Here is a 61,432-nt window from a genome sequence, read left to right on the forward strand (position 1 = left end):
CCTTCTTGGCAACGAGGGCACACTGCTGACTCATATCCAGCTTCTCGTCCACTGTAACCCCCAGGTCCTTTTCTGCAGAACTGATGCTTAGCCAGTTGGTACCCAGCCTGTAACAGTGCATGGGATTCTTCTGTCCTAATTGCAGGACTCTGCACTTGTCCTTGTTGAACCTCATCAGATTTCTTTTGGCCCAATTCTCCAATTTATCAAGGTCACTCTGGACTCTATCCCTACCCTCCAGTGTTTCTACCTCTCCCCACAGCTTAGTGTCATCTGCAAACTTGCTGAGGGTGCAATTCATCCCATCATCCAAATCATTAATGAAGATGTTGAACAAAATCAGCCCCAGGACTGACCCCTGAGACACTCCGCTTGATAACAGCTGCCAACTAGACATTGAGCCATTGATCACTACCCATTGAGCCCGACAATCTAGCCAGCTTTCGATCCACCTTATAGTCCATTTATCCAATCCATACTTCTTTAACTTGCTGGCAAGAATCCTGTGGGAGACTGTATCAAAAGCTTTGCTAAAGTCAAGATACATCACATCCACTGCTTTCCCCATATCCACAGAGCCAGTTATCTCATCATAGAAGTCAATCAGGTTGGTCAGGCATGACTTGCCCTTGGTGAATCCATGTTGACTGTTCCTGATCACCTTCCTCTCCTCCAAGTGCTTCAAAATGGATTCCTTGAGGACCTGCTCCATGATTTTGCCAGAGAATGAAGTAAGGCTAACCGATCTTTAGTTCCCCGGGTTCTCTTTCTTCCCTTTTTAAAATATGGGCACTATATTTGCCTTTTTCCAATCATCCGGGACCTCCCCCTTTTGCCATGAATTTTCAAAGATAATGGCCAATGGCTCTGCAATCACATCAGCCAACTCCCTCAGCACCCTTGGATGCATTAGATCCAGCCCCATGGACTTGTGCATGTCCAGCTTTTCTAAATAGTCCTTAACCTGTTCTTTCACCACTGAGGGCTGCTCACCTCCTCCCCATACTGTGTTGCCCAGTGCAGCAGTCTGGGAGCTGACCTTGTCTGTGAAGATCGAGACAAAAAAAATCATTGAGTACTTCAGCTTTTCCTACATCACCTGTCACTAGATTCCCTCCCCCATTCAGTAAGGGGCCCACACTTTCCCTGACCACCTTCTTGTTGCTAACATACCTGTAGAAACCCTTCTTGTTACCCTTCCCATCCCTTGCTAGCTGCAACGCCGATTGTGCTTTGGCCTTCCTCAAGCAACATTTTTATACTCCTCCCTAGCCATCTGTCCAAATTTCCACTTCTTGTAAGCTTCCTTTTTGAGTTTAAGCTCACCGAAGATTTCACTGCTAAGCCAAGCTGGTCGCCTGCCATATTTGCTATTCTTTCTGCACATTGGGTTTGTTCCGGCACCCTCAATAAGGCTTCTTTAAAATACAGCCACCTCTCCGGGACTCCTTTTCCCCTCATATTAGCCTCCCAGGGGATCCTGCCCTTCAGTTCCAAGGGAGTCAAAGTCTGCCTTTCTGAAGTCCAGGGTCCGTATTCTGCTGCCCTCCTTTCTTCCTTTTGTCAGGATGCTGAACTCAACCCTCTCATGGTCACTGCTGCTCAGGTTGCCACCCACTTCTCTTTCCCCTACCAATTCTTGCCTGTTTGTGAGCAGCAGGTCAAGAGGAGAACAGCCCCTAGTTGGTTCCTCCAGCACTCGCACCAGGAAGTTGTCCCCAACACTATCCAAAAACGTCCTGGATTGTCTGTGCATTGCTGTATTGCTTTCCCAGCAGATGCCAGGGTGACTGACGCCCCCATTAGAACCAGGGCCTGTGATCTGGAAACTTCAGTTAATTGTCCGAAGAAAGCCTTGTCTACCTCATCCTTCTGGTCCGGCAGTCTATAGCACACGCCCACCACGTTGCTCTCGCCTCTAAACTTAACCCAACATTAAACAACAATAATGGGCATTTGGCTAATTGAGTGTATACTAGGATCTGTGAAATGCACAGGAATAGCGGACACTGCCTCGAACGTAATTATTAGACCAGACATGCTAACAATGCTAGGGAATAGGGGATCTAAAATTGAACCTCCTAATTGGTCTCCCATGAAGGCAGTTACTGGGGAACATGCTTACTTTGCAGAAGTTAGCGGTGTAAATAAGTGAAGGAACCGTGGAGAGGACACACAGTTCTTGGTTTTGTTTTGGGGTACTCTGCCCCTGCAGACTTGCCAGAGCTGGGAGGTGATTTCTATTGTGGGCAAGCAGCCTGGCAGGACACATCCAGGGTCACTTTCTGACAGCGGAACCAGTGGGAACTCAAGAGAAGGGGGAGGACTTTATAAAAAGGAGGGGTGGGAGTCAGACAGAAGAATTTAGCAGTGGAATAGTGCATTGACCAGAATGGTCTGCTGAAAGCATTGGGTTCCAGGGACTTTGCCAGCTCATTGGATTTAAACTGCAGGCTCCCACACCCCACCGGAGAAGGTGAGGACTAGAACTGCTGCAGGCTGTGTACGCTGCACACTGTCATTGCAAAGACTCAAGAGGTGTTTCATAGAATCATAGAACTGGAAGGGACCTTGAGAGGTCTAGTCCACGCCCCTGCACTCAAGGCAGGACTAAGTATTATCCCTGCCAGGTGTTTGTCCAACCTGTTCTTAAAAACCCCCAATGATGGCGATTCCACAACCTTCGTAGGCAAGTTATTCCAGTGCTTAACAACCCTGACAGTTAGCTGCCCCTCCCTGACCTGGCTTGATTGTTATGTATTTATTTACTTAGGCCAGGTCTGTTACCCCTGACAACTCCAGCTCCGCCCCTGGACAAACACTTAAAGCACTGGAGCAGTTCCCAGGATCAGGACTAGGGGGTATGTCGGAAAGGTGGCATCCCATCGCCTTCTTTCCATGGGGTGCACCACGCAGAGCTCTGAGACTCCTGAAGATTGAGCTCCAATATATTAATCTTTGAATATCTTCACATGCCATGGCATTCTCGGCCCCGGGATAATTGTCTGATCTGGGACGATCCCCCAGACCTAAGGCTTTTCACCTTCTTGACCCAAGAGGCGGTTGCTAGGTTGATGGAAGAATTCTTCTGACGAGCTAGTGCTGTCTGCACTGGGGGTTAGACTCTCCGGGGTGTGAAATCCACACTCCCGAGAGACAAAACTATGCTGATGTAAGTCCCCAGTGTGGACTAGCCCTTTCGCAGCGTATCCCTCTCTTCATCGGAGTGATTCTTGATTTACTCCAGTGTCAAGTGAGATCAGAATCGGGCTGTTTCTCCCTTTGAACTGCCCATTGACACGCTGTGCCAAGCAGTAGAAGCACTCATGTCTAGTCTACACTAGGAAATTAGGTCGGTTTAACTAGGTCGCAAGGAGTGTGAAAAATCCACCTGCTTGAGCGCCGCAGTGACACCGACCTAACCCCTGCTGTGGGCAGTGCTAGGAATTCTCCCACTGAGGAGGTGGATTACTTACACCCACGCTACAGCTGTGCCGCTGCAGGGTTTCAAGTGTAGACAAGCTCCTGGTACTTTTTCTATGCCGTTTGCTGAATGCTTGTTGAAGAGCCATCAGTACAAAGAAGTAACCACATACTATTTGTCTTCTGAGAGCCCATGTAGCAGAGTGTTAAGATTTGTACTTGGGACTATAAATGGCCTGGGGTTTATATGTGGATCTCAGCTAGTAAATCTCCAAAGGAGTTTTAAACAAATATCCCTCTGGGACCTGAAGAGTTCCGAAGTGGTCCGTTTTTTTTTTAACAAGTCCCAATGGGAGTTGCCAGATGAGTTGATAGTGTGTTAGGTAAGCAGGGAAACAGGCTTCCAGCTGCTTGAGGAAAGTGGTGTCGATGACCTGCAGGTACCAAACATTCACTTAGGGAAACTTCGGCATGTGAAGGCCCCTTGAAATTCAAGGGCTGCCCATTCCTTATTCAGCATTCCAGAGCTTAGGCTGAAAAACACACCCATGACGGGTCCTACCCCCCGTCCCCCAAGAAGGCAACAGTATGAATAGTCTCACAATCATGTGACCTGATCCAGCTCTCTCTTCCTTCCCTGTAAATCAAAAACCACCCCATGGAAGTCAAAGGAATGACTGGGGTCAGGGAGATCAAAACCAGGCTGCAAGGATGCTTAGCTGTGTGAAACAGCACATGTGCAGATCAATGAAACCGTCAATCCCCAGTGAAAACCAGGGCTCCAGTTCTGATGTACTTATACTGGTGTAACTGCGCTGACCTCAGTGAAGTGACCCCTGAAAGCAGGTGAGCTATAGCTGGGATGAGTAGCCCTGTGCTTACTGGGAAGGGAACCCAGGTAGCTTCAGCAACCGGGAGCGCTGGACTGGTATTGAATGGCTCATGTGCGGGTGTAGATGGGAGCAGACCCCTTTCAGGGAATGCCAATGGGGCTTGGAAAGAAAAGCCTGTCTCAATCAGACACCAAAACAAGCCTGTTCTCAGGGCGTTTCCCCATGAGTCCTGCGTGTCAGCCTGGTGTCTGCTGCATGTGCATTTGTGTGTCAGTGCTTCTGTCCGCCTGTCAGTCCACAGTCTGTTGTCCTGGGGGACGCATGGGGGGGTGCCCTGGGGGTTTGTTCCCTCTCTCATTCTCTCCCTCTGCCCTTTCCAGGCCACTTAGAGAAGAGCCCTGAAGAAACCCCGGTGCATCCTCAGGGCTTGGACGTGAGGGTCACATCTGTCCTGTGGGGACTCCCGGTCCGGAGTGTGGCTGGCTAGCGGCTTGGGATGCAGCAAGGTGGTGAGCCTCCCCTCGGGCTGGGGCGCCGCGTGGAGCCAGGCTGCTGGGCAAGGGGGCAGTCGGGCGAGCCAGAGGCTGCGGGTGGGAGGTTGGGGATCCCTTCCCGGCGCGCACCTCAGAGACCCAGCCAGGGAGGGAGCCGGGGCCGCACTCCAGTGCTGCCGGGGAAGGGGCAGGGGCGCAGGGAGCTCCGGCTGTTTGGGAGGAAGGACGCAGCCTCTCCCCGCGCGCAGTGACTGATCTCCACCCGCTGCCCAGAGGTGCTGGGAGGGAGGAGCGCGCAGGGGGCGGTGGCGGGGCTCCCCGGCTGGGGCAGGGAGGTGCGCAAGGGGGGCGGGGGGCTCCAGCTGCTGGGAGGGAGGGAGGAGCGCGCAGGGGCGGTGGCGGGGCTCCCCGGCGCGGGCAGGGAGGTGCGCAAGGGGGGGCTCCGAGGAGCCAGCTGCTGGGAGGGAGGAACGCGCAAGGGGCGGTGGCGGGGCTCCCCGGCGCGGGCAGGGAGGTGCGCAAGGGGGGGGCTCCGAGGATCCAGCTGTGGGAAGGGAGGACGGAGCCTCTCCCCGCACTGCCCCGGCCGGAGGGGGAGGGACCCTGAGCGGCGGGCAGCTGCGCCAGGGGAGGCGGCTCCGCGCTCCAGCTGTTGGCGAGGGAGGAGCTGCGGGCGCCTCTGGCTGCGCGCCGGGGGAGCCCGGCGAGGGGCCGGCCCGGCGCGCCTCTGCCTGGTGCTGCGCTCACGTCCCAGTGCCGGGCAGCGGGCGGGCGGGCGCGACCATGAGCGGGGACGGCTCTGCCCAGCGCTGCGACCACCAGCAGCCGTTGCCGGCGGAGGAGAGCCCGGCCATCAGCGCCGTCATGTTCTCGGCCGGGCTGCTGGGCAACCTGACGGCGCTGGCGCTGCTGGCCCGGCACCGGCTGGGACGGCGCGGCCGGCCGCTCTCCCTCTTCCACGTGCTGGTGACCGTCCTGGTGCTCACCGACCTGCTGGGCACCTGCCTGGTCAGCCCCGTGGTGCTGGCCTCCTACGGCCGCAACCGCACGCTGCTGGCGCTGGCCGAGGGCGGGCGGCTCTGCCTCTACTTCGCCTTCGCCATGAGCTTCTTCGGCCTGGCCACCATGCTGGTGCTGTTCGCCATGGCGCTGGAGCGCTGCCTGGCCCTGGGCCGGCCCTACCTCTACGAGCGCTTCCTCCGCCGCCGCTCGGCGCTGCCGCTGGCCCTGCCGGCCCTCTACGCCCTCGCCGCCGCCTTCTGCGCCCTGCCGCTGCTGGGCTTCGGCCGCTACGTGCAGTACTGCCCGGGCACCTGGTGCTTCATCCAGATGCGCCTAGGGCGCGCCGCGCAGGAAGCCCCCGGCGCCTGGGAGGACGCCTACTCGCTGCTCTACGCCACGCTGCTGCTGCTGCTCATCCTGGCCGTGCTGCTCTGCAACCTGAGCGTCATCCGCAACCTGGTGGGCATGCACCGCCGCGGGCAGACCTCCCGCCGCCTGGCCTCGCTGGAGCAGCCCGCCGGGCGCCGCAGGCTCTCCATGTCCGAGGAGGTGGATCACCTCATCCTGCTGGCCATCATGACCATCACCTTCATCGTCTGCTCCCTGCCCTTCACGGTGAGCGAGGGCAGGGGCCGGGCCCCCTGGATAACTCCTGCCCTGGGGGGGGACTCCCGCCCCTGGGGCCTTCTCCCCCGGCCCCCTCGCTAGCCCTGCCCTGGGGCCTTCTCCCCCGGCCCCCTCGCTAGCCCTGCCCTGGGGCCTTCTCCCCCGGCCCCCTCGCTAGCCCTGCCCTGGGGGCCTCCCGCACCTGGGGCCTTCTCCCCCGGCCCCCTCGCTAGCCCTGCCCTGGGGGCCTCCCCCACCTGGGGCCTTCTCCCCCGGCCCCCTTGCTAGCCCTGCCCTGGGGGCGTCCCCGACCTGGGGCCTTCTCCTCCGGCCCCCTCGCTAGCCCTGCCCTGGGGGCCTCCCGCACCGGGGCCTTCTCCCCCGGCCCCCTCGCTAGCCCTACCCTGGGGGCCTCCCGCACCTGGGGCCTTCTCCCCCGGCCCCCTTGCTAGCCCTGCCCTGGGGGCCTCCCGCACCTGGGGCCTTCTCCCCCGGCCCCCTTGCTAGCCCTGCCCTGGGGGCCTCCCGCACCTGGGGCCTTCTCCCCCGGCCCCCTTGCTAGCCCTGCCCTGGGGGGACTCCCACACCGGGGGCCTTCTCCGGCCCCCTCGCTAGCCCTGCCCTGGGGGGACTCCCACACCTGGGGCCTTCTCCCCCAGCCCCCTCACTAGCCCTGCCCTGGGGGCGTCCCGCACCTGGGGCCTTCTCCCCCGGCCCCCTTGCTAATCCCTCCCCTTGGGGGCCTCCTGCACCTGTCCCTTCTTCTCTGCCTGTGGCACATACTAGCCTGGTCTCCTGTGGGCTGTTTGGTTTAGTGTGCTGGTGCTAAGGCTCTGTGAGACACAGGTCAGACTAGATCCATGTTTCTTAGTGACCGGCCCATGGACCGGCCCCGGTCCCCGAGATCAAAAAGGTTGAGAAACACTGGATTAGGAACACTGAGCTGGGGTTGGAGGGTTGTCCTTTCTGGGTTTAAATTCTGACTCTCCAACAAAATTATTTTTAGTCCCCAAATTAAAAAGAAACCCCTAGAGATGAGGGCGCCAGGCAGCCCCACTGAGTTGCAGGATTAAGGCACAGTAACTCCTCACTTAACATTCCTGAAAAATGCGACTTTAAGTGAAACGATGTTAAGCGAATCCAATTTCCCCATAAGAATTAATGTAAATGAGGGGGTTAGGTTCCTGGGAAATGTTTTTCACCAGACAAAAGATATATGTATATTATATATATATATATCTTTTGTGGCAGAGCTCTGACCTTGCTCCTGTGGGTCCTGCGCTTCTAGGCGGTTTATGCCAGCCTCAGTGGCTCACTGTGACCCTCCACGTAGCCCTTCTCTCTCTAGGGCCAGGGTTACAGTCTACTGAGCCCTTTTCATCATAGGCCTGCAAGGAGGTAGGTGAGAGAACTCCCACAGTCTCTGTTCAGGTCCCTGTCCTGACAGGGACCTGACTTCCCCTTCCAGGAGCTGTTCCTGTAGTGGTGGGTTGGGGGGAACCCAGGCCCACCCTCTACTCCACGTTCCAGCCCAGGGACCCTAATGGTAGCAGCTGTTGGCAGCCAACCTTTCACTGCCAGAGTTGCTACATTTCCCTGGGCCACTTCCCCACAGCTCTCCTGCTTCTCCCTTCTTCACCCTTACCTTAGGGCTCCTTTAACGATGGTTTGAGGGTGTCTTCAGTAACCAGCCCTTCAGCCGCACTTCCTCTCCCCTGCCTGACTGGAGTGAGCCCTTTTTATAGTATCAGCAGGGCCTTAATTAGAGTCAGGTGGTCACATTAACTGAATGGCCTCACCTGACTCTTTGCAGGTTAATTAGAGTCAGGTGTTCCCATTAGCCTGGAGCAGCCCCTGCTCTGGTCAGTCAGGGAACAGAAAACTGTTAATCCAGTGGCCAGTATATCTGCCTTCTGCTATACCCAACTGGCCTGGGTCTATCACAATACATATATATATATATAATACACACACACACGGTCTAAGTTTTAAACAATTTAAGACTGGTACACAGTGATGATGATTGTGAAGCTTGGCTGAAGTGGAGGAGTCAGAGGGTGGGATATTTCCCTTTCTGCTAAATGATGAATGAGCAATTGGCTGAGCCCTCAAGGGTTAACTCTCTCTCTACAAGAGGCAGCAGGAATGGAGGGAGAGATGCGCATTTCCCTTAAGTACACTGCCTTGTTAATTAGATCAGCTTGCTGATAGGCAGCTGTTGCAAGCTCCCTCTGTCCTGAGTTCTGGTCTGTCCCCCCTGCTCTATGGAAGATGGGGTAAGTGGGGTGCAGGAGCAGGGGGGCACCCTGACATTAGCCCCCCTCTTCCTTCCCTCCTCCCTGCACAGCAAGCAGGAGTCTCGGGGAGCAGCTCCAAGGCAGAGGGCAGGAGCAGCACATGGCAGTGGGGGGAGGGACACAGCTGAACTGCAGGCAGCTGCTGCACAGGGAACTATGGGGAGCTGATAGGGGGGCTGCCAGTCCACCCTGGTTCCAAGCCCCCACCAGCCAGCTGCAAGGGGCTGCTCTTCCTGCAAGCAGTGGACAAAGCAGGTGGCTGCCAAACGATGTTAGAAGGGAGCATTACGCAACTTTAAACGAGCACGTGAGGAGTTACTGCACTAGACTAGACTGAAGCACAAAGATCCTTGCTCTGTTCCTGGCTCTGCCACAGCTTCCCTGACCAGATCTCTTCGGCTACATCTACGCTGCAGTAAAAGACCCGTGGCTCAGGGCTCTGGGACTCTACAATTGTTGTGTAGTCATTTGGGGTCACCCTGGAACCCATGCTCTGAAATCCCATGAGGGGAAAGGGTCTCAGAGCCTGGGCTTCAGCTCCGCTAGCCCAAGTCAGCTGATCCGGGCTCTGAGATGATGCCGTGGGCTTTTTATCACAGTATTGGCTCTGTGCTTCTGTTTCCTCATCTGTTAAATGGGGATAGCACTTTTCTAGCTCTCCGGGGACTCGTGAGGATAAATCCACTTTCTGGGAGCTGAGAGATGGTGGTGACAGGGCTCAAGATGCTTTCACAGGGCACTAGCGTGGCAGATGCTTGACCGAGGTTGCATGGATCCAGTGTAGGCCTGCGTCGCTGAGGTGACATGCCTTTGCCACTGGCACTGAGCTGTGCCATTTCGAAGGGGGTAGCAAGGTTGAAGGGGTTGGTGCAGTTGCAAGGAAGGAGTTGAGGTGACGTAGATCAGTGCACTTGCATGTGTCATAGTGAGGGTCACAAATCAGTAGGGCTCCATGACTGTAATTGACGTAACACAGGTCAGTTAAATTGCCAATGTGGAACCGAGGTTGCGTAGATAAATGCAGTTAGGTGAGTGTAGGGATGCCCAAAATCACTGGGGTTGGGTGGACATGGGTTGCTGTGGTGTCAGTGAGTGTGCATGCATCCATGCGGTTGAACACGTTTAAACAAGGATGTAGTTTTGCCCACTGAGCCAAGTTTTCAACTGTGAGGGGAAAGGATGCCTCAGCAAATACAGACAGACAACAGCCACTGCGCACACGAACACCCTCACCTGTACACAAATATTAAGTTCTATGTGAAAAAGCTGGCTTGCATGGTGTCCCTGGAGCTGAAGATTGTGTCCATAAACAAAGATATGATAGGAGAATATGCTCAACACACTTACAATTCATAAGAACTTTGAGCATATACATTACTTTTGACCTGAAAGCAGGAAAATGCTTGATAAAGGTATGTATTTTCCATAGTCGACAGGTAGGGAAACCAAGGCACACTGAGATTAAGTGTTTTGGACAATGGCAGGTTTGGAAATATAACCCTAGTTTTCTGCCTCCCAAGTTCTAACTGCTATAATGCTGCCTCTCAAAAATATAACCCATGTGACACAAGTAAAGAACTATAACCATTCTGACTTTCTCTTGTCGTTCAAATTAAATAGGACCCCTTAGGAGCTGCCATGTCACTCAACCCTTTACCAGTCGACAATATTCAGATAGTTTGATTCTTCCCACTTTTGAGGGAGCAGATGGTTTGGGTGATTTTTTCCTTCTGTTTCTCAATTCTTTTTTCCCTGGGAAAAGCAAAACCTGCCCAGACTGGGAATACGGCCAAAGCTAATTTTACATTGACATTAGATTGAGAGCGTTAGATTGACATTATCTTTCATTAGCACTTGGAGAGCTGAAAGGCCCAATGGACAAATTAACCACTGGACATGCTGCACCATTATTTTTGCATTTCAAGAGCGTGATAAAGGAAATGTAATAACATCTAGCAGCCGGTTGTGTTTCCTGTGGTCTTGGACTTGCAATCATCAGAGCTGCTCCACCACCAATTGATGGGCCTTACATTTGTTTAGGGGCTTTAGCTCTGCTCCGAATGGTACTTTCCCCCATCTGGCTGAGTCATGTGCAGACATGAGACGTAACTGCTGGTGTGCTTGTGACAGGAATTGTTGGAAGTACGTATACATTTGCAATGGGTCTGTTTTGGAAAGGAAGGTTTTTGCAGGCTGGTGAGCAGTATAAAGTGATCAGCCAGTTAAAAGTGCTCGATGGTAGAAGTGTAGTTTCTACCAGCCTAGCATTTGTACATAGGATCATTTCATTCAATCAGATATCTAGAAATCCCACTGACGGCCGCAAAGGAGAAATTCAAAATTGTTGTATTATCAGGTGAACAAGCATCATGAGTATGGAGAAGGGGGACACTGGAACTTTCACCTCAGGACACCATGTCCAGGTGCAAGTACCTAGTTCCTATGGCTTTGAGAACTGACTCACAACCAGTTACTTTCCTTTTAGCTTCAGGAGATTGTCTTTCTGGTCTCCTCTCTCCGTAGGAGAACATAGATATTGCCATAGAACAACAGACCAACTAGCTGTAGTCGCAGGTAGCAGAACAGGTCGGTGGCCAGTGGTGAATCTTTCACAGGAAAGCATATAAACCCTTATAAATGCACCCAGTTGTACAGCAGCATACTTTCTTCCTGACCCTACCTCTTTCTGCCCTGAAGCATGAGGACTGAAAGTCCTAAATTTATCCAGGTAATATAATTGTAGATACTCCTCATATTCCTTGCCATGCCTAATCTTTTTTTAATTAGACACATGTGGATGATGGTTGAATTTAGTGCCCATGAAGGTGATATACCAATAGCACCAGCTATAATGCCTACCCTGTATAAGCAGTTGTAGGGCAAAAAACTAACCAAGTCCTGTGTCATGACATGAGTTCTCAGAACATCTGCTGCTTTTAGTGACTAGAATGAGATGATTCAATTCACTTTCAGCTGCAGCATGTACAGGATTTGAACCCAGGTCGTTAGAAGTGAATGGCTAATGCATTAATTGTCTGTCTCAAACTCTTCAGCTCCCTTTTTAATACACAGCTTTAGAAGTTAGATACATCCGGTCTTGCTAAACGGCTCTGGGTTCATGGGGACCAGGACCTGAGACAGAGCAACTGGTGTCACATGAGTAAAATTTGCTGCATCATCTTCCCAGGAAGGATTGTCAATTCTTCCATAAAGTAGCAAAGAAGCATATTTAAGGAAGTAACTGATTTTGGCTGCCAGACATAGATTCATACAGTGGGTCAGAAACATGCTCATTGATTGCACCTACACACGCTGGTGAAGGGCACTATAGGCAACCTGCCATTAGACTGGATACAGTAATAAATGAGCCCTTAAGCATCTATTGACTTCGTTGCATTTTTGGATAAATGAAGTATCCCTTGACACGCTCAGCTCAGGGCTAGCTATGAAGCTCAGTGATGGATTCATTTTTGTGGTTTCACAGGCCCACATCTGGCAGGGGGGAGGGGGAGTGGAAGGGATGTTTTGAACGGGACTAGTCATACTTGTCACAGCTTCTCTAAATACCCGAGCCCGCTGATTGCTTCCTTAGGCATGTGAGGAGGAAAATAGGCTCCCTGGGGAATCTTAAATTGCAGTTGTCTAAAGCTGGTACTGAAAAATCTTCTGGGACTTTGAGGGCAAGCCGAGCCTCTCCCTCAGGCCTTCCTTTGGCATCCTCTCCTCATTTTTCTTTTAGCAACTCGACATTTTTGGGGGAGTAAAATGTAGGAATGTTCCATTTTGGCCTAAATTCTTGCCACTGGGTTGTCATGATAATGTAGCCCGCTGGCAAATTTAGCACTGCTGGGAGGGATTAGACCGGGGTGGGCAAACTTTTTGGCCTGAGGGCCACATTGAGGTTCCAAGACTGTATGGAGGGCCAGGTAGGGAGGGCTGTGCCTCCCCAAACAGCCTGGCCCCTGCCCCCTATCTTCCCCCTCCCACTTCCTGCCCCCTGACTGGCCCCCTCAGAACCTTTGACTCATCCAATCCCCCCTGCTCCTTGTCCCCTGACCGCCCCGACCCCTATCCACATCCCCGCCCTGTGACAGGCCCCATGGGACTCCCACACTTATCCAACCCCCCCTGTTCCCCGTCCCCTGACTGCCCCCCACCCAGAACCTCCACCCCATCCTCCCGCTCCCTGTCCCCTGACTGCCCCCGGGACCCTCTGCCCCTTATCCACCTCCCCGCCCCCTTACCATGCCGCTCAGAGCAGCATGTCCGGCAGTCATGCTGCCCGGCCAGAGCCAGCCATGCCGCCACGCTGCCCGGCAGGAGCTCGCAGCCCTGCTGCCCAGAGCACTGGTGGTACGGTGAGCTGAGGCTGCGGGGCAGGGGGGACAGCAGGGGAGGGGCTGGGGGCTGGCTGGCCTCCCTGGCCGGGAGCTCAAGGGCTGGGGGACGGTCCTGCGGGCCGTAGTTTGCTCACCTCTGGATTAGACATTGCTGTTGTGAAACAGACGGGCAGCCTCTCCTAGAGCGTGTAATCCCACCTTTAACATCACATTGTTCATGGTGTTGTTTGTAACACTGCACCTAGTGTAACCTGTCACCCAAGAAATATGCATTTAAAACCCCTAAATTGAAACATGACTGAACTGTCCAAACTCCCCTTAACCCGAGCTGAAATCTCCTGCTGATGGACCTAAAGCCAAAAGACATTAAGCCCATCAAAATGGAGACATGCAAAGATGAAGGTCTGAAGTTATGTCTTTAAATAACGCTTTTGTTATTTGCCATACGTATCAGATCTACAGAAAAAGAAGCCGCAAGCTCTCGGGTATAGGCCTGTGTGTCGGGACAGCCGGGCTTCTGTGGCCAGCTGCGTTGCTGAGTCATTCTGTGACCCAGAGCAAATTTCGCCCTCTCTCCGTACAGCTGGGGAGGCAAGGTACAATCAGGAGAACAGCCACCTAGCTTTGTAAAACGCTTCGAAACCTTGGGGTGAAAGCGATACCTAGTTGCAAAGTTTCATTACTAAAACAAGGACTTTTGCAGAAGGGACTCTGCATGTGCCATGTACAATGGTAATGGTACCTAAAAACAGGGCGGGGTGTTCATGCCCTCTTCATTTAATTTCCTGTTTGAGCGGATGTGACGGGTTGGATCACAGAACGCCCCCCCTGGGAGCTGCCACCTGATGTGCCAAGACTACCTCTGCTCCTGTTTTCCCTGCCAGCTCAGGACTCCAGCACTCTGTGTTGGAGCAGACGAGAGTGTCTGGCTCAGCAAGACAGGGTGCTGGAGTCCTGAGCTGGCAGGGAACAACCTGTCACAGCGGAGTTAGTCTGAAGAGGGATTCATTGAAGTGTATGTGAGTCCTTTCCATATAAATACATAGTGATGGGGAAACAGGCTTCTCTTTAGACTTTTTTCTCCATATGGAAGTTGTGCGACAGAGCAGGCTGCCACAGCTGATCGGTCCACCCTGCTGTTTGGATCCCTGCAGCTACCACACATGTGCAAAATGTCTGTGTGCTCAAGTATTTTCCAAATAAAGGCTTGGGATCGGTCCTAGGTCCGGTTCCGTTCAGTATCTTCATCAGTGATTTAGATAATGGCAGGGAGAGGACACTTACAAAGTCTGCAGATGATACCCAGCTGGGAGGGGTTGCAAGTGCTTTGGAGGATAGGATTAAAATTCAAAATGATCTGGACAAACTGGAGAAATGGTCTGAAGTAAATAGGATGAAATTCAATAAGGACAAATGCAAAGTGCTCCCTTTAGGAAGGAACAATCAGTTGCACACATACAAAAAGGGAAATGACTGTCTACGAAGGAGTACTGTGGAAAGTGATCTGGGGGTCATAGTGGAGCATAAGCTAAATATGAGTCAGCTGTGTAACGCTGCTTTTCTCTTTAACAAATATCATTCTGGGAAGTATTAGCAGGAGTGTTGTAAGCAAGACATGAGAAGTCATTCTTCTGCTCTACTCCACACTGATAAGGCTTCAAGGGGACTATTTTGAGCAGTTTTGGGTGCCACATTTCAGGAAAGATGTGGACAAACTGGAGAAAGTCCGGAAAAGAGCAACAAAAATGATTAAATGTATAGAAAACATGACCTCTGAGGGAAGATGGAAAAAATTGGGTTTGTTTAGTCTGGAGAAAAGACTAAGGAAGAAGATGATAACCATTTTCAAGTACATAAAAAGTTTGTTACAAGGAGGAGGTAGAAGAATTGCCTCATTAACCTCTGAGGATAGGACAAGAAGCAATGGGCTTAAATTGCACCACAGGCGGTTTAGGTTGGACATTAGGAAAAACTTCCTAGCTGTCAGGGTGGTTTAGCACTGGAATAAATTGCCTAGGGAGGTTATGGAATCTCCATCATTGGAGGTTTTTAAGAGCAGGTTGGACAAACACCTGTCAGGGATGGTCTAGATAATACTTAGTCCTGCCATGAGTGCAGGGGACTGGACTAGATGATCTCTTGAGGTCCCTTCCAGTCCTACGATTCTATGATTTATCCTTCCTCTCACTACCTGGGGGATAGAAAATGTGTAGGACTATAAAAAAGCCCTAAATCCAATGGTTCTTGTATAACGGGAACATTGAGAGAGCTGAACAAGAACAGAATTTTCCATTTCTCAGGAAATTCTTTGAGTTAACTCCCCCCTCCCCCCCCCCCCCCCCCCGCATTCTGGAACAAAACTAAAAAAGTTAATTCCCCACAAAAAGAAATTTGGAAAAAATTACTTTCTGGTTGGAACATTTTGTTCCGATTTTGATATTTAAAAAAAGTAGTTTTAAAACAAAATCCAAACATTCTGTTCTGCAAACGTTGAAGTGGAATGCTTCATCACGGTCAAAAAGCTTCCCCACCCTCCACCCCAATTAAATAGATGTGTTTCCGCGAAGTTTCACTTAACAAATCTGCATTTTGCAATGGAAAAATGTGTCGGAAAGTTCTTGATCAGCTCTGTATATTGTATAATGGAGAGAAGCTTGCATTGTGTGAGGCTGCTAATACTCTGCCTGTCCTGTGGATAAAAAGAGAATGTCAGTCTTTAGAGCTAGTCAGGAATTTTTTTTTTTTAAATGAAAAAAAAAAATCAATTTCTTAAAACCTAAACTGTTAATGAAACAGGGTGGAGTTTGACAAATTTCCTGACTTGAAAAAAGTGTTGAGGAGAAAAAAAAAAAGGTTTTGAAATTGTCAGTGTTGTTTTGACATATTCTACCAAAAAAATTGTAGTTTTCCAGTTCAAAATGACTTTTCCTTTTGAAATTTAAACTAATTAGACTGAAAAAGGGTAAAAACATTGAAATGACAAATCTTTGAAATCAACTTTTTGATTTACCCGAAATGAAAAAAAAAAAAAATTGGTTTCTCAGTTCACAAATATTTTCAAGATTTTGACTTTTCATCCCAAATCAAGACATGGAAAAAAATTTGAATTCTTGAAAATATTCACGAGGCACAAAAACAGTCTCCCACCCAGTGCTAGTCTTTAGGTCCACCAGCTTAGTATCTCGTTAGAACGAAATTCACTTAAAACAGTCAAAACAAAACATCTGTTGTGAATATAGAAGTTCCTTTGAAGTGGTGTCTTATACTTGTGCATCAAAATATTCCTATGATCAGTCTTGCATTTTATTTTCCTTTTGTTTTACAGATTCGTGCCTATATGAACAAGTTTATGCAAAACGAAGACTATAAGAAGGACCTTCTAGCGCTGAGGTTCTTAGCAATTAATCCAATTATTGACCCGTGGGTGTTTGTCATCCTTAGACCTTCGGTTCTGAGGGTAATCCGTTCTGTACTGTGCTGTCAGATGTCCCTAAAGACCCAAGAGAACATACAGACGACTCCTGCTGCAGAGTCAAAATCTAATAAGCAGATTGACCTTTGCAGGCAGTAGACCCAGCAGCTTTCAGTGGAAACATCTGGAAGATCATGCTGAAATGACTCCTCAGGGTAATGAACAAACTTAGACGTATAAACACGATGGGAAGCTGTGCTTTTTCGGTTAATAAACAAATAGATTTACTGTCCAATGGATTGAGCTGCAGTCTGGCTGACAAGACACGGCAGGATTTGTCAAAAAGCACAAGGGGAGTCCATTTAAAGTGAGTATTTTCTATTTATGGGATGGCATCCTCGAGGTTAATCAATAACTGGATTTCTGTTGCCACTAGACAGGCACTTTCACGTTGAACTAAAGACTCTAGTGCGTTTGAAACGCTAAGAAGCTAGTGGCTATTTACTGTAGTCTCGGAGACAAACGTTTTCTCTGACACTGTGCCTTGTGGTACAGTTTGGTGGGGAGACACAGAAGAGTTAATCATATAGCTTTGGCTTATTGGTTTGTTGTGAAACCCACCGAGTCCTTATCAGCTTCATGGAGGCTTAACTAGCCATTTATCTAACTACTGAAACTGAAGGCTTTAGACCCGCCCCGTGTATTTCTGTCTCGGAGATATCTGCATTGCCATGTGCCCTCGTATAACTACAGCCCTGCCCTGGGGTGCAGGGGAGGGCAGGACGGCTAAAGCGAGCTCCGCTTCTTGTCCAAGCGCACTACAGCTAGGGGAAGAAAAGCCAGCTGGGATCCCGTCTTGGGGCCAAAGCTGTTAGGAGGGGCAGAAGCAGGGTCACAGCTCTCTGCTCCAGAATCCTGATTTCTCGAGCATGGGTGGGGTCATGCTTAATGGTGGGCAAATGTCCGGTGTTGGAGCACTCAGCCCCTCCCCGCCACCTCCTCAACAACCTCTTGGATCGAAGGGCTTTGCTTTGGGCTGCAACCAGATGCCCATCCTCCACCTGTTTGGGCTGGTAGGATAAGGAGCCGAACGTGCATCTAAGCATGCGGCCGGTGCATCCGCTGGGGTGCGGCCTGCTGCCCGTCAGTGCTGGGAGAGGTGGCTGCTTGTGCAGAAGGAAGGAGGCTTCCCATGCCTTCTCTCTAGGGGTTTTCAAGGGGCCCCAACACCTTTGTATTGAGGTGCCTCTTCCCATGCAAGCCTGATACAGCCCTGTGCGCGACAGGTCTTTGCAGCCCCTGCTCATAGGCATTTTCCATAGAAGGATGGGGAAGAAATACCATGCAAGACACTCATGTAATCATCACATCTCATGCTAGGTAAAGCTGTGAGAATGACGACAGGAAGGCTTAAATATCGGGGAAATATTTCACAAGATATAGAGACCTTCTAATAGGCTGGCTGCTCCAGAGTGGCTGTCCTCACTGTTTCAGAGTGGTAGCCGTGTTAGTCTGTATCAGCAAAAAGAACAAGGAGTCCTTGTGGCACCTTAGATTGGAAGATCACCGATGAATTGTAGTTTTCTCAGGAAGGCAGTGGTGTCTCGAAGATAGCTGGGAGTGCTGGTAGCGTAGGGCCTGAGGAGAGAATCTACATAGCCAGACAATCCTGCTGTCAGGGTGCCAATGCCTGAGATGGTGGGGTGTCCAGGATTTCCAGGTGTATGGATCTTGGGTAGCAGATAGAATACCCCTGCTCGGGGCTCTAGGGGTGTGTCTGTGCAGATTTGTTCCTGTGCTTTTTCAGGGACTTTCTTGAGCAGATGGTGCAGTTTGTTACTCACACCTTCTTGTCAACTGTTTGAAATGGGCCATCCTGATTATCACTACAAACGTTTTTTTTCTCCTGCTGATAATAGCCCACCTTAATTGATTACTCTCGTTAGAGTTGGTATGGCAACACCCATTTTTTCATGTCCTCTGTGTGTATATATATCTTCCTACTGTATTTTCTACTCCATGCATCCGATGAAGTGGGTTTTAGCCCACAAAAGTTTATGCCCAAATAAATTTGTTAGTCTCTAAGGTGCCGCAAGGACTCCTCCTTGTTTGTCATCACTGTGATTCTAACCAGGAAGCTGCCTTCATTTTACATTATGGGCCTGCTCCCACAGAACTCATGGGGAGCTTTGCCATTGAGTTTGATGGAGGCAGGATAGCTGTCTCCTGTCCAAGCCCACCGTGTGCTGGAAAGACCTTTTTCCTAGCGTGACTGGCCCTGATTCAGTAGAGCACTTATGTTCTCGATGCTTTGCTTAATCAGGGCCCTAAGTTATGTCTTAAAGTCCCTCCCCTGAAAATGATACGGTTTCCCTTAAGCGTCGCATGTAAAGCAGGTTTTCAGACAGACTGTGGTATATTGTAGCTGACGCTGATATAGGGATGTCAGAATAGATCAGCAGCTGTCCTTTTGTCTGCTATGCCAAGGAGGATCCAGAGGTTCAGAGAGGGGTGGAGAGAAAATTGCCCCAAAAGAATTCCACAGGGTAAACATGAGGGCACATTTTGGAGGGTGGAGCTAAACTGACCCCATAATACAGAGGATAATGTTAGTTACCTAGGTCCGTAGTTCTCAACCTCTGCCCTAACCAGATCCCCTCCCATTTAATGAGATGGGAGTCTCAGGATGACCATGATCCACTGACAACCTAATAATACCCAACTCTTATTCTAGTGCCTTTCCTCAGTAGATTTCAAAGCACTTTACAAAGAAGGTCAGTAACGTTTTGCTCACTGGGAAACTGAGGCACTTTTTTTCTTTGTTAAACGTAAGAGGTTATTTTTATATGATAGCGTTATTTCCAATGGTCCAGGGTGTTGCTTTCTACTGAGATTTGTATTTAAATAAAAATGAATTCAGTTTGTCAGGTACGCACTCTCTGCTACGTATATTCTTGTCAATGGTATGTTATCAGGATTGGCTCATCTGTTAGTGGTTTCAGACCAAATTCTGCATTGATTTCACACCCTGTGCAATCCGTGCTGAAGTCCGTGCAAGAGGATCCAAACCCATTAAACTTCAGCTGAGAATGGCCTTTTCCCCTTCCCTTCTATGGGACCCTCATTGAAGTCAATGGACTTGCTTACACTAGAGATGAATTTGCCCAAATGGGATTACCCACGATAACTGGCACATGTTGCTCCACTTTCTTAAAAAACCCCAAAACGTACATGGTACTTTATCGCAAGTGGATCTTGTATATTTAAGAGTTTTATTCCTGTCTAAAAATACCCCAAATGAAAAGATTTGATGCTTTTTGTATTTCTGCATTTGATGTAATGTAAAATTACTATAATAAAAATCATCTTTCCAAAGTAACTGTCTGAATCATATGTGGTTTATGCAGAAGTCACAAGTCAGAAAATAGTCAGTCACATGGATGAAACATGTAGCCTACAAACTAGGTTACAACATAATGGGGGAATAAATAGAAGGAAAAGAAGGTTCAGTATAACATCAAGAACATTCTTGGGAAGGGTGACTAGGTGGGTTTATTCTAGAACTGGGTGGGAAATGGTTTTCCAATCCCTCAAATATTTGAAAATCTGAAGACCCCCACCCCCTCCACACACACAATCTCTGATGGTGACACAGTCAATATCTCAAAGATATCAGTGAACCAAAAAAACCAACATTCAGTTGAGGTCAACTGAAATGTTTCATTTCAATAACGTCAGAATGTTTTGTTTAGCTTTTGACTGTTTTTCTTTTAACCTACCTTCGCCTGTAATTAGCTTATATTTAAAAAAAAAAACAAAGCTCTTTCCAATTGGCAAACCAGAAACTTTCATTTTGAAATGTTTTTCCAATTTTTTTTTTTTAGTTAGGAGATTCATTGAGTCCAAGCCTCTTTTGGAGAAGTTTCAGATATGATGAATTGGCATTTTTAAACATTTTATGAAAAATTCCCCACAAGCTCTTGTTTATTCAGGGTTGAAAGACACAACTTCTGACCAGAACAAAAAATACTGAAACGAAGCAAGCAAGCATGACCGCCCCCTTACCCAGCGGTGTGATTAAATATCTATTTTTCCACAAGTGATGTGTCTCCCAAGTTACACAAATAGATTTGATGTTGAGCTGTTTGCTGGACAAGCATTGGAAACGTTGCTTTTCAGGATGGAAAGGACACCAACCATGAAGGAAATGCTGTTTTGACTCCTCTAATTCCAAGACACACACTTTCTCCCCAAATGACTTATTACAATCTAGAACTTTGCATGCTATTCGTAAGATACAAGTAATACTAGAGGGGTTGTGAATTTGGTCTCATCAAAAGAATTACTGAAGGTCAGGCATTTGATGCTGTTGATTTTTATACAGTCTGAATGGGTGTGAAGAAGGAAAGCCGCTAACAACAGAGATTGAAATAAAAGTCAGCAGTTGTGTAATTTGTCAGTTAGCCACTATCCACAGGAAGTTCTCTAGCCTCTGAAATGTGGGTGGGCAGATGACAGACACGGAATAATATTGCACAAGGGAGATGAAAATCTCTTCCTGGTTTAAGAATAAAAGACTGCACTTAGCTGCCATATTCTTAGCTGTTGTGGAGGTTTCAGTGATAAAGCTATGGTGTAGATTCAGTGCATAACCTTCATTTTGTGGAGCAGATTTTTAGAAGAGGCTGGAACGTCACACTTACAAAGATCGGCTTCCACTGGCTGTGACTGGAGCTCTGGCTGCTCTGCACTTCTGGAAATTCAGGCCTCAATAATGACTTGCTCAGGGAAATTCCTAATTTGTGTCTGCGACTGTGGGAAACGCAAACCTGTATTTCAGCACAGGGCCCTCAGGCCTTTGTCTAAAAACATGGCTGTGGGGGGAGAGGGAATGCAAAAAGCTTAGAGGTGTCCCACCGCTTTCCCCCAGTATGATGAAAAGCAACATACAGATTTACATTAAGGTCTTGTGTTTTATTAAACTTGCAGGGCAGTTATACTGTATCTTTGTACTTTTCATACTGGCATTTCTGGTCTGGTTGCATAATACAGAAGGGTGGGAGGGGATTTCTTTCATAAAAGACGGCATCTGAAATGCAGAGTGTTTGGGCTCCGGAGTAAACTGGTCTGACCAGGTATGTGATAAGACCAATGGGGATATGGTGGATAACAAATTGAATATGAGCCAACATGATGCAGTTGGAAAAGAAAAAGGCTAGTGGTATTCTGGGGTTTAGTAACAGGAGTGTCATATGTAAGACATGCAAGGTAATTGTCCCTGCTTATTCAGCACGGGTGTGCCCTCACCTGGATGGGCACCGCACTTTAGGAAAGATGGGAACAAACTGGAGAGACTCCAGAAGAAAGCTACAAAACTAATAGAAAAACCTGACCGATGAGGAAAAGTTAATAAAACGGGGCATGTTTAGTCTTGAGAAAAGAAGACTTGGGAGGGGAGCTGGCTGATAACACTCTGCAGCTACATGAAGGGGTGTTTTAAAGAGGACAGTGATCCAGTGTTCTCCATGTCCACCAAAGGTAGGACAAGAAGTCATGGGCTTAATCTGCAGCAAGGGAGATTTAGCTTAAAGATTAGGGCAATCTTTCTAACTGTCAAGGTCGTTGAGCTCTGGAGCAGGCTTCCAAGGAAGTGGTGGAACCCCCGTCGCTGAAGGTTTTTAAGGAGTGGATGGACAAACCCCTGTCAGGGGTGGTCTCGGTATATTTGGTCCTGCCTCAGTGCAGGAGGCTGGGCTAGATGCTCTCTGGAGCAACCCCACCTTGCTATGAAATCTGTTCAGTCGTACAGGTCTCCATCTGCGATGGGGGGGGGGTCCCTGGGAGCAGCTGAGCTAAGGGCTTGGGCCAATATCTTTAGTAAGACAAAAGCTTGCTGTAAGTTTTAGGTTTGTAAGAAGGATCCAGTCCTGCAAACCACAGACGCAGCCCCTGAAATAGTGCTTCCTAACTCCTTGCTCTCGGCACCCGTACGTGAAATTCAGGAGTATGTTACAGTTACCCGACGTCCATCTAGCTGCAATGTGGTCAGTTTCCCAGCATGGGAGCACCACACTAGTTCAGGGCAGAGGAGGGAAACAGGGTGGTGGTAGGAAAAGCTGCAGGACCCCAGATCCACCGCAACACTTCCTGCAAACATGCATTTGTCTCTCTAGTGGTCGGCAGTTCCTTGAAAACCAAGGGCCTTCCCTTCTCTGCTACCATCGTAGCAGCTCATTGAGCTGGTTGAAAGGAGCAGCTCCCAGCAATAAATAGATTTTATGACTGGAACAGACCATTGGACCATGGATGGGGCAAAAGGTGGCAACATGGCCGCTCCTGTGGCATTTGGGTCAGCTGTGGATTCTCCCGGGTCCCCGGCATCCTGTAGACTTCTGGCGAGGGGAGGATCAGAGTTCCCAGGGGGGGAGAGGAGGCAGCCAAATGCATGTGCAGGAGCCAAGCAAAACTATAGAAAGGAAGAGCAGAAAGAGATGGGGGAAAGGAAGAGCTAGGAGCAGCTCTCAGGATGTGGTTGGAGGGTGGAGTCCAAGTACAAACAGAGGAAGGGTGAGAGCCAGTGGGTAAAGTTATTGGGGTTCCTAAGAGCTACTCCAATACAAAGAATAATCCCACCTCTAAGCAGGAAGACAAGCAGGTGGAGAGACCATGAAGCTCAACGGTCAAGGTGCAACTCGACCCTGGCAGAGATCATTTTAAGAGTTTACGGGTATGTCTACACAGCAAAGAAAAGCCTGCGGCTGGCCCGTGCCAGCCAATTCGGGCTGCAAGTCTGTTTCATTGCTGTGTAGACATCCAGACTTGGGCTGGCACCTGGGCTCTAGGACCCTGTGAGTCTACACCACAATGAAACAGCCCCGCAGCCCAAGCCCTGTGAGTGCAAGTCAGTTGGCATGGGCCAGACCTGGGTTTTTCTTTGCAGTGTAGACATAGCCTAAGGTTCTGGTGCAAACGATTCTGGGATGGGGGCGGGGGATGGTCATGTGAGCAGAAGAAAAAAAAATCCTGGTGATTGGGCACAGGAAGTGAAAATGTGAGATTTATTTCTGCAGCCATTACCTCCAACATGTCAATCTGACAATCGCAGGCATGTTCCAGGACAGCCCCTAACTTGCCTTTCCCTGCTACAGGAAATATATAGTTATTACAGGAATTCCTGCACAATGTCCCTTGCCTGAATTTATACTAATACTGAGCCAATTTTGTCTCCAAGCATGCACGTCCCGCTCCCATTGGCTCCCAGGGCTTTCACATGTGTGTCTGGGAACAGACTTTGGCTCTCCATCCATCACTCTATGTTCTGCCATGAAATCCCACAAGATACTGGCATTTCCAAAGGTTTCCATCGCAACTCTAGTTAAACCCACTGGTCTATGGCTTCCTTGTTTGTCTTTTGACTCATTAAGAAGTTACTAAACAAAGCAATGTTTGCAAATTTCCAAATGCCAGGCACTGCGCCTGGAGCTGGTAAACTTTTCAAGACTGTAATTTCACCCGTGTCCTTACTCACTTGTTAGGAATTAATTTGTGACTGATGTTTCCTGGGCCAGGGATTCTGCTTACTTTAAATGCAGCTAATCATTTGGAAAGTTATTACATTGCTATCTTTGCTCTACCTTGCGCCTTCTTTCTTGGAGAAAGGAGCCTTTACTTTGGCAGCTTTCTAATGTCTTTGTCTACAGAGGGTATATCAGACTAACTCCCTTGTTTGACAATTCTGCCATCCACTTATTGTATATGGATAAGGAAAAGTTATTTACTTATTCCCATAATACAAGAACTAGGGGTCACCAAATGAAATTAATAGGCAGCAGGTTTAAAACAAATAAAAGGAAGTTCTTCTTCACACAGCGCACGGTCAACTTGTGGAACTCCTTGCCTGAGGAGGTTGTGAAGGCTGGGACTATAACAGCGTTTAAAAGAGAACTGGATAAATTCATGGTGGCTAAGTCCATAAATGGCTCTTAGCCAGGATGGGTAAGAATGGTGTCCCTAGCCTCTGTTCGTCACAGGATGGAGATGGATGGCAGGAGAGAGATCACTTGATCATTGCCTGTTAGGTTCACTCCCTCTGGGGCACCTGGCATTGGCCACTGTCGGTAGGCAGGATACTGGGCTGGCTGGACCTTTGGTCTGACCCGGTACGGCCGTTCTTATGTTCTTATAGTTCTTATAGTTGAAATTGCCCTTCCTTTGTAGAAGTTCTCTGCCATGCTTTTCCTTCGGTGCTGGTTTGCTAACTTTCCCAATCATCCTCCCATGCTAGTGTTCTGTAGTTATAAAAATACTTTGTGGCTAGAACTCCTGCGAAACCTTTTATCCCAGGGAAATTAAAATAGCTAAGAGGGTAGTAGAAGCAGTTGGGTAAGTAGGTAAATGTGGATTGTGGTCTCCAGCTCAGAATTTGTAAGGATTGCGACTGCTTGGTTTACCAGCTGAGGATTTCATTTGGAACTGAATTTCAGTCAGTTTCCTCAAACTCATTTTGCATTCTTGGCATGCGTGCTTTTTTTTTTTTCCTCCGCTCCTTTCCTTTTTAAACACAAATATTTGGGTTAGCTTTGGGGTCTCTGCCCTGTTACAGTTTCCAATGTAGAGTTGAGCAAATTAGAAAAATCAGAGGGTATTTTTTCCAAATTCAAGCAGGGTAGGGATCATTTCACACATTCCTTAAAAGCATGTTACTGCCCTTTGTACAGGTAAAACGTCAACCATATTTAGCTCACCTAGCTGGCCTCCTGTTGTTAGAGTAACGTCTGCTCTTGTTGGCAGTTGACTGTACTGTGTAAGAGGACAAGCCCCACCTAACCTACGTCAGGGTTTCCTTCCTTGGGTTTTTTCTACTCATTTTATTTCCCCATCAGCATGGCAATAGCCTTTTTACAGGCTTCTATTATCCCCATTTCCTGATCCAACTTCCATCTGGCTCAGCCGGTCTAAAACGGATACCATTCACCACTGGACATTTACCACCTGCCGTTGTTAAGTTTAATAAGATTTCCTATTTGAAGATCAGAGACGACTGAAATACAAGGGCAAAAAGAAATAGGCTGGGGGTGATCTTTCTTTTTTTAGAAGAATTCTTAGTATAGTAGCACTTCAGGGTCACTCTCTTTAAACAAATAATTTAAAAAAAAAGGGGGGGGGTGGAAATTCTGGCATCACTGAAGCCAGGAGTTCACCCTCTCTCTTTACAAGATAATGCAAACACCTTACTCTTTGGGCTTGTAGGCTGGAGGACAAGTATCACCCCAACATATGCATCTGTCCTTAAGGAGCTGGCCTGAGGAGGGATAGCTCAGTGGTTTGAGTATTGGTCTGTTAAACCCAGGGTTGTGAGTTCAATCCCTGAGGGGGCCATTTTAGGGATCTGGGGATTGGTCCTGCTTTGAGCAGGGGGTTGGACTAAATGACCTCCTGAGGTCCCTTCCAACCCTGATATTCTATGATTCTAAGGTGAAGGTAAATGTTGACCAATAGTTAGGTGCTAAAGAGGACTTTCTTAGCCAAGTCTGTTTTGAATCTGCCTGTTACTTCTTCCCCTCCAGGATTTCTTATCCAGGAAGGGGGAATTTGTAGAGTTGGAGAATTGGGCCCCCCCCCCCCATTCTGCTCTCATTGTGCATGAGGAGTAACTCCACTCACATCTGCAATCATCATGGTGTAAAACTGGAGGAAGCATGATCGGAATCAGGGCCTTCAAGTCCAACCTTCCCCGGACATTTTCAGTCACAGCTTTATTCACCCAAGCTGCCAATAGAAATTGTGTTTGTGCTCACAGTATTCGCTCACCCAGATGGTCCCGCTGCCTGCTCTCTTGTTTTGCTCATCCCTCCTGCAAACACTTGGACACTAGCGTTTGAGCCTCCTACTGGGTGGACCTCCATCGGACCTCGCTGGCGGATGGTACGTGTGGCGAGATGGTGGAGAATTTGACAGGGTCCTGGATTCACCAGGTCTCTCTCAGCCCAAGATGACCCTTCACTCTGAACTCGTCTGCTTTTAATCCTAGAAGTGTATGTGACAAGAGTGTTGGAACTATAGAAATCCCATTTAGCCCCCGTTACCACTCCATTTTCCCATATTGCTGGGAGAAGGGTGGCCTTCATATTCCTCCTCTTCTACAGGCCAAGTAATTCTAACTATGTGATTGGCAACTTGTCTGTCCATATCTGGATAGTTTCTCTGTATCCTTCGTTGTGGTGGTACCTGCCCATCCATGTCAAAAAACCTCACCCCTTCCTGAAATCCCTCAGCTCCTAACCTTGGGCAGCTCACTTAGCCCAAATGCACAAAGGTATTTAGGCTCCTAACGTCCATTGATTTCAATACCTTGAAGGAACTGGGCTTTAAGACTCTGTGCCTCAGTTTCCCCCTCTGTCCAATGGGAATAATAGCACAGCCCTACCTCACAGGGTGTTGTGGGGATAGATACATTAAAGACTGTGAAGTGCTCAGAGACGATGGTAATGGAGGCTGTATAAATATAATAGATGCTAGTCACTTTGCTTAATGGACTGAAAGGTGCTGTGAGACAGAGGGATGAGGGTAGCCTAAGGACCTACAGGGAATAGAATAATTCCACCAGTTTCAGTGGATCAATGCAGGTAGAAATGGATTATCTCCTCATCTGAATGTGACCATGGCAGAGGTCTGATCTTAGGCTATGCCCCCTGATTGGTGGGAAGAGTCAGCAGACCAGCTTTTAAGCCCATCACCAGGAAGCGTTCAGTGGCTGCTCAAGCTCCTGTGCTTACTTGTTCCCAGCCTCGCTCCTGCCCTGAATCCAGTGTTGCCCCTCTGCCTTGTCTCACTGCAGATAACCCGGCTCTGACCCACAGCTTCGATTCCTGACTTCACCTCTGACCTGGGCTCCTATTCCTGGCTACCAACTCCAACCACTAGGCATGACCACCCACATCCCAGTCAATGACAGCCATCAGTGGAGACCCCAGAGGTGGAGCCTTGCTGGTACAAGAGAGATGGGGCAGCTGGCAGGGCATTCGCCAGGAATTGACTCACCCCCTCAGTGGTCTTAAAAACGTAGTAAGAGGACCAGAAACATGCCACCAGGGCTAAACAAGGGAGTAAAAGAAACGATTAGAGGCAAAAAGTCATCCTTTAAAAATTGGAAGTTAAATCCTATGAGGACAATAGAAAGGAGCATAAACTCCGGCAAGTCAAGTGTAAAAGTAGAAGTAGGCAGGCCAGAGAAGAATGTGAAGTGCAATTAGCCACAGACTCAAAAACTAACAGCAAAAAATTTTTAAGTACATCAGAAGCAGGACACCTGCCAAACAATCATTGGGGCCACTGAATGATCAAGATGCTAAAGGAGCACTCAAGGAAGATAGGCCATTGCCGAGAAGCTAAATTAATTATTTGCATCAGTCTTCATTACAGAGGATGTGAAGGAGATTCCCACTGTGCTATTCCTTTTAGGTGACAAATCTGAGGGACTGACCCAGACTGAGGTGTCAGCAGAGGAGATTTTGGAACAAATTGATAAACAGTAATAAGTCACCAGGACCAGGTGGTATCACCCAAGAGTTCTGAAGGAACTTAAATATGAAACTGCATAAATACTAACTGTGGTATGTAACCTATCTTCTAACGTCTGTATCATATGACTGGAGGATAGCTAATGTGATGCCAATTTTTAAAAAAGGCTCCAGAGGCAATCCTGGCAATTACTGGATGGTAAACCTAACTTCAGTACCAGACAAGTTGGTTGAAACTATAGTAAAGAACAGAATTATCAGAGACACATGATTTGTTGGGGAGGAGTCAACATGGCATTTATAAAGGGAAATCATGCCTCACCAATCTATTAGAATTCTTTGAGCAGATCAACAAATGTGTGGACCAGGGTGATCCAGTGGATATAGTGTACTTGGACTTTCAGAAAGCTTTTGACAAGGTCACTCAAAGGCTCTTAAGCAAAGTAAGCAGTTATGGGATCATAGAATCATAGAATATCAGGGTTGGAAGGGACGTCAGGAGGTCATCTAGTCCAACCCCCTGCTCAAAGCAGGACCAATTCCCAACGAAATCATCCCAGCCAGGGCTTTGTCAAGCCGGGCCTTAAAAACCTCTAAGGAAGGAGATTCCACCACCTCCCTAGGTAACCCATTCCAGTTCTTCACCACCCTGCTAGTGAAAAAGTTTTTCCTAATATCCAACCTAAACCTCCCTGTAATCGTGTGTGATCGGGGCTCGACCCTCTCCGAGGGGCGGAGGGGAGCCACACCGACTCACTACACACTGTCTGGTCCGGGCAGGTCCCCGGTGGTCCTGGGGCAACAAACACAAAATCCCAAGGTGCGGGCCCTCTGGCTCGGGGGTGAGCAACAATACAGAGTCACAAGGCTCAGACCCTTTTGGCTCAGAGCTGAGCAAAGCACCAAGTTCAGGGAGCTCAGGCCCTCTGGTTCAGGGCTGAGCAGCAGTACAGTCTAAAGGGGCCCGGCCCTAGGTTTGGGCGGGGCACCAAACGCAGAGTCACCAGGCTCAGACCCTTTTGGCTCAGGGCTGAGCAGACAATCAGTTCAGTACATATGCCCAGCTCCTACGCCTGAGCATTGGGGTGAGGGGGAGACTGCCACCTGCGAGTGGGTGGCAGGGGGGACGCAGGCCCACCCACTCCACTGCGTCCCAGCCCGGGGCCCTAGCAGCGGCTATCGCCGCTGACCGGTCAGTGGGGATCCTGACCGAAACACACTGCCATAGGTTCGGTTGTGTCTGCAGCCTGACTGGGGTCGGCTGCCCCCGGGCTACTTCCGGTCTCCCCCTCAGGGCTTACCTGGTCTGTGGCATCGGCCCCTGGCCAGTCCACCAGCATGGGCTCCTCGCGGCCAGGGCTGGGAGGCAGGTCCAGCAGTTCATCAGGGAAGTCCGGCCAGGCGTGCTCCGGCGGCTCCTCCGGGTAGCAGCAGGGACGGGGAGGCTCCGGCGGCTCCTCCGGGTAGCAGCAGGGACGGGGAGGCTCCAGCGGCTCCTCCGGGTAGAAGGCCCGGGGAAGCTCCGGGGGCTCCCCCAGGTAGTGGGCGCGGGGAAGCTCTGGCCAGTCTGGGTGGCTGCCCTGGGTCCTGGAGGTTTCCCAGTCTCTAGCTCCCTGCGGCACGTCTGCTCCCTGCAGCGGCTGGCCCCTGACTGAGCTCTGACGGCCAGCTTTTATCCTTCCGGGTCGCCGCCTGACCCTTGGAGGGGCGGGCTCAACGCTCCTTGGCCCCGCCCCCTCAGGGTTCTGGCTAGGTGCTCCCTCCGCTGGGCAGGAGGGGGACCACACCGACTCACTACACTCCCCCACTGCAACTTGAGACCATTACTCCTTGTTCTGTCATCTGGTACCACTGAGAACAGTCTAGATCCATCCTCTTTGGAACCCCCTTTCAGGTAGTTGAAAGCAGCTATCAAATCCCCCCTCATTCTTCTCTTCTGCAGACTAAACAATCCCAGTTCCTTCAGCCTCTCCTCATAAGTCATGTGATCCAGCCCCCTAATCATTTTTGTTGCCCTCCACTGGACTCGCTCCAATTTTTCTACATCCTTCTTGTAGTGTGGGGCCCAAAACTGGACACAGTACTCCAGATGAGGCCTCACCAATGTTGAATAGAGGGGAGTGCTCACGTCCCTCGATCTGCTGGCAATGCCCCTACTTATACAGTCCAAAATGCCTTAGCCTTCTTGGCAAAAAGGGCACACTGTCGACTCATATCCAGCTTCTCGTCCACTGTAACCCCTAGGTCCTTTTCTGCAGAACTGCTGCCTAGCCACTTGGTCCCTAGTCTATAGCAGTGAATGGGATTCTTCCGTCCTAAATGCAGGACTCTGCACTTGTCCTTCTTGAACCTCATCAGGTTTCTTTTGGCCCAATCCTCTAATTTGTCTAGGTCCCTCTGTATCCTATCCCTACCCTCCAGCGTATCAACCACTCCTCCCAGCTTAGTGTCATCTGCAAACTTGCTGAGAGTGCAGTACACACCATTCTCCAGTTCATTAACAAAGATATTGAACTGGCCCCAGGACCGACCCTTGGGGCACTCCGCTTGATACCGGCTGTCAAGAGGGAAGGTCCTCTCATGGACTAGAAACCAGGTAAAGGATAGGAAACAAAGGATAGGAATAAATGGTCAGTTCTCAGAGTGGAGAGAGGTAAAAAGTGGTGTCTCCTAGGGGTCTGTACTCGGCCCAATCCTATTCCACATATTCATAAATGATCTGGAAAAAGGGGTAAACAGTGAGGTGGCAAAATTTGCAGATGATACAAAACTACTCAAGATAGTTAAGTCCAAAGCCGACTGTGAAGAGTTACAAAGGGATCTCACCAAACTGGGTGACTGGGCAACAAAATGGCAGATGAAATTCAATGTTGATAAATGCAAAGTGATGCACATTGGAAAACATAATCTGAAGGTACAGTGTAGGTACAAATGTTGGCAAGCCACATTGTCCCTTCACTGAACCATACATTAGCACAGTATAGTATGCACTTTCTGCTATGCTATGCTAGTCACTCAAGACAATGGCCCGGTGATGGGAACCAGCCTTAACCAATCAGAATGAAGTAAACAGGTGTATCAATCATATAGTAATAAGTAACCTGTGTGATGTCAATCATGTAATACTGAGTAACAAGTCTGTAAGAAAGAGAATAAAAAGCAGCGGTCTGGGACTATCCAGAGACGCCTCACTGCAGCTCTGTCTCGTCTCTGTTTCCCGATACAACATCTGGTGACCCCGACGTGATCCAGACACAGGACCCCCGACTCATCGGCTGGCTTAGCCTTGGTGCACCTCAGCGCAACGCGCTCCCTCGTGAGTAATGGGGGGGGATTTATCCATTGAGCAAAAAGATCATGCAAAAGAGTTATTGAAGCTTATCAAACAGGACGGGTGTACTGCAGTATCGTTACGGCACTTGGAGGAATTGCTCCGAGTGATTGAGTATAAGTGCCCATGGTACTCGAACCGAGGCTCCCTAGATCACTCCGATTGGATAAAGATCGGAGAGGCATTGTTTAGGGAACCTCGAGCCGAGATCCAACATATTCTGTTGTGGCAGCACTGTTCAGCTGCGGTGGGGAGATTACGAAAAGAGGCGTCCCCCTCCGCACCTCCCTTGCTCTCGGTAGAGGCACCTCCCGCCTATCCCCGAGTGCTCCCACCAGCCCCTTTTTTAGCACCAAAAACTTCTACACCAGTGGTGGACACCCTGGGGCAGAAGTCCCTTCATCAGGGTGCTGTCTGTGCCGCCCTTGCAGCGGCGGCGCGGGCGAGCGGGCAGGACCCCTTATTGGAAGAATGGGAGGGAGAAATCCCTTTGATGTTTCCCCTGTCTTATGACCCTCCCAATGAGGCAGGTGAGGTGGTAGCTCGGCACTCCACCCTCCCGTATTCAATTCTTCGGGAGCTTAACAAAGCGGTACGTGAGTCTGGGCTGCGTTCCACTTATGTGCAGGGTATGATAGAAGGGATCGCTAATAGTTATACTATGATCCCAGAGGACTGGAAACATCTATTTCGTATGATCCTTTCCCCTGCACAATACGTGGTATGGGATAATGAGTTTAGGTTGGCAGCCCTAGCACTCGGTAACGCGCAGAATACTGCTGAGCAAATATATGGGACAAGAGCTTTTGCCACCATGGAGCAACAATCTATATTGCCCATGGAATCTTTTCACCGCACGGCAATGTGCATTCAGAGAGCCTTTTGGCACGTTCCAGCCTCTGGCAAGCCCCTTCGATCATTCACAAATGTTAAACAACAAGCTACTGAACCTTATCATCATTTCGTTGATCGCCTCAAGGAGGCTGTTCAACGCCAAATTGACAATCCGGACGCTCAGACGGAACTCCTTTTACGCTTAGCGTATGAGCAGTCCAATGCTGACTGTCGGAAAATTCTCCAAACTATCATTCACCGCCCTAATTACACACTCGCTGACATGTTGCAGGCATGTGCCGAAGTGGGCACTCAGACCCACGCTATGGCACTGTTGGCGGGAGCAATCCGTCAAGGTAACAAACCTACAGGTAACTGCTTTAACTGCCAGCGACCTGGACACTTCAAAAAGGAGTGCCGGGCCCCAGGAGGTGGTGCTCATAAGGGCGGAACTAACACCACCGGGGGCCGTCCTTCTAAAAAGTGCCCAAAATGTAATAAAGGATATCATTGGGCTAATCAATGTCGCTCCTCAACCCCAGATAATTCGGGAAACTTTCGACCGGGCCCCCCTCCAGCCCCGGTTTAAAGGAGGGAGCTTTGCCTGCCACAGCTGCTCGACCAGCCACAAAAGGCAGTGCTGGTTTGGATCTTATTAATGCAGTAGATATGCAATCCCCTCTCCCTGGTGACGTACTCCTCATGCCTACGCAGCTTTCTGGTCCGCTTCCCCCAGACACATTTGGGTTAATTTTGCCTCGTTCTTCTGCTAGTAGTCAGTCTATTATGATTGTGCCCGGAGTTATCGATTCTGATTACACCGGAGTTATTTATGTTCAAATTTGGAGTCATCTTCCCCTTCAGCTAAAGGCGGGAGATTCTTGGGCTCAACTGCTAATCTTACCTTACACAGCGCCGGCCGGACCCGGCCAAGTGAGTCGTGCTGGCGGATTTGGTTCTACTCGCGTTAATCTGGAGCAAGGTCTCCTTTTTCATCCACAGATTGCTGCAGTATTACAACACATCCAAACCCACAAACCGACCCATAAGTATATCATCAACGGTAAGGAGCTCTATGGGTTGCTAGACACTGGAGCGGATGTTTCAGTAGTTGCACAAAAGCATTGGGACCCTTCCTGGCCTTCCGAAGTTTCCCCCTCTGTTTGGGGAGTGGGAGGCCCGCAATCTTCCCGACAAAGCACCAATTGGCTCTCAGTATGGGATAGTGAAGAGGGGCGAGAGGTTGCAAAAATTCGTCCGTGCATTTTGCCAATTGACATTAATCTCTGGGGGCGAGACCTATTGTCTCAGCTGGGAGCCTCCCTAGTGGTGCCATGACACGTCAGTGCTTTTTACACACTGCCCTCCCCCTGGAATGGAAAACCCACGTCCCAGTGTGGGTTGAGCAATGGCCACTCCCTCAGGAAAAATTAATAGCCCTTAAGGAATTAGTTCAGGAACAATTAACCGAGGGACATATTGAGCCTACTACTAGCCCATATAATACTCCAATCTTTGTTATTAAGAAAAAATCTGGACGCTGGCGATTATTACATGATCTCCGAGCTATAAACAAAATTATGGAACCTATGGGAGCCCTTCAATGTGGGACCCCGAATCCGAATGTTATACCACATGATTATCAGTTAGCAGTAATCGATCTTAAGGATTGTTTTTTCTCTATCCCTCTCCTCCCCCGTGATCGAAAGTACTTTGCCTTTACTATCCCTGTTTTGAATAATAGTCAGCCAACAGAACGCTACCATTGGAAGGTTCTTCCCCAGGGTATGCTAAACAGCCCCACCCTCTGTCAGTATTATGTGAATCAGTCTCTCTTACCCTTTCGCAAACGGTACCCTATGCTTAAGGTTTACCATTATATGGATGATATCCTCATAGCAGGGACAGAACTCCCTCCTTCATGGCAAACTGACCTGCAAAATATGCTCCAGGAATACGGCCTTCAAATAGCCCCAGAAAAGGTACAATGTATAGAACCTTTCCTTTATCTGGGCCACAAAATGATGGCCGCTTATTCCATTCCGATTATCCCGCAAATTGCCTTGAAAACCAACATTAATTACGTCACCCTTCAACAAGTCCTGGGCATTATTAATTGGGTACGTCCCTATTATCGCCTTGATACTAACATGTTAAGTCCATTATTTGATGCTCTTCGGCAGGGGCGTCACCCCTCCGATATCATTTCTCTCACAAAAACACAATTAGATGCCATTGAGCAGGTGAATCAATCTCTCGCAAAGGTTTGGGTGGATCGTGCCGTGGATAACGAGCCTCCACGTCTCGCTTGTCTTCAAGGGGTGACCCAGCCTTGTGCCGCCCTCTTTCAAGCACCCGAGGCTGGGACGGTACGAATCCTTGAATGGCTTTATCTCGCCCACACCCCAGCAAATACCCTTACTCCCCTTCCCTCCATGCTTGCCTCCCTTATCACCAAGGGACGCCAGCGAGCGTGGGTCCTTTTAGGCATTGATCCCGTTGAAATAGTACTTCCGATCCCTTTGCATTTATGGCAAACTCTTTGTGAAACTAACCCCGAGGTTCAGTGTGCATGCTCAGCCTTTACTGGGGTCTTCTCCTGTCACACTTTGAAGGACCCCCGTTTCAGCATGACGCAGCGATTACCCCTTAACTTTTGCTATTTACTCTCCCCAACCCCGCTGCCAGATGTGCTTACAGTATTTACGGACGGGAGTCCAAACCGTGGGGTTCTCTCTTGGCGTGACCCATCTACTACCCACTGGTGTTCTCTGTTTACCCTACCCCAAAGTTCCGCCCAGCGTGCTGAGCTGGCTGCAGTAATTTTAGCCTTTAATTGTTTTTCTATGCAACCGTTTAATATTATCACTGACAGTTTATATGTAGCCAATGTTGTTTCAAATATTAGTGGTAGCTATGTATCACCAGCGCTAGATAAAAATTTGCTAGCTTTGTTTTTAGCATTGCAACATCTCATTCATTCCCGTACCGATCAGTTTTTTATTGCTCATATTCGAAGCCACCAACCTTTCCCTGGCATGTTGACAGAAGGCAATGCCCAGGTGGATGCCCAACTCAGGGCATTCCCTTGTACTCCTATAGAAAGTCATGCCCTACATCATCAAAATGCCAAGGCATTGGCTAAACAATTTCAGATCCCTCTTTCTGATGCTCGAGGTATTGTTCAACAATGTCCTCAATGTACCCTTAACCCACAGGGTCCTCCCATAGGGGTAAATCCCCGTGGTCTCGGAGCCAATCAACTTTGGCAGATGGATGTCACCCTTTTTCCCCCCTTCTCCCCTTGGAAATACCTGCACGTTGTCGTCGACACGTTTTCTGGTTACACTTGGGTAACTGCCCAAAAAGGGGAGGCTACCAAACATGTTTGTAATCACTTGATTCGCAGTTTTGCGGTAATGGGCAGCCCCACTGAGTTAAAAACCGACAATGGTCCTGCTTACTGTTCCTCCGCCATGGCCGCATTTTGTGCCCGGTGGGGCATTCTCCACAAATTCGGCATTCCTTATAATTCCCGGGGTCAGGCCATTGTTGAGCGGGCTAACTGTACCCTGAAGGAGGCCCTTACTAAACAAAAACAAAAAGGAGGAGTGCCCCTATCCTTGCCAGATAAGGAAGAATGGCTGGCTCGTGTCTTGTTTACTCTGAATCATTTAAATTTAACTTTGTTTAATAATCAGTTTTTATCTAGAGCCCAGCGCCATTATAGACAGACCGAGCCCCTTCCGGCACCGAAGGTGATATATCGCAAGCTGCCAGGACCAGAGTGGAGCCTGCCCGTGCCACTCATCACCTGGGGCCGGGGTTACGCAGCAGTGTCAACTGAAACCGGCCCTGTGTGGGTTCCCGCTCGCTTTGTGAAGCCGTGGAGAGATGGCCTGGCATCAGGGGCTAAAGAATCCCATTCCGGACTTCAGTCTAACCCTGACGGATAGGGTGGACAAGATTGACAAGGCCCGAAAGCGTGGCACACCTAACACTGCCATAACTTGGGGGCAGGTCAAAGCTTTATCACGGCAGGCTGAACATGTATTAGAGCAAACTAAGGCGGATAAGACTACAGAAAACTACTTTCTTGCGCTAATAGCCAGCTTAAATGCTAATTCTCTTTGCTGGGTTATGTATATTTGGGTGACCGTTCTGTGTTTGCCGCAAGGTGTTGCAGCCCCTCTCCCTTCCACCAATGTGTGGGAGACATTTATTCACACCTTGAATCAGACATCCTTTTGCCTCTCCCAGCAAGTTACGGTGGGAGAGATTTTAGGTACCTGTCTGATTCCTGTATGCCATAATCCTAAGGATGTTGAAAATGCTACTTGGTTTTATTCTAGTCTGGGGCCAAATTCCACTATTCATGGCTTGGGTTATGCTGGCTATCATAATTGGGGACCCCAAACACCTCGTAGACCTAGGAATGCGCTTGCCCTTCGAACCCCATATGCAGCCACACATAACATAACCTGTGCCCGCATGACTAACTGTACTATGAGTAATTGTAAGCATTTTCCTGCTCCAGCAATGAATTGTTCTGCTGTAACAAATATCTCTTATCTATACAAGCATGTACAGCTGCCAAATGGGTGGTTTTGGACATGCTCAGGATATACTTTCAATTATATGCCCGCCAATCTTAGTGATGGCACTTGTTGTTGCCTAAGCCGACTTGCACTCATATTACCAACCAAAAGGCAACTGTTAAATACTTCGCGAGTTAGTCGCAGTCTCCCTTTGGATGCTTCTTGTGATAGCCATGTACATTTACTTTCTAAAACTGAGACTGTCGCTTTGGCTGTCTCTCTTGTTGGGGTCCCCGGGTTGGCCACAGGAAATAGTATGCGAATCAATGGTTTAGCTTGTGCAGCCACTAAGGCTTTGAATGCACCATCTACCGCTATAGCCCTCCTTAATGATGAGCAGGAAGACATCCGTCATGGGGTGTTGCAAAATCGAGCGGCTATAGATTATTTACTTATGCTGCATCATTATGGATGTGAAAAGGTTAATGATATGTGTTGCTTTAATATTTCTGATCATCATCATTCAGTTGAAAATCAACTCAAGATAATTAAAAATTTAACAGATCAAATCAGATACAATCCAGACCCCTTCTCGGGATGGTGGGATTGGCTCTCCTCATGGCTTCCTAACACTGGGTGGTTGCATCAACTTGTCACCTTTGGGGGACTCACTGTACTGTTACTCGTGCTGTTTTGCTGCGGCATCCAATGTGTCCCCTCATTTGTTTCTCTCTTCATTAAGGGCTGTCCATGGACTAGCCCGGAGCCCCCCCGAAAGTATTAGTCATAGTTAACAAAACAAAAGAGAGGGAGATGAAGATACAGTGTAGGTACAAATGTTGGCAAGCCACATTGTCCCTTCACTGAACCATACATTAGCACAGTATAGTATGCACTTTCTGCTATGCTATGCTAGTCACTCAAGACAATGGCCCGGTGATGGGAACCAGCCTTAACCAATCAGAATGAAGTAAACAGGTGTATCAATCATATAGTAATAAGTAACCTGTGTGATGTCAATCATGTAATACTGAGTAACAAGTCTGTAAGAAAGAGAATAAAAAGCAGCGGTCTGGGACTATCCAGAGACGCCTCACTGCAGCTCTGTCTCGTCTCTGTTTCCCGATACAACAATAATCCCAACTATACATACAAAAAAACTGGGGTCTAAATTAGCTGTTAGCACTCAAGAAAGAGATTTTGCAGTCATTGTGGATAGTTCTCTGAACACATCTGCTCAATGTGCAGTGGCAATCAAGAAAACTAACAGAATGTTAGGAACCATTAGGAAAATTTCATAATGCCCACTATATAAATCCATGGTGAGCGCACAGCTTGAATACTGCATGCAGTTTTGGTCACCCCATCTCAAAAAAGATATATTAGAATTCAAAAAGATACAGCGAAGGGCAACAAAAATTATTAGGGGTATGGAACAGCTTCCGTATGATGAGAGATTAAAAAGACTGACTTTTCAGCTTGGCAAAGAGATGACTAAGAGGGGATAGAGGTCTATAAAATAGTGACTGGTGTGGAGGAAAAGGTGTTATTCTCATAACACAAGAATTAGTGGTCACCCAGCGAAATTAATAGGGAGCAAGTTTAAAGCAAACAAAAGGAAATGCTTCTTCACACAACGCACAGTCAATTTGTGGAACTCATTGCTAGGGGATGCTGTGAAGGCCAAAACTATAACAGGGTGTAACGATGCTGGTTCTGGTGAGACCCAACTGAGAGTGCCAATTCAGGACAAATTGCTTAAAACAAAGCAGTTACAGCCCAAGGCTGTGGTTTTTCTACCTCTAAGGCAAACCAAACCAGCCAGACAAATAGAATTTTGGTCTCACCCCACTGGCTAACCACAAGTCACACAAGAAATTCCCTCAGACACTCCAGTTTCCCAGTATCACCACCAGTGCTACTCGTTATGGGGACAAATGGTTATGAAAACCAATACCCCAGTAAAAGAAAACAAGTTCTCTTGATCCCAAAGGATTAAGCCCCAGACCCATGTCAATATAGAAATCAGATCTTACCCATAAATCACGCTGTTGCCAATTCTTTAGACTCTAAAATCTAAAGGTTTATTCATAAAAGGAAAAAGATATGGATGAGAGCTAGAATTGGTTAAATGGAATCAATTACATACAGTAATGGCAAAGTTCTTGGTTCAGGCTTGCAGCAGCGATAGAATAAACTGCAGGTTCAAATTAAGTCTCTGGAGAACATCCCCCAGCTGGGATAGGTCATCAGTCCTTTGTGTAGAGCTTCTGTTTGTAGCAAAGTCCCTCCAGAGGCAAGAAGCAGGAATGAAGACCAGATGGAGATGAGGCATCAGCCTTTTATAGTATTTTCCAGGTGTAAGAACCTCTTTGTTCTTACTGTGGAAAATTACAGCAAAATATCAGAGAGGTAGCCGTGTTAGCCTGGTTCTGTAAAAGCAGCGAAGAATCCTGTGGCACCTTATAGACTAACAGACGTTTTGCAGCATGAGCTTTCGTGGGTGAATGCCCACTTCGTCGGATGCAAGAGTGGAAATTTCCAGGGGCAGGTATATATAAGCAAGCAAGAAGCGAGCTAGAGATAACGAGGTTAGATCAATCAAGGAGGATATCACAGGCCTCATCCTCCCTGATTGATCTAACCTCGTTATCTCTAGCTCGCTTCTTGCTTGCTTATATATACCTGCCCCTGGAAATTTCCACTCTTGCATCCGACGAAGTGGGCATTCACCCACGAAAGCTCATGCTGCAAAACGTCTGTTAGTCTATAAGGTGCCACAGGATTCTTTGCTGCTTTTACAGCAAAATAGAGTCTGGAGTCATGTGGACAAGTCCCTGCATACTTTGCTGAGTTACAAGGCATATCTGCCTTCTCTCAATGGGTCAGTTGTACAGCTGATGGTGCTTAATGGGCCATCAAGCAGGCTAGGAAGAGCTAACACGAACTTGTCTGTGCTGTCACCCAGAAGCACTGCACAAGTTTTAAATACAGACAGTATAGAGCCAATATTCATAACTTCAACTACAAAACTGATACACACATACAGACAGCATAATCATAACCAGCAATCTATAACCTGGTCTTAGACACCTCATTTGACCCCCTTTATACAAGATTTGGTGCCATTACAGGACTTTGGTTGCAAACATGTTCTATAAGGTCCCAGTTCAAATCAATAACTTGACACAGGGTTCAAAAAAGAACTGGATAAGTTAATGGAGGATCGGTCCATCAATAGCTATTAGCCAAGATGGTCAGGGATGCAACCCCGGGCTCTGGTTCTCCCCAGCCTCTGATTGTCAGAAGCTGGGAGTGGACAAAGGGGATAGATCACTCAAGATTAACGTGTTCTGTTCATTCCCTCTGAAGCACCTGGCACTGGCCACTGTCGGAAGACAGGATACTGGGCTAGATGGACCATTGGTCTGACCCAGTGTGGCCGTTCTTACGAAATACTCCTACTTTGCCAGTCTTCAGCCCCGCTGCAAGGCCCATTCGCTTTCCCTAGATGCAAGGATGCTATTTGGAGATCACACCAGTTATGGTTTTAGTACCTGGCTTCAACTTTGTGTTAATTATTGTGCAAAGGTGGGCTCCTGATGGGCCCCTCCCTTTTACTTTGGAAGTTTAAGTTTTTTAGAAAACATTTAAAAGCCTGTGACCGTTTGAAAAAGAGAAGGTTTGCCTGATTTCTCTGGGTTGCTCCTCTGCAATGGTGCTGGAAGTTGTCTGTCTATAAGATATTTATATTGATCCGGTCACCCTAGTATTTAGGAATTATAAGAAGGGCAGTATTCGGGCATTATACCAGTAGTATGCCCTAGCATATCGGCCCAGCTCCTCAAGGGTATTTAAGTGCCTGACTGACATGGTGTTTGATGACCGAGTACCATATTGGGTCATACTGCTTTGGGATCCTCCAGGATGAGAGATGCATGTATGTGAAGTAGTGCCCATCTCTAAACTCCAGTAGTGCCTATTGAGTTAAACCCTAGTATTCTCCATTTGGAGGCTAATCATTAAAACCCTGCGCAGCAGAAAAGCATCTTAAAACCAGTAAATTCCTCCTGCTCACTGCTATGGACTCCTGGGCCTTTTGATGTCAACTGGTCAGTTGTGGAGCTGTACTGGTCCACAGACGCACAGAGGGGACTAACTGCAGGAAGTAAGTTTTGCTGCTGCTTCTCCAGCCACCATGCTGCGTGGGCACACATCCCAGAATGCAATGCAATGCATCATGTAAATCGGGGTCGGCAACCTTTCAGAAGTGATGTGCCAAGTCTTCATTTATTCACTCTAATTTAAGGTTTCGTGTGCCAGTAATACATTTTAACATTTTTAGAAGGTCTCTTTCTATAAGTCTATAATATAGAACTAAACTATTGTTGTATGTAAAGTAAATAAGGTTTTTAAAATGTTTAAGAAGCTTCATTTAAAATTAAATTAAAATTCAGAGCCCCCTGGACCGGTGGCCAGGACCCGGGCAGTGTGAGTGGCACTGAAAATCACCTTGCGTGCCACCTTCGGCACGGGTGCCATAGGTTGCCTACCCCTGGTGTAAATCTATGGCTGCGGTAACCAAGACCAGCTACTAATTGGCACTTGAAATCGCACTTCAATTCAGAAGTCACCGCAAGAAAGAGATTCACCGTTAAAGGCAGGAGCCAATTTAACCTTCTCAATTGTCTTCAGTTGTCTTGAGTTGTCTCAATTGTCTTTTTCTTATGCAAGTTGGGAGAGCAGAAAGAACTCAGCAATGCCAGTGACTCACCTCCCTCCTCTCCTCTCCTCTCCTGTGAGCAAGGGGAACAGCTCCTCTCCCTCCCAGCTGACCTGGGAAGGGGCGGAGGGTATCTAGCTGCAGCCTGCCCCTCCCCCCCGTACGACCTGGGAGAGCAGGGGTGAAGAACCCCAATAACTGTAAGAGGTTGGACAGGAAGGAGGCAGAAGAGATGGGAGGCTGGGGAGCAGGAATAGGATTGATTTGAGGGCAGAATTAATTGCTGTCAGGGACACAGGCAGATGTGGGGGTGCTGACAGACCCCCCCCACTCCCATCCCCCCCCCCAAAAGGCTTTTCAGACCACTATGCATTGGATGCAAACACAAAAACACTCTGATGAAACAGACTGAAGTCCCCATCCCGTCTCCAATTTGCATAAGAAAAATTCTTTCCTGGAAGTGAGTTCCAGGCCTGGGAATAATCAGTCATGTAAGCTACCCAGCCCAATAGGCATGTGATTTCCGTGGCTGAGTGTAAGCCTTAAGCAAGGGAAAATATCAACTCCTTTTTTTTTTGTAAAGATGTGAAGGTATTTTATTAACAGATCATTGAGGAAGATAAAAATAGTTAACTCTGCACCACACACCTGCAAAAGTACTAGCTTTCACTAGCTTCATTCAGGCTCGATTAATAAAGACTATGTTACTCTCTACAGTTTTGCGGCAGTCCGGTTTGTTTAACACCATGTGCCAAGAGATTGCTTTGTTTCTTGGCTTCTTTTCATTTCCATACCATGAAATTGAGCCGGACTCATTAATGAAACCGCCAACAATTTCCCTGCTTTTGAAAATAAAAGACACAAGACAAGAGATGGAGAAGACGAATTACGAAGCAAAGTCCTTAGCCCAAGTCAGCAAATGCTTGTTCTGAATCCGGGGAAACAAAGCTTTGGTGTGTGGGCTAAAAAAAAAAAAAAATAAGAACAAGAAAAGGTTCATTTTAGTTTTTCCATTCCTGCCCCCATATCTTCATTTTCTCTGCTATTGCGTATTCAGACAGCCACTCGCCTCTATCAACACCTTATAGGTGCTACTGCCAGGGATTTACGTACTCCTGAGGGAATTCTGTGCCAAAATATTAGAAATTCTGCATCAAAAAATTATGTGCACAATATTTTAAAATTCTGAAAATTTCATGTGTCAATAAATAAATGCAGAGGCTCCAGCATGGCAATGGGGAGCACAGGCCACTGGCTGCATTGAGGTGGGAGATCACCCCGCAGCCCCCACCTCCCCCAGTACAGGGACTCGGCAGTGAGGCTGCACCTGACCCTGACACAGTGCAAGGGCTGGGCCTGCCCCAGAAACACCCCGGGGCCTTGCCCCTCTGCACCAGGTGTGGGTGAGCAGACTCAGCCCAGCAGGATCCAAGTGTGGGGGGATCCAGGTGTGGGGTGAGAGGTTTCTATGTGGGGCAATCTGGGTGTGGGTGGGCACAGAGGCTCATTGTGGGGTTCCGGGTGCAGGGGCACTGGGACTCTGCAGGGGATTCAGGTGAAGCTGGTTGGGGCTCAGGAGGGAGGGGCTGGTGTGGGGAGATAGGGCTCAGCAGGGGGATCAATGTGTGGGGCTCAGTGAGGGGGTCTGGGTACTGGGGAAGTGGGGCTTGGTGGGGTGGGGGTCCAGGTGCAGCTGGCTTGGGATGAGTGGGGTGGGGGTCTGGGTGTGGGGGGCTCAGATGGGTCCAAGTATGGGGGGCAGGGCTTGTCAGGGTGAGGGTTCCATGGGCCTGCTTAATGAGGGAGACCCAGCTACTGTAAAGGGGATGCCGCATGCTGGGCTCCTGCTTTCCCCCTGTCATGAATAGTTAGTAAAGGGTTAAAGCATAGTACCTGGTGGGCATCTGACCTGAGGACCAATCAGGGAAGAGAATTTGAAACTCCTAGGAGGGAACTTTTCCCTCTGTTTGGGGGGGTCTTTGTCTTTGGCCGTTTGGAGTTCAAGAGACCAGACGAGTTAATCAAGTCCCTACAAGTTCCACCTTTCTGAACTAATTTCTTCTAGTCAAGATAGTGAGTATTAGAAAGATACTTTGTGTCCTTATCTAATAATCCTATGTTTGCAATTCTGTGTGTTTGTTATTGATTATTCTTAATTCTGCTTGTACTGGTTGTACTGAGAAAGAGAGAGGATTCTCTCCAGAACTTAGCAAGGTTATACCCTATGAGTGCCCAGCTTGGATTCATAGAGATTCTATATTTTCTTTTGTTCTCTTAATAAATTCTTTTCTTTTCTTTGGACTTGGTTAATTCCTTCCCTTGGGGAAATTCAGGGGAAGGGGAGGGGGAAGTGGGCTGCTTCCCTGTGTGTGTGAGATTCAAGGCGTTTGAATCCAGGCACCTCTGTCTCCAGAGCAGGCTGGAGAGAGGGAGGAGGGGGGAGGTTCCTCCTCTGTGAATTGATCTGTGTTCCCAAGGGGGGAAACAGGGGTGTCCCGGCCCACGGAATTGACCGGGTGGTGGCAGCCGAAGGGGAGACCTACCCTAGGATTTTGGGGTGGGGGAAGACATGCGGGTCCTCACTTTGAAACCGCCCAGTTTCAAGTGAGGGTAGACTCCTGACATGGTGGCAGCGGTGCCCCACATCCCCTTTTCTTCTCCATGCCCCTCCATTCACTCCCCCTGCCCTATTCCACCCCCCTCTTTCCTTCCCCACTTCCCTCATTTCCCCCACCCCCCTTTCCCAGCCCCACCGGGGGCACTCACTGTTGCACAGAAAACAGGAAGGCTCCCAGCACACAGAAGGGGAGCATGACTGGCACTAGGACCCAGGAGGCGGCATTCAGCTGCAGAGTCAGCTGAGCCCAGACACCGCCTCATTCAGTTGGGCAGCTCTGCGCTTGCTGAAATGAGGGGTGGGGTCTTGTAACCCCTGGTGCCCCCCCATGCCTCACCTCTTTTTGGAGGGTGGCAATACCCCCCAAAAAACTGTGCCCGTGGTCACCCCACCCAGTCTTTCCTATGCCCAGTCCACAGGTGCCGCCCTCGCAGCTCCCATTGGCCATGCTTCCTGGCCAATGGGAGCTGCAGGGGTGCTGTTGGGACAGGGACAGTCTGCAGAGCCCCTGGCTGCCCCTACGCATAGGAGCTGGAGGGGGGACATGCCAACTGCTTCCCAGAAGCCACACAGAGGCTAGCAGGGAGTCTGCCAGCCCCACTGCGCGGCACTGCCAACAGGACAGTCAGTGGCCCGGTCAACAGAGCCACCGGGATCCCTTTTCGACCGGGTGTTCCCATCAAAAACCAGACACCTGGTCACCCTAGTGCAGGAACTGAAATGACTTTTTTGTAATTGATGAGACTTTGGGTTGAAAGTGGCCCTTTAAGTGAGAGAAAAAAATTAGTAGACTCCTAAATCCCTTGTCCAACCCCACTTTCACCATATACCTCCCAGGGACACAGGGCTCATTTCAGGCAAAGAGGGAATATTTTTGTGGGAGGCCCTTGATAAAGTTACTAGCTGCACAATATCGGCCGACTCCCAATGTACCAGAAGGCCAAGGAGGTCTTCAGTAGGGACCCATATTGTTCTTGAAAAGCGGGACAGCCAATAAGGTCACCTAGGTGTAAACCAACATAGTGCCACTGAAGTTAGAAGAGCTATGCGGCCTCACTCCAGCTGAGGCTGCGGCCTAGCAGTCTGTGACAAATGCTCAGACGACAGCATATTTCAGAGCTGACCAGAGCACTCAGTTACTGCATTTCACCGTGCCTGCCACCGTGTAGCGCATGGAGAACCATTCCTGAGCTGCTTGTTCCACAGCATGCAACTGAACAGTCAGCAATACCAGCTGGATTGCGCTGAGAGAGACCCTGGGGCCGCCAATTGCCCCTGACTCCGCACCAATGGCAGCCCTCCAGTTTCCTGGGTGTTTTGATTTCTGCCGACAAGCAGCCCAAGGGTTCGGCGTACTGTCCCCAACACAGGCAAGTGCATACTAGGTACAGCCGGGCTCAGAACAGGGAGTGAGATAACAAGCAGCAAGGGGATCCAGTCCTGACCCACTCCTAACTGGTATCGCCTTCACTTGACCATCGCTATGTTGGTTTCCTCTTCCGGACGTGGGCTCAGCTTGCAGTGGTTTTTGAAACCCTGTTCTAAGTTACGGGCTGATCCCTGGGTTTTAACAACCAGGGACCTGCAGGTGCTCTTTGACTAGCGATTTTAAGTTACTCCTTGGCCCATGTTCACAGTCATCCCCTCTTGTTCTGGCTTATTTTTGAGACTTGCGTTCAGAAGGGAATGTGTGGCTGTCCTGATGAGCAGGGCTGTTTATCTCACTAGTTGTGGGACTTCCCATTAATCGAGAACTGATGGATTTAGCCTCACACCTCCTCATGAGGTAGGGCAATACTATTATCCCCTTGCACATATTGTCTCCATGTGCCTCAGTTTCCCTCAGTGACTCGCCCAAGGTCACACTGGAAGTCTGTGACAGAGCTGGGAATTTAAACCTAGATCTCCGGAGTTGCAGTCCAGTACCTTAAGGCCATCCTTCCTCCCTCGATGTAGTGGGTCTGACCCCCACCCCCATTCCTACTGTACTGGTTTTGCTTTCCACCTGAGGTTTCTCTTCTGAGTACAGGTAGAGTGAATGCTGATCAGAGCAGAGATTTGGGCCTCTCCATTACCTCAGGCAGCCTCTTAACTGAATCATGGCCCACAATAAATATTCAATCCAGAACCAAAAACCCACAAGGTTCCCCTAGTTTGATCTCCTCCTCTCATGTTTAGGCCTCAAATGCAAGTCAGATAAGACAGGATCATCTCGGAAGGCAAGGAAAGAAAAAATGAATTGGCCAGTGTGTTCAGCACTTTATTTAGAATAACGAATGCTCTGGAAATTGCCTCTTTAAAACCATTCCGTTCCCCTCTCCCCCACATTGATCATGTCTAGTTCATCAGCCAGACTTCAATTTTGTCCAATTATCTTTTTTTTTTTTTTTAAATCACTGGAACTAAATGAGAACCAGAGACATGAATTAATCAGGATGTTCAATAACTTCAGGAAAACCTACAATGAACCTTTGTTGCATTAGAAAGCTTCTAGACAAACAGTGCAGCGGCAGTCAGGAGACATCATGTAATCAGGGACATCACCCCACAAGGGCTGAAAGCCGGCTGTAGGGGGACTTCGCTTGCCAAGGAAGCTCTTATAATTGTGAGCTAGTAAAGCAGAGCAGAGAGGAGCTGTTCGAAATGAAAAACAGCTGTGTTTGGAATTAGGAGCTTTTATATAAGCAAAGCAATACAGTTCCGGATCTGCGGCCGGCCAGTAGCTGGAACACGGGTGGCTCAAGGCATAGCAGAGAGCTCAGAGTGAGTGAAGGACTGGGGTTTCAGTGTCTGAATTCCTCTGGATTTTCAGAAGGTGACCCCCTACCCTTCTCCAGCAGACTATTGAGGGTAAAGAGAGGAGAAACTTTCTGCTGCTAAAAAAGACAACGGAGGCTTGATTCTCACTCACCTCGTTAAGTCAAATGTAAATCCACGGTGTTGTGCTAATGTCACTGGAGATCAGATCTGGCCCAGGTGGTAGCTGTGGTTTCTCTGAGACCTCAAACTCCTTACTTAGTTCTGGCTTGAGCAAAACTTTCTCTAACACCAACTGAGGATTTTGCCCAAGCCAAGGCTGCAGGATTTGGGTTCTTTGAGGGTGCAGAAGGAGATTGGAGCAAACAAGGCACTCAAGTGGAGATACAGGGCTAGATCCTAGGAGTGGTTGAACTTCCCAGACAGCAGGTCAGCACATGCGGGGATATGAAGGGCTTAAAGTTCCCCTCCACACTCCCTTAACCTGCTGATGCTCCATGGAGGGCTGATTCCCAGCCAGCTGTGTTGGAGCAGCCTGAGGACTGGTCTAACATGCGCCAGTTTGCAATAGCCACAAATGGGGACAAAAGCATACGAGAACTGGTGTAGTGCAGGGCGGTCTTCCAGCCATGCTCCTTTTCTTCCCATTAGGCTGCCTACTGTGCGGGGAGGGGAGGGCCTGAGTGGCGGCGCGATACTACCGGAGGATCAGCCACATACTAGGGTGATCGTCTCCAGGCTGAATAAACCAGCTTCTGGGCCAGCCTACATGCAAAGCGGCCACACCAAACCGTAAGAGCCGGTCCCCGAGTTTGCACTGAACACCCATCCCCCAAGCCTCCCCCAGAGCAGAACGGAGAATTGCGACCCACACTTTAACTAAAGGGGAGGAATTATTGCCATGGAGGGTGTGACAGAATATGCCTGTGTCCACACCACTGCAATAATTTTTGTACAAGGCATGTCTTGTAAGGGATCATTTGAAAACTCAGTTTGCTGGTCAGTATCATTCTGATAAAATACGTGTATCACTTCTCATACAATGTTGCTAAGATTCCCCTGTATGATGTAGTGAACACACGTTCCAAACCCCGTAGCCCCGCCCAAACTGGGGCTGGCAAACAGGTCTGTCCTAAACAAAGCAACGTGCATTTAAATGCATTTGCATTTAAGCAGTAAACAGTCATCAAGCAGGGAGGGAAATAAAGAAAGCGCAAACAGGTGAGGAAAAGCCAGCAGGGAACATCCTTCCACATAGACTCTGTCTCCTATTGCCCAGCTGGAAATATTTTTTAGAGAGTGACTGAAACTATATAAAGGAGGGACAAACACCCCAAGGCACCCCCTCTCTTCTCCCTGGCCATTGCATTCACTGCACCTGAAGTGACAAAGGAAGCAAGCGTTGGACTATGGGGGAGGGGCCCTGCCCTACAGATTTGGTCAGTAAGACCGCTGAAAGCATGTGGTGAGCAGCTTTGCTCGACTCTGATCTGGTTGGTTAGGTAAGTATTAGTGAATGTCTTATCTTTTTTTCTTGTAACCATTTCTGACTTATGCCTCATGACTTGTACTCACTTAAAATCTCTTTCTCTGTACTTAATAAATTTGTTTTACTGTTTTATCTAATCCAGTGTATTTAATTTGAAATGCCTGAATAACTGTTTCAGATAATAAACTGGCATATTATTCCCTTAACGGAATAACAGACTTAAAATATTTGTATTCTCCAGGGGTGGGGTGGGCAGTACAGGACAGACATTTTGGGAGGGGACGGGGAGAAATCCAGGACTGGGGGTGTGCTGGGGTCAACCCAGGCCAGTGAGAGCCAGAGAGTGTAACCCAGGCATGGCTGGAAAGCTGCAGTTACACACAATCACTCAGCGTGTGGCTTGTATGCTCACAATCACACCATCACTCAGGGGGTGGCTTGTATGCTGGAAGGCTGTTTGTGAACACCCCAGGTGGGAGCTACCACAGCACGGCATTGTAAGACACCCATGGTTGCAGGGTAGGGGTGACCCAGCTACTCATTAGTCTGGATTGTACCCTGGTATGTCACAGAGCGACCCCAGAACTACTATACTAAGGAGCTGCAGTACAACTCGATAGAGTAGCTAGGATTGTAAACACCCATTCATTGGGCACTTCACAATGATCTACTTTAGCTTCCTCCAAAACAAAACAGGAAAAAAACACACAACCAAACAAGATGCCAAAGTCCCTTCGCTCCTTATTCCCGCCTCTCTGTTTGAAAGGTCTTCTGTGATCTCCTGCCAGGGAGTTGTTTTGGGGAAAGTTTGACGTTAATCAGACATGGCATTTTGGAAATAGGAGAGATTTTCCAAGAGTTAAAAAAACCCTATCCTTTTGCAGAGTTTTCAAACGGTTGTTGTTATTTTGGAAGGTTGTGGCTCTGAAGAGGGAAGCTCTCTCAGACCCACGCTGTTTGGTTTATTCACGTGTCTTCAGTAATGAGTGTTTCATTACTGTTTTGGAAGGCTGAGTGACTGGCTTTCAAACTCTGAGTACTACATTAGCTCCCCGAGGGAACAGGGTTTGGCAGAATTCAGCAGCTCTGCTGGCGCACAGTGGCACCCTCAGCTCTGCAAGCATTGCTAGTTGCTCTGATTTACGGCGTTTGTCAGTTTCATGAGTCAACCACTCCAGTTCAAGAAGATTGCGAAACACAAGTGGCGCAGCCTGCCTGTGCTTGTAAAGCACAACCACCCAACGGCTTCAGTTCGAGGAAGTCGCACGGTCCGTGGAGATTGCACATCAGCTGCCACAGTCTGCGTCGCTTGGAAGCCCTGTACGGTAAGCTAAGCAACTCTAAGTCAAGGAGATTGGCCAACCACACTGGTAAGCCCATTCAATCGGAATACAAGGTTTTATATTTCAGGGAGCAACATCTATTATCCTCATAGCACATCAATTATACAAATTAAACATAACAAACATAGAACAGCAAATTGCAGCCTCTCTCTAGCAGAATATACGTCAACGAGCTGCAGCATGTGTTCACACACATATTGAGGCATCAAAGTCTAGGAGAGCAGCTTGTGAGGCCTTGCTCTGAACTTTGGAGCTATTAGAGATGTCTTTCTATTAGACATACCCCTGAAGAGAACACAGACGAAAGGCTTTGTCTACACTTGAGCCTGGTTTTGCTTGTTTAAAAAGCCCAGATGGCAGAGGTAATACCTTTTATTGGCTCAACCTCTGGGGGTGAGAGGGGAAAGCTTTGGTGCTTCCACTGAGCTCTTCTTCAGGTCAGAGCAGACCCATTGTGCTTGGTGCTGTACAAACAGAATAAAAGAGGCGGTCAGTTCCTTGGGGGCAGGAACTATTTAAGAATAAGACGAGAGACAGACAGATGTGGACAGATGGGGAGCGCAAGGAAACAGTGAGACAAGATTGAACAAAAAGGATTCCTTGTTTCACTGAGCTAGAGTGTAATAGAGCTTCAGTGGCTAATGTGTTTCTCCACAGAGTAGGTGGTTTTTAAATGCTGCTCAGGAAGGCCTAATGCACAGTGTGGGATGGGATTGAAACTGAAGGATGGATCATGGGCTGGCATAAATCAACACGGACTTCCACAGACCCACGTTCAAGTCTATCTAAGATGCAGAGGCTGCTGGCGTGCAGAGAATACGGTCTGTCATGCCGACCAGTATTACCTCATTGTTGTCTCTTAAGAACACAAGAGCTGCCATACTAAATCAGATCAGGGTCCCTCTTGCCCGAGCGGGAACCATGGCCAATGGGAGCTGTGGCTGGGGGCAGCGCACAGAGCCGCCTGGCCCCTCCGCCTAGGGGCCGCAGAGATGTACCGGCTGCTTCCAGGAGCTGCCTGAGGTAAGCCCCACCCACAGCCCGCACCTTCCACCCTCTCCCACACCTTAAGCCCCTCATCCCCATCCCGGAGCCTCGTCCCACATCCCAACTCCCTCATCCCTGGCCTCATCCCAGAGCCTGCACCCCCAGCTCAGAACCCCCTCCCACACCCAACCTCCTCATCCCCAGCCCGGAGCCCCCTCCTGCACCCTAAACCCCTCATTCCAGGCCTGGAGCCCCCCCACACCCCAACCCCCCTGTCCCCAGCCCAGAGCCTCCTCCCGCACCCAACTGCCTCATTCCTGGCCTGGAACCCCCTCCCACACCCCAACTCCCCCCGCCCCATCTCAGAACCCCCTCCCAGAGCTCGCACCCCCTCTTGCACTCCCAAGCCCTCATCCCTGTCCTCACACCAGATCCTGCACCCCAACCAGAGCCCTCACCCGCCCTACACCTCAAACTCCTGCCCCAGCCTTGAGCCCCCTCCTGCACCCCAAACCCCTCACCCCCAGCCCCACCCCAGAGCCTGGCCCCCCAGCCGTCACCCGCACCCCAGCCCGATGAAAATGAGTAAGGGTGGGGAAATGGAGTGAGTGGGGGCAGGGACTCAGAAGGGGTGGGGCAAGGGTGTTCAGTTTTCTGCAATCAGAAAATTGGCAACCCTAGATCCACCCCCGTCTTCCGCTCCCTGCTTCTGCTAGTCAGAGGTTTAGGGGTGCCCTGAGCCTGGGGTTGTCATACACTTAGATCATAAGCTCCTCGGGGTAGGGACTAGACCTCAGGGCCGGTCTGTGGAAGTCACATTTGCACCAGCCCAGGATCGGTTAGAAATCCTGGTTCCGTGGCTTTCTCAAACAGCAGAAGTGAAGCTCTGGATTGAATCTTGGTCCACGGGGCTCAGCCTGGGAACGACCTACTGAAAAGTCATTCAATGGGTAACTTTCAAGTCACAAAAGGGCAAGACCATTTAAAAACGGGCTGCTGGGTTTGAACTGCTTCAACTTTCTCGTGCCACATCACGGTTCCCATCCCATCCCACATCCCCCCTGAAGCCTTTCCGATAGCAGCATTTAGATCAGCCTGCTGGCTGGAGTAATACGGAGCCTGTACTACAGCTCCAGTGGACTCTCTCAGCGAAACAGGGAATCATGTTTGTTCATCTGTTGTCTTCTACTTAGATTGTAAGGCCCTTGTGGGCAGAGACGGTCTTTTTGCTCTGCGTTTGTACAGCATCTAATCCAGTGGGCCCTGCTCCATGGCTGGGGCTTTAAACTCTACTACTCCTAATGGGCAGTTTTAAAGGAAAATGGGGACAGACAGAATGAAGGATCAGAGCGAACCCTAGAGGCTGATGCAGCATGGTCAGCTGCTTTGGCAGCCCCGCCCATCTGAAACAGTCAAAAATCCGGAATCAGGGCCCCCAAATCATGAGATTAGCTTACAACTCCTGGGCCTTTGTACAATACAGAATGGATTTGTCGTTCTTTTTATTAACCTGCAGGTTTTCGAAGCTTTGGAGTGCTCACTGCACGTTTTAAAGCACTTCTGCACTGCCAGGCGAGCTAGAGCAGTGGTTCTCCAATGTATTCGATTGTGCCCACATCCCACTTCTTTGGGTCTGTAGTAGTTTATACCCTCTCCCGTCCCACCCCGCTGCACAAGTACATATACCGATACGTATACTGCTCTGCCTTCAGAGCCAGCCGGGGGCCTGAAGAGCAGTGGAGTGAGGGTGGCATGGTCCGGCATTGTCCCTCTGACTTCTCCGCTGGTGGTGGTGGCGGCTCTGCTTTCAGAGCTGGGCAGCCAGCCAACAGCCGCAGCTCTCTGCTCTGCCTTGAGAACTGGGGTGTGGGGGGGTTGCAGAGAGTGCTGGGCGGCTTCTTCTCACCCCCTCCCTCCCACCCACAATCCATTCTGCGCTCACCTCAGGGCGGTGGCGCCCCCAGTTGGAGAGCCTCTGAGCTAGAAACGGGCAGGGGTTTTTAAATGAAAGCCGAGACTCTCTTGCTGCCAGGAACCGGGGCTTTAAGAAATACAGCAAAAATTGCAAGACTCAGGGTAAAATCCTGAGAGTTAACAGCCCTGCTTATGAAGCAGCAGCAGGCCAGACTGCACATACATGTGAGCATACACGCACATGTGTACACACACAGTGGCAGGAGACCCTCCATGTGCATGACTCCCATGTGGACGGAGGCGGGGCCCACCCATTCCACAGACCCTGCCGCCATTGGCCAGGTCAGGATCCACAAGTGAAGAGGAGGGAGTCATACCTTGTATAGAGACTGGGCCAGAGTCCCTGTCCTGAGGGGACTCCCCAAGGAAGGGAACGCAGTGGGAGGGTGTATCGCGTGGTATCATGAGGAGGGTGGTGGGGATAGCTGTTATGGCTGCATTGGTGGTACCAGGGGTGAGGCTCAGACACAACGCGAAGTCATAGGCACCCCGGCTTTCCAAGGATTCCTCAGGATCCATGCAGATCCCTGGGATTCTCCACGTCTGGAGGCAGGCCTCCTGGCTTGTCCTGTGTGCGTGATGGGCAAGGGGGCAATCGGCTGCCTCGAAGCAGCAGCAAAGATGAGTCTCCTAGAGATTCCCTCTCCTCTGGCCTCCTCCCTGTGATGGGAGCAATTGTGCCTTTTGCTTTCTGCCCTGCATGGTGGTGCCGGGGTTTAAAATCCTAAGAGATCAAGCTGACTCAGACATGTTACCAAAAAAAAAAATTATTTAAGAGTCGGGAGAAATAATAAAGTCAAAGATCTAATAATAATTAAATGCACGGCAGCCACATCTAATACCTCAGTGTTTCTAACTAAAAATATGCCCAGTTTCCATCCTGTGGAAACAGCCATACAAGGCTACAGACGCTGCCAGGCAGAGTTGGGGGTTTGTGGGGTTTTTTTTAATTGAATTTGATCCAAAATTTGTGCCACATGATAGAATCTGCCTGGATGACAGCCCCTCTGACATCAATGGGAGTTTTGTCCATTTAAGAACAGCCAAATGGGGCTGCAACTTGTCAACAATATCTTACAATAACTTCCTTTCGTACACTGAATGGATTTTTAAATTAAGATGAATAACCTCTTCTGGAATGGAAAAACCCCAAACCAACAAAGAGCAAGAGAGCCGAGCCAAGAGCCTGATCCTGCGGACACTTACTGCAATAGCCAGTGTAACACCCGGCAGGGAGTATTTGCAGGATTGGGCCCCAAAATATTAACATGACAACTGGGTAGTGCACATCTGTAACCCACACCAGTGCGTGTCATATGTTCCCCTCTTGTGGTTGGTCCAGACGCAAGGATACAAACATGCTGCTGTTACCAAGTAACAGACTTGCTTCTATTGCTCAAGGGGGAGAGTTCTATGCTTCTAGTGCTCAAGGGCCAGGGTTCAAACACTGGTGATGATGATGAATGTAGGGAGCAGTTAAACCTATATAGAAACATTCGCAGCAATTTGCAGCTACTCAATCATAGAATATCAGGGTTGGAAGAGACCCCAGGAGATCATCTAGTCCAACCCCCTGCTCAAAGCAGAACCAACCCCGTATCATCCCAGCCAGGGCTTTGTCAAGCCTGACCTTAAAAACCTCTAAGGATGGAGATTCCACCACCTCCCTAGGTAACCCATTCCAGTGCTTCACCACCCTCCTAGGGAAATAGTGTTTCCCAATATCCAACCCAGACCTCCCGCACTGCAACTTGAGACCATTGCTCCTTGTTCTGTCATCACAGCCGAGCTGCATCCTGATTGGAGCCCCCCCTTCAGGTAGTTGAAGGCTGCTATCAAATTCCCCCTCACTCTTCTCTTCTGCAGATTAAATAAGCCCAGTTCCCTCAGCCTCCCCGCGCAAATCATGTGCCCCAGCCCCCTGATCATTTTTGTTGCCCTCTGCTGGACTCTCTCCAATTTGTCCACATCCCTTCTGTAGTGGGAGCCCCAAAACTGGATGCAATACTCCAGATGTGGCCTCACCAGTGCCAAATAGAGGAGAATAATCACTTCTCTCGATCGGCTGGCAATGCTCCAACTAATGCAGCCCAGTATGCCATTAGCCTTGGCATAAGGGCACACTGCTGACTCATATCCAGCTTCTCATCCACTGTAATCCCCTGGTCCTTTTCTGCAGAACTGCTGCTTGCCAGTTGGTCCCCAGCCTGTGCATGGGATTCTTCCGTCCTAAGTGCAGGATTCTGCACTTGTCCTTGTTGAACCTCAGATTTCTTTTGGCCCAATCCTCCAATTTGTCTAGGTCATTCTGGACCCTATCCCTACCCTCCAGCGTATCTACCTCTCCCCCCAGCTTAGTGTCATCTGCAAACTTGCTGAGGGTGCAATTCATCCCATTATCTAGATCATTAATGAAGATGTTGAACAAAACCGTCCCAAGACCAACCCCTGGGGCACTCCGCTTGATACCAGCTGCTAACTAGACATCGAGCTATTGATCACTACACGTTGAGCCCGACGATCTAGCCAGCTTTCGATCCACCTTATAGTCCATTCATCCAATCCATACTTCTTTAACTTGCTGGCAAGAATCCTGTGGGAGACTGTATCAAAAGCTTTGCTACAGTCAAGTTATATCACATCCACTGCTTTCCCCGTATCCACAGAGCCAGTTATCTCCTCATAGAAGTCAATCAGGTTGGTCAGGCATGACTTGCCCTTGGTGAATCCATGTTGACTGTTCCTGATCACCTTCCTCTCCTCCAAGTGCTTCAAAATGGATTCCTTGAGGACCAGCTCCATGATTTTTCTGGGGACTGAGGTGAGGTAGTTCCCCAGATTCTCCTTCTTCCCTTTTTTAAAGATGGGCACTAGATTTGCCTTTTTCCTATTGTCTGGGACCTTCCCCGATCACCAGGAGTTTTCAAAGATAATGGCCAATGGCTCTGCAATCACATCAGCCAACTCCCTCAGCACCCTCGGATGCATTGCGTCCAGCCCCAGGGACTTGTGCATGTCCAGCTTTTCTAAATAGACCTTAACCTGTTTTCACCACTGAGGGCTGCTCACCTCCTCCCCGTACTGTGCTGCCCCGTGCAGCAGTCTGGGAGCTGACCTTGTCTGTGAAGACAGAGGCAAAGAAAAAAAAGCATTGAGTACTTCAGCTTTTTTCACATGACCTGTCACTAGGTTGCCTCCCTCATTCAGTAAGGCCGCCACAGTGGTTTTCCATTTCCTGTGCATACTCACAAGTGACTTTAAAAATCCAGAAGACTAAACATTGTCAAGATAACATTAAGCATCTGGCTTTTAAAAAACACTGTAAAAGAAAATCCATAGCAAAGCCTGCTCTATCCGGAGGCACTCTGTGCCACACACTAATCTCCTATCATCCATGCTCTCTTTTATTAGGTGAGAGCACAAGTCTGTTAACAGCTTCATGAGCTGAGCAACCATGAGGGAGAATCAGAGTTGCCAACAGACATTTCAAAGATGGCCACATAGAAACCAAATTATTACTGATCACTGCTTGGGCCTGGGTAGTTTTTGGGTCAGATCACCGATTTGCTGGCCAATGGGTGATGAAAGAAAGCCTTTGTAAAATGGGTTTGTTTATTTTAAAGTGACAGTGGACGCACAGGGCCCTTTTCTGGTCAAGAACCGCCCCACGGTTGTTCATTTGTGTTCATACAAATCATAGCCTTGTCCGCACTGTGCAGCTAAAGTTCTTGCCCAAACAAGGACTCTGGAGAGGCCCTGGCAAGGTTTCCCTTCGTAGGAAAGTAAAGGACAGATTGTGGGCCACTAAGCTGACTTCAGTGGAACGACACTGATTGATGCCACCTGAGGATCTGGCCCCCCGGGATAGACACTTAACAATGACGGATCTCTGATTGAATTTGCCACTGCTGTTTCCACTGGCATTGCCTACTCCAAAGAGATCACTCACAGCACTGGCTTGTACGAAGGAAAGAAAAACACACCTCATTCGTTTACACATGCGCTTTGTCATTTCTCCACTGTGTTTACATATGTTAATGTGGTGGCGTGAACTGTGACACAGTTTAAGATCAACATTCGTAAAAGGCTCCACTGATTTTGGGTGCCCAGAGGGGCCAAGCAGGCACAGCACCAAAGACAATGAGATCTCTTAGAACACAGCATCTCTTGGGAAAATAAATTAATTTTTTTTTTTTTGTAAATCAGATACTAGGTGTTTCAAGGGCCCGATTAAGACACAGGCACCACAGCTGCTTAACAGGCCCAAGTTAAGCTAGGAAGAGACACCATCAATATTGAGGCAGGACTGTTCTTAGGGCCCCAGCTCCTGGAGTCATGTGATTTTACCAGACTCAGCACTGTCACTTTCTAGCATTCATGATCACAATGGAAATCTTGAAAATATTAACCCAACCTTAACCCATGCAGAGGTGTCTGCTGGAGTCTGCAGAGAGCCTGAAACAGTAGACTGGAGGAATGAGCTGCTCTAGACACCACAAAAGGGTGCTAACTCCCAGACCAGTGCAGCAGAGGGCTCTGGGTGTGGCAGAAGGGGAGCAGTGCAGATATGCCCTGACAGCTAAGATGAGCACTGAGAGGCCCCCTGTTGGAACCTGTGACTCCCCAGGAGGGAGAAGGGCCCCACAGTCACACCCACTTCAACAAGGGGCTAGGGTGAGGCATCAGGGCCATGGGGCCTTCATGTTATGGTGTCCCTAGGGCCCTGGATTGCCATAATCCTGCCCCATGAGCACCCACAAAATGAGGCACCAAAACTAGCAACGATGTTTGCCCCAGTCCTTTCCCACTACGCTGTCAGCACTTGTCACCCAGATGCTTTACAGCACCCAGCTCTAACAGACACAGATTCCAGCCCAGATCATTAGCTGCACAGGGAGAACTTTGCTCCAGCCCACCAGTGCCAAGCAGCCATCAACCCTGCACATCTGGGCAGTGGAGAATTCTCCCTTCCTCGAGGAGACACTCTAGTAGCATACGGTTTCTTTAATACCACTCTGTCCCCCTCACGGTCAGAATAGCTCCTCCGAGGCTATCAGCTAGCTAGATCCATCCTGGGATGGTTCTGTTTTACGGGACCAGCCCAGTAGCCAGGCAGCCCCAGGACTGGGAAGAAGGAGAAGACCTTCCCTCCCCAAGTTACTCTGATGCAGTCCAGGGACATCCTCAGCATGTTCCCTATTTCTGGGGGCACTCAGAAGTTCATACTCATTTATCCACTTGACAAACACTCTCCTATGACAAACCACAGAGCTAGTTGACCCCTGCCTACAGAACACTCAATACCGCAGGCCTTGCCAGGACAAGCCTTCCTAATGGACTATTCCTAGTGAGACGAGCAGACTGAGTCAGGGATTAGCAAACCATGGTAGGAAAATGCCTCATCCTAAAAAGAAAGGAAATTACAAGAGTACAATCAGTAGAATGCAAGGAAACCTTTAGCCAGGGCAAAGAGCATATAAATTTACCTGGAGAGGGAGGCTCCAGAAAACAGCTACATACCAGAAGGTAACTTGGAAAGAGAAAACTATTCCTACCCCCCTGGAAGAGCTTTAAAGAGGGAGCTGCCCTCTGATTGGCTGGCTGCTAGTCAGCTGACCCTGTTGCCTGGCTATAAAAGCTGCTTAACAGGCCCTGGTTAAACTAGGAAGAGACACCATCAATACTGAGGCAACGGGCTGATTGTAATAGTTAGTGTCTTTTAGAAGGAAGGCCAAGGGGGATACACAAAAATACTAAGGCACCCAGGTCCCTGTTTTGCTTCCACCATGATCCATAAAACTTCTGCTGAGCCCTGTAGGTGCTTAAGATCACTTGGCGCCTAAATTTTTCAGAGTGAAATTTCCCTCAGTGCCTATGTTCCTGCCTCTGGGCATGTTCACTGCTGTCTCCCTCTAGGCATCTGGAAGGCCTAAGCCCCAGATCGATCCAGGAGCTGGGGAAGATGGGCATTCAGCCGCCTAAGTCCCCCAGTCTAGCAGGCATGCTCAGTGGGCCCCTACCGGGTCAGGTCCCATTCAAAATCCAGTAGCAGGAAGAGGTGGTGCCCACCGTATAACTTCTAGCTCAGTGGTGAGTGTTCTCTCTTGCCCGCTCGCTTGCTGGCCCAATGGCTATTTAAGTATTTATCCACATCACATCACACCACCATCACATCACGCTGTGTAGAGCACTCACCTGGGAGGTGGGAGACCCCTTCCTCCCTCTCTGGCAGAGAGGGGGGACTTGAACCTGGGGCTCTCGCATTGCAGATGAGTGCTCTAACCACTCGGGTAAAAGGCAGGTGCTCCTCTGGATGTTTTGTGGGAAGCTAGGTAGGTACCTAAGTCATTCCTGCAAGACACACCGTAGGCTCCCAAGCTGTCTGACTCCACATGGCAGGTGCCCGTTTGCGGCTCACTACGCAGAGCTAGGCACCTCTCTGCAGCCGGGATTTAGGTGACTATCTCTGAGAGAGGGATGGGGCTTAGCACACACCTTTTCTGGTCAACATCTCCCATTGGGCAGCTCCCCACATGCTGGCATTTGCCAATCACATGCTTAGGCATCTATCTCTCCCCATTCATTGTACAGGGAGCCGACGTGCCTGGCTCAGCTTTGTGGATCACAGTGTTGTTCCTGGGATTTTCTAGGCGCCTAAAAGTTCGGTGCGGTGACGCTCAGTGTTGTAACACCCAAGTCCCTTCACAGATCCCACTTAAGGTTTGATTCTGCTGTAAAGGGTAGCCAGGAAGCTGCTATTAAAAAGAAATACTGGCTAGACAACTCTCCTGTGCATAGGTATCTACCTATCTAAGGTACTTACACGGCCTCCCATCACTGTAATATCTGAGCATCTCATTATTATGACTCTATTCATCCCTACAACACTCCTGTGAGGCAGGGCAGCGCTATGACCCTCATTTTACAAATGGGGAGCTGAGCACAGAAAGGCAAAGGCCAAGGGTACGTCTACACTGCATTATAAACTCAGGTCTGTGGGACTCGGGCTTGTGGACTTGATGTTTGCAAGCCTGCAGCTGAGCAGCCGCACTGCATTGTAAACCTGGGTGTCCAGTTGCTGGACCTGGGGCTTACAGCCGTACCAATGCGTCCATACTGCACTACACAGACCTTCTGACATGGGTCTGCCACTTGAGCTGTGTCCACACAGCAAAAGAACAGGGCATGGACCTAAATCTCAGTGGGATTAAAGCTCTAACCCCCTCGCCCCAGCAGGGTCCTGAGTGCTTGCTGACACGAGTCAGACTGATTTCTGTGTGTGGCGGGAAGTGGGAGCTTGGGCTTAAACTTGAGTCATACCCTGGGCTTAGTGTAGCCATGCCATGGTGACTTGCCACAGTCACACAGGTAGTCTGGGCCAGAGCAGGAAAATCAAGCCAGGTCTCCTAAATCCCAGGCTTCTACCCTCACCACTAGCCCATCTGTCCTCCAGCTTGGCTCTGGGACTGGTTGACATTCATCGAATTTGGGATTAGTTTTTTTCCCCTTCATTTGTCGGACCAACTCGAGAGCTGCCTGGCACTTTTCATATCTTGATATTTGAAAGACTTGGAAAAAATGGGAAACATCTTTGGGAAATGGGAAAGTTATTTTGATGTAGTGACCAGCTCGACTGAGAACACTGGTTTTGTGCATGTGCTACGTCCCCAGGCCCCAGGTATATCTGTAAGCCAATGTCTGGCCTTCTACCCTTTTTATTTAAACCAAGTCCCCACCGTGCCCCTCGTACAACGTATTTCCCAACAATCTGAGGCTGCAAGGAGAAAATTAATAGGGACTTGCTACCCCCATGCACCGACTTGCCCCCTCTTGAACTGATCCCTAAGGTTTTTTACGTCTTCTTCCTATTCCTTGAGACCTACTTTTGCCATGGCCCCTCTAAGAACTCGGCCAGTGTTTAGTGACTAGGCGGAGGGGCACTTGAGTCATGTCCGCTCTCTAGCTGACCGTGCGTTCGGTGGAGCTATCCCAGCTGAGGGTCTGGTCCATTTAATGCACATAGGCAAGAAGTTGCTATGAGGAACTTTGAGTTTCCTGCTCTATGTATTGAAATTCCCTCCTCGGTGGATCCTTCCCATACAATCGGGATTCGGTATTTGAAACGGCATCAATCATGATTTCTGAGTCTATTCTGAGATACGGTTTGAAATGCCTCAGAAGTGAACTGTAAGTGGCTTTGCATTGCATTTATCGGAGTGTTTATGTTGGCAGCTGTCACCAGCACAGTCATAGTGCTCTTTGGATGAACTTTCCTCACGGGCAGTTCCAGGCTCTCTTGCTCTCTCCATATGTTAGTAATGCCCTGTATAAACAAGGAAGTGGGACTCCACGAAGAGTGGTTCTTGCTGTGCTGATGAGGCATGTACAAGGGAGCATGGAAGCAAGCGGCGTTCCCACACTGCTCTGAGAAAAGATATGCACCCTAAATATAGTCCACATTTATCCCCTTTATTGATTACTCAAACAATGATACTCCCTTCTCCAAGCCTGGCCTTTCCCAGCAGGACCTCCTCTCTCCCAGCCTTGAGATCATTCTTCATCAGCTAGATACGCCAACTGTTCCTGGTTGGAGCTAATGAGATCCACCTGCCAGCATGAGCCAGCAGTAACTCCTGGGCATCTTTATGCAAGGCTCTAGCCACTGATCTTAGAATGAGATGCGAGAGAGCCCGGCATTCCTCGTCAGGGTTCTAGGACCTGCTGCTACAGGCCACCCCTGTATTGTCTAGTTATTAGACTTATGGCAAAAGTACTGCGAAAGGCAATCACAGTTAAACTTCTTATTCTACCCTGGAGAACATGGACAAAAAGAATGAATGAATTTGGCACTTTTCCTGACTAGCACCAGCACAAGGCTTTTGCAGGGTATTCTGCTCTGTGATCTTGGTGGGT

The 61,432-nt window shown here is 49.1% G+C and overlaps 1 protein-coding gene across 1 annotated transcript; it reads left to right on the forward strand.

Moving 5' to 3' along the window:
- The first annotated feature begins 5,310 nt into the window (after positions 1-5,310).
- Positions 5,311-18,012, forward strand: PTGER2 (prostaglandin E receptor 2). Its single transcript, XM_045015558.1, has 2 exons — positions 5,311-6,367; positions 16,321-18,012. The coding sequence occupies exons 1-2, from the start codon at positions 5,534-5,536 to the stop codon at positions 16,564-16,566; spliced, it is 1,080 nt and encodes a 359-aa protein (XP_044871493.1). The 5' UTR covers positions 5,311-5,533; the 3' UTR covers positions 16,567-18,012.
- The last annotated feature ends 43,420 nt before the right edge of the window (positions 18,013-61,432 follow it).

This window comes from Mauremys mutica, chromosome 4 (genome assembly GCF_020497125.1).
Source record: "Mauremys mutica isolate MM-2020 ecotype Southern chromosome 4, ASM2049712v1, whole genome shotgun sequence".
Classification (NCBI taxonomy): domain Eukaryota; kingdom Metazoa; phylum Chordata; order Testudines; family Geoemydidae; genus Mauremys; species Mauremys mutica.

Coding starts and splice junctions, on each gene's coding strand:
- PTGER2 (XM_045015558.1), top strand. CDS start 5,534: ATGAGCGGGGACGGCTCTGCCCAGCGCTGCGACCACCAGCAGCCGTTG. Junction 6,368..16,320: donor TCTGCTCCCTGCCCTTCACG/GTGAGCGAGGGC, acceptor TTTGTTTTACAG/ATTCGTGCCTATATGAACAA.